The sequence below is a fragment of the Schistocerca piceifrons genome, chromosome 5 (genome assembly GCF_021461385.2).
Source record: "Schistocerca piceifrons isolate TAMUIC-IGC-003096 chromosome 5, iqSchPice1.1, whole genome shotgun sequence".
Lineage (NCBI taxonomy): Eukaryota > Metazoa > Arthropoda > Insecta > Orthoptera > Acrididae > Schistocerca > Schistocerca piceifrons.
This window is the reverse complement of record NC_060142.1, coordinates 390,283,923-390,356,011: the sequence shown is the minus strand read 5'-3', so window position 1 is coordinate 390,356,011 and position 72,089 is coordinate 390,283,923. Positions and strand designations below refer to the sequence as shown.

The following is a 72,089-nucleotide window of genomic DNA, read 5'->3' as shown; positions in this document are numbered from 1 at the left end:
GACGACTGCTGATCTTTACCAATTGAAGGATGTAGAAAAGTTGGCGTTTCCAACTATATCGGACAATTGTACTGAAGTCAGTGAAATTGAACAGATTCAACCAGGGAAATGCAAACAGTTCTGGCAGTGATATTGTTTATTTTTATTTTGTTATATAGTCTTAATGTTTTCTTGTAATTATGGAACATATGCCAATTAATACTATCAGCGTAGAGCGAGATGGTCGCAGGTGGGCAGAGGCTGAAAAATAAAAATATATGATATTTTCAGTGGTAGTATAAGATTCTTGTAGTAGGATGTATGATCCATTTGCAGTGACTCTGTAACAACTCTGGCACAGTCTAATATGACTATCAAACAGAAGCACGCTGCTACATTGGTTCCGCAAGAGGGACATTATTAGAATCAAAGGTAGCTAATATCAAAGAATCAAATTTGTATCATCATCTATATGCTCGCAAATTTTGAAAACATCCGTGTTTAAACAGATTCGAAGTGTTTCTCAAGAGAAGAAGCACATGTGCTGATAGGACGTGGTCCACTTTGGCACAAACAAAGAGATGAATCTGGCTCGAGCATCATCCAGAAGAACCGATCAAAAAGAACTCCACAACTCTAAACGGAAGACTCTCGGGAAAGCTTGACGAAATAAATGAAGCAATTTCCAAATCAAAACGAGTATGTATCCTTGCCAACTGAAACGCAGAGATGTATCAAAACATGGTCTGAAGAACATCATACTTGCCACATCAGAGTCTAGATTTTGAGTGAGTTTCCTGAGGCTCTGCCCAGCGGCCGTTGCCGTGGAGACGTGGTGTTTTCTTTTTTCTTTTGCTAAGGGGGATGAGGTAGATAGATGTTCATAAAGGCCAACTAACGGCAGTCGCCGAAAGGATCACTTTCTTTACTAAAGGGAGTGAAGGTGCTTCTCATTGCAGTGTATCTGAGAGAAACCAACGGGAAAACTTTAATTCGAAAATAAGCACTTTGCTACACCTCTCTGGAGAAGCCTTGCTAGTTTGACACTACACTATCAGACAGCACAAGAGAGTCTCTGTTTACGTCACTGATGATTCGAACACATTCGTACTTGGAGAGATCACTCTATAATATTGAGTGGATGGGAAAATGGTTCTGGCGATTCACACAAAATAAATACTGCCGCATCGCACGAATTCTTTTCCCAAATAACTGCAAAATACAGAAAAATCATCTGTGCGGCACAGACACGAGTCTACCAGACAGATTGCTTATAAAATATCTAGATAGCCACCTTTGTCAGCAACAGATCTATCTATGTCTTCAGTAGAATAGATATGAGACCAGCTCTGGCGTCAAGCAGTGCCATTACCCAGGATATCAAGGAGCAGTATTGGCGAAGCTCTTCAGAGGCTTTCGAGGTTTAATCTGCCCAAAAATTTGAAGAACACGTACACTTAGAGTAAGAACATGAAAATGCTCTGAAAACAGTGTATGTTTGTCTTGTATGTCACTATAGTTTCACTCGATCCATCCGTGAGTTGAGAGTTCACTGCGTTATGCATGCTATCCAGTTTAAAAGTTCAGTGTCAGCTTCTACAAATACTTATAGCCTCTTGTTTGCACGCGGCAGTCAACAGAGCAGCAGGCAGTCACGTGTGTCGTAGGAGCAAAACAGTGAGGCTTCCCTTAGCCGTGAAATTGTGTTATTGCGCGTGCTGTTCGATTTTGGTTTAACGAAAGTTTATTTTAGTAATATAATTCGTGAGTGCAGGTAATTAACTGATACTATTATTGCTTATGGAGAGGGAACACTTGTGTCTTCATGTCGCGAATTAGACGACAAACCATTTTGAAGCTGGAACTACGAAACAAAGGGCAGTTATAAATATAAATTCACGCCACACTTAGACATTAAAATAGTTGATGAGAGCACATCAGAAAATTTCATTTTTCTTGGTGTAAAATGTATCCTTGGCTTAAAGGTTGCTCCGTAACAAATAAACAGTAACGTTGCACACGTGATTTGCTTGGTGGATCTCAGACTGGAAAAGATTGCACGGCAGCTTCTTTCAGAGTGTGCATGACAAAAAGTTTGACAGAATAGCCGAGAAACAGAAGAATTCAAGAAGGCACCTCCAGGATCAAGAAAGTTTTCAGTTTTTGGGTCATGGACGAACTGAACAGTCAGTGTTTGAAGGAACCAGATTTCTAGTCATAAAAAAATAATGCGATCATGAAACAAAATAGATTCGTAATAACGAGACGTATTTGTATTCTTGGGCAGGCGAGAACTTGCATTCAGAGAACATTTTGAAGGTGAAAGTTCCGACAACTTTTGTGTGGATAGAAACAGTTTATTGTGATCACTTGCCGAGCACTTCTGGGTTCAAAGGAACATAAAGCTCCATTCAAAACAAATTAATTAAATCGGTTACCAATGTCATTAATAATCGGATTATGGAAGAGGATACGCTGAATATTAAGGCAAAAATAAGTATTATTCTCAGGTTTTGTTCAAAAGATTGTCCCATAGGAGGATTTTTTGGTTTTGAGGGTTTTGAGAGGGTATGTGATGCTATTTCAGTCATTACAAAATCGAGTCAAATTTACAAACAACTCGGGAGTATGACCCCACTTATCATCATGACGTTGCCCTCTGTGTGGCCTGGATGCATGCACTGATTCGGAAGAGAAGAGTGTCATAAAGCCTCTGTATCGTTTCTTGAGGCAAGTTAGCTCACATTCTTTGTCACTGACAGTGGCGAAGGTAATGGATTAATTGTGGGTAGGCTTTCCTTATATCTTTCTATACAGGAGATCCGCACATCGATCATCTTAGTAGCAAAGTTATCAGTCACGTTATCCTTAAGTTTCTGATCACTTCTGTATTGTTTAATCAGGTTTTTTTCTATGCTAATTATGCAGAGAGATCTTAACCTATCACTTTTCACTGAAATGCTATGGCAATTTTTAATTATTTTAAAGGTTTTTATGCTTCTTTCACAAGAAACTGTAATGGCAGGGAATATAAGAGACAATTTGATAAATTTTTGTTACTCCATCATAAAACAATATCTTGATCATTGTCCACTATGAATTCAACATCTGCAAGTGGTAAATTTTTATCATTGTAAGCGTAAATATTTTTAACTCAGTTTCTAGTCATTCTTTGTTGAAGAATGGGTAAGTTGTGAGAAGGCCACTCAGTTTCATTGTTAGAAAAATTGATTTGTAATTTCCAAGCTGAATCTTGTCAAGCAACTCTATAAACTGAATATTCTGAAAACCTACAAAACGCGTTTTCATTTGCACTGTCACGTTATCTAAGATCTCAAAAGATAAGATATTCAGAGACTGAAAGTCATGGTTACTGGCACTTTCTTCACACTGAAATTTCTTGTTACAGCTTTCAATACAAGAGTCACAGTTTTTTCTGAACTTGTATCTTTTAACAAACTGATGGTCTTCTTGATTTCAGCATTGCATATACTAATATCACATGCAGTTTTCTGTTGGAGATGCGTATAGAGGTGGTCAGCATATACAAATATTTTTAATAAAGGCAATGCAAGAAAATTAGTTGAGTTTTATTAAGAACGATAAGCAAGCCAGAAGCACAGTTGAATGACTCTGCATCCCAATCTTCATCATCTGTGGTGCTATTTTGGAAAATGCACTTCAATTCATAGCATTTGAGGTACAATGTCTGGACAGCTCGTGAACAGAAATTCCAGCGTGTAGTACATATTTAAGGCAATGTGAATCCTTTATTTTCTGAGAATTGTGTTCTCCTTGAGGTCTTGCTAAAAGTGAATGGAACGTTATAAATCTGTAAATGAAAAGCGTAGCTGTTCTGATATTTTTAGAACAATTTAACGTATCTAGATTAAGTCTATGAGCATAACTATGCAAGAATATAGCTTGTGAACATTTCTGTTTAACCAAATTTTGCACACTGCCGCGTTTACCTGCCATTACTAAGGCTCCATCATATGTTTGACTCACTATTTGGTCACTGAGTCCCCAAACATCTATCGCATTTAGGGCCATTTCCGATAAAACCCGAACAGTTTTGTCACTTGAAAGCCCAGTAGTATCGCTTGATTAGCATGGGAGGAGCATGTGGTCAGTAAACCGTTCTCCTGGCTGGTATTAGTTCTTTTAATTGGAACTACTACTTGTCGGTCAAGTAGTTACTCATTTGGCTCCACAAGAACTCAGTGCACTCCACTTGGCAACAGTGCCACGGAGACCCAGACGATCGCTCATCCAAGGGCTATCCAGACTGGACAGCACCGGACATTTGACGAGAACCAGTGTTACCACTGTGGCAAAGCCATTGGCCAATTTTAAGTTTTTACCCTTGAAAAAAGTGCATCTTAATAGCAAGTACTTTAATTTCTCCACATAACATATTGTTCAATGTTTCAGGATATAAGTCATTCACACTGTCTTCCCCTAGAAGGCGAGCTTCAAGTGATATACGGCATCATTTTGCCAAACAGGATTAACAAAAAAAAAAAAAGGGGAAATGCCGCTACTGCCAGCAGATAATTTCCTGTTCATTTGGCTCATCATCAAACATGATGATATGACTAAACTCCAAGTATACAACAGTGCCTTTTAAGCAGGTCACAATTGCGCTGGACCAATGATTCTTCTGCGGGCATTTCACAAATTTTTTCTCGTGAATCATCCTCACACTTTCTTGCCTCTATTTCTATTTGATAAAACTAAAAATGATTAGACTGCTGCAAAGGCAACGATGGGAGGAAAACGTAAGCAATATACATTATATACACATTTTTTTGAATAAGAAGGCTCAAAATGTTTTCCCCTGGATGCTTCCAACTCGAGGAAAGACGCACTGCAGAAAACATTTCAAACAGGGTTAAGGCTGTTGTTACTACATTTAATACCACATTTAAAATCGTTTCCATAATAACGGACAACGCTTCAAACGTGAAATCAATTACTATGATTCTGATCCTTCCCCATGTCCCACACTTGCATTTAAATCTCTTGCAACACACAGTACAGAAGTCCAAACAGAGAACTGTTGACGAGATCAAAAGAGCAGTTATAGTTCTCAAAATGAGTACACCTACCGTAAGAGACCCAAAAAAATTGAAAAAGAGAACAATTACCAACCAATTATCAATCTAACATGTGCAAATTCTTATGTTTGGGAGGAGTTTGATGATACCATTAGTCAGAACCAAGGAAGCCACGACTTGGGATTGTGGCTTTCGAACTAAACAACTATTCATCTAAGGCATATTTGACTACAAGTAGCGATCCATGAATCTGGTGGGAATGCAGGTGACTGTTGTAGCCAGCACGTCGTGAGTTGGTTCTGGAAGGGTCTGTACCTTGTGAGTGTAGCTTTTCAAAAGGAGGACAGATATGGACTCTTTTACACTCATTTCGCATTTCGAGTAAAATTTGTCAACGTTTGATTAAAATTAGTGATGTTAATTACTTCCTTCTTCTTCGGCACATATATTGTTTTGCTGATTGTAAACGACAACAGTAGACAGTTTCATAAAGTAGGGAACTAATTTCAGTTATTTTGTAGTTTTTATTTTGTATTTCGTCTTCAATAAAATATGAGTAAGTAGCAAGAATGCGTTTTAATTTTATAGTTTCGAACTTGATAAAATATTCAGAATTTTGTTGTGATATTTTTACTGAAACCGAAAAGTAAGGCTTTGGAAATTTTAGAACTAGATGGATTGTAACGGAAAATTATTAAACCTCTTTGTGTTCTACCAAGACAGTCTAAAATAAGGTAAAACTACAGATACAGCGACTCTGAATCAAAAAGGCAACACTCCTTCCATTGAGTTCCACTGCCGGAAGAAGAATGTAACATCCACAAGGACAAGGTCATTTTATTGACATGTTACGTGGCAGGCAGTTCATCGTTATATGATAACTAATTCAAACCAAACGAAACATACATGTTACATTAAAGGTAAAGGGTACCCAACGGGCCGCACCATAACAACAATTCACAATGTGTCCTCCTCTGGAGCAACGGAGGCGTGTATTCCCGCATGAAAGCGACCATGGTGTCGAGCGCATTCTGCGATAGATTGCTCCAAACATCTTGCAGCCTTTGTTCCAATTCGGCAACGATTATTGTAGGCTCTGAAGAACGAGTTAAGTTCCCGCTTCATCTTGTTCCATACGCGATCAATTGGCGAGAGATACGCTATTCTTACTGTCTATGGCAGTTCTCGTGTACCACGAAGAGCACGTTGCGTCGCAGCATTGGTATATGGACGTGCACTGTTCTACTGAAAAAAGCACCTTACTGTCAAAAAAATGGCAATAGCACGGGGATAAGAACCTGTGAACTGTAGCGGGTAGCGGTTGCTTTACCCTGTAGAAACACCAAATGTGACCGTCTGCTGTAACTGATGGCCCCTACAGCACGAAAAATAAGGTGAGACCTCATCATGGCGAGCGAATGGGGTCCAGAATAGGTCGCTCACCCAGTCTAAGCCGTTCAAGTGTACGTCCATCACTCGCGTACAGACAGAACTTACTCTCATCAGTGAAGTATGCACTTATCGACAGGTACATTTTTTTCCAGCTGAATATTTATCAAGTCAATGGTGACTCATGAAAAAGAGCCAGTGACTAGGCGGTTCTAATACGATCCCTGGGAAGACCGGCTTTGTTTATCTCTAGTGGCAAGTGCGAGGCTGGCGTGCTTTTATACGTCGTTCGCACTCACGTGCAGACGAGTGAGTTGCAGAAATTCCGAATTCGCGTCACATATTTAAGCGCCGTGCAGAACATAGCAGTAGTCCACACAGCGGTTGATGCATCAGCAGGCAAGTACTGTGCTGTCTAGTCTTCACAGCAAGCATTTTTCATCCTGCAACTGATTTCCTTCTTGGCCCGCCAGTTTTCTGTCGCTTGTAGTGAACACACATGTTCGCAAGACACATGCCACTCTGTATATCAAATTAGAAACAGCGCATTTCTTTTTTTTCCCTTTTTCTGACTGATTAGACGTGGACCTCCAAAACTTCCTGTACGTTGTCAACCTCTTCACCTCAGAGTAGCACTTGCACTCAACTTCCTCGATTATTTATTGGATGTATTCCACTCTCTGTCTTCAACTACATCTGTTGACCCCTACGCCTCTCTCTAACATCATGAAGCTATTTCTAGAACTCTTAGGATAAATGCTGCCATTCTGTCCCCTCTTCAAGTCAGTGTTTTTCACGAATTCCATTCCCCGTCGGTTCTGCGCAGGACCTCCTTAGTTCTTATTTTATCAGTCCAATTATCTTTCAACACCCTTCTGTAACACCACATCTCAAACGCTTCGATTCTTTTCTTTTGCGATTTTCTCGCAGTTAATGTTCCTGCCAAGTTTTCCTTTTCATGATTTGTGTGTATTCATATGCTGATTTGAATATAATTAGATGTTATTTTGGTATTGATTATTTTTCTTTTAGTTTAATTTTGTTAAGTTTTTGGATTTGTTCATTAGTAGTTACTGCTAGAGGTTCAGACTGTCTTTCACACAGTTCTATCCTCCAGTTGAACAATCTCAGAAATATCCTGCCTATATTTAATATATCTAGTAGACTTATTTTGCAAGGGGACCGTGAGGACGCCCCCTCACCGATTTGATTCATATTGACAAGATGTATGGAGCAGACTAGGACTTTAACGCATGTAAACAGGAATACACTACTCTAAACAGGTTCCGAGGAAACCGAGCTTGAAAATTACAGGCGTGTCTGTATACCTTGTACGGCCGCTAGTATTCCAGGAGCCCGCAGTCGAATGGGTAAGCGCGTAGTTTAATAAACACGAGGTACTGGGTGGAATATTTCTGTTGGTAGATTTCATTTGTATTCCCACTTAATTCTGTCAATCTCCATTCTTAAACGTAGGATAGGCATTTTCTAGTTCAGGAGACGGGAAATGTATCTACGTTTATGACAAGCATAGCTTGTAACCTAAGAAACACTGCACGAATCAGGATAATATTCATAGTAGAAACACGTTGACAACATTACTGCGACACACAACACATGCAATGAATGCCGAAGTTCTGCAGGTGCGTGGTTTTTTTCAACGTGTGTATTGTAAAACAAACTTGGTTTACGTTCAAAACGGCTCTCGGACGTCACACAGTTTCTTGATGTATCGCAGAATATAGGTGCACGTAGCTCCCAATAAAAGTAGAGACGGTGGCGAGACTCGAACCAACGCTTACTCGATCGGCTGCCGACTCTGTGCATGTTGCAGACCATATAAATTACATACCTTATTTTACGGACTATAAGCCACACCTTAATTTTTAAGCAATTTTTTAAAGACATAACATTTTAATTATTAGATTGCCAAGCCAGATTAAAAAAAAAATTCTTAGTTTATAAAACCGAACTGACCATTAACATCCCTGAAAATCGTCATATGAACTTTTTCTCCTTCTTCCTCTTCGTCGTAATCGTTGTTTTTTTCACATGTAAGATGGTCTTCAATGCCATCGGGAGCATTACTTATGCCACACTGCTTGAAAGATTTAATACAATGTTTTCTCTCACTGTAGAACACGAATGTTTCTTTCATATACACGTTAAATAGTTCATTTATCGACATATCAAGAGGTTGTAATTGTGAAGCAGGTCATCCCTCTGTCAATTTCTTACACATAGTTTTTCAAATGACTACTAAACTGATCCAGCCCATGAAGAGAGCTCTTCTTTAATCAAGTGGCTTTCCTTCTCACTCACACTCTGTTAATCCATAACTTTATACCTGACTTTTCCATCCAAGCCTTGTCGTGTAATGAATTACAACACCTGGCGGAATTTCAGAAGGACTTGACATTGTTTTCCGCTTGAAAATGATCATTGGATTAAGTTTAGTACCGTCAGCGCAATATGAAAGACAACAATGAAGTGCATTTTTTCATATCCACTTATTTTTGTAGTTACAGTTAGACACCTTTCATGGCAATAGTTAATAGCACATCAAATGTCAGTGGAGTTTCGTCTATATTCACTATTTGGCTTAGTTCCACACTGGTCTTCTTTGGATGTTGAATAATGAAGCGATGGAAAGATAACATCTTCCCTTCATACTCTTGTGGCATTTTCTGAGATTTTGGCGCGAGGGGGGGGGGGGGGGGGGGGAGGTTGATTTGGTGATAGAGACCAAACAGCGAGGTCATCTGTCTCATTGGATTAGGCAAGGAAGTCGGCCGCGCCCTTTCGAAGGAACCACCCCGGCATTCGCCTGAAGCGATTTAGGTAAGCCACGGAAAACCTAAATCAGGATTGTCGGACGCGGGGTTGAACCGTCGTCCTCCCGAACGCGTGTCCAGTGTGCGAACCATTGCGCCACCTCGCTCTGTCAGTCTAAGTGAATGACGCTTCATAAACCTCTAGCACCAACCAACTTCACCCTTAAAGTTTCTTAAGTTCCCCTTTGGCGCTAGCTTACGAGCGTGTATTTGAATAATTTTTGTATTAGCTCCAGTGCCATTTTGACCGTGTCCTTGAAACAATTTCAATACGTTATCTTCTAATGCTGTCCATTTTGCGTTCAGTTCTGTATTTGCACATTTAGTCTTCTTCATTTTTTTTCAGTTCATCACTAACAGCCGATCGTGAAAGGTTTGTTCTTTTGGTGGAGGGACGAAATTCCGCTCAGCTGATCTGTTTACATGTTCTTCTGCATATGCTATTATTTTCAATTTATAGCTCACACCATATGAATACCTTTTAAATTTTTCCATTACGAAATTAGTTATTAACAAAAATATTGTGCTGTGATCGATTACACAATATACACTCCTGGAAATTGAAATAAGAACACCGTGAATTCATTGTCCCAGGAAGGGGAAACTTTATTGACACATTCCTGGGGTCAGATACATCACATGATCACACTGACAGAACCACAGGCACATAGACACAGGCAACAGAGCATGCACAATGTCGGCACTAGTACAGTGTATATCCACCTTTCGCAGCAATGCAGGCTGCTATTCTCCCATGGAGACGATCGTAGAGATGCTGGATGTAGTCCTGTGGAACGGCTTGCCATGCCATTTCCACCTGGCGCCTCAGTTGGACCAGCGTTCGTGCTGGACGTGCAGACCGCGTGAGACGACGCTTCATCCAGTCCCAAACATGCTCAATGGGGGACAGATCCGGAGATCTTGCTGGCCAGGGTAGTTGACTTACACCTTCTAGAGCACGTTGGGTGGCACGGGATACATGCGGACGTGCATTGTCCTGTTGGAACAGCAAGTTCCCTTGTCGGTCTAGGAATGGTAGAACGATGGGTTCGATGACGGTTTGGATGTGCCGTGCACTATTCAGTGTCCCCTCGACGATCACCAGTGGTGTACGGCCAGTGTAGGAGATCGCTCCCCACACCATGATGCCGGGTGTTGGCCCTGTGTGCCTCGGTCGTATGCAGTCCTGATTGTGGCGCTCACTTGCACGGCGCCAAACACGCATACGACCATCATTGGCACCAAGGCAGAAGCGACTCTCATCGCTGAAGACGACACGTCTCCATTCGTCCCTCCATTCACGCCTGTCGCGACACCACTGGAGGCGGGCTGCACGATGTTGGGGCGTGAGCGGAAGACGGCCTAACGGTGTGCGGGACCGTAGCCCAGCTTCATGGAGACGATTGCGAATGGTCCTCGCCGATACCCCAGGAGCAACAGTGTCCCTAATTTGCTGGGAAGTGGCGGTGCGGTCCCCTACGGAACTGCGTAGGATCCTACGGTCTTGGCGTGCATCCGTGCGTCGCTGCGGTCCGGTCCCAGGTCGACGGGCACGTGCACCTTCCGCCGACCACTGGCGACAACATCGATGTACTGTGGAGACCTCACGCCCCACGTGTTGAGCAATTCGGCGGTACGTCCACCCGGCCTCCCGCATGCCCACTATACGCCCTCGCTCAAAGTCCGTCAGCTGCACATACGGTTCACGTCCACGCTGTCGCGGCATGCTACCAGTGTTAAAGACTGCGATGGAGCTCCGTATGCCACGGCAAACTGGCTGACACTGACGGCGGCGGTGCACAAATGCTGCGCAGCTAGCGCCATTCGACGGCCAACAGCGCGGTTCCTGGTGTGTCCGCTGTGCCGTGCGTGTGATCATTGCTTGTACAGCCCTCTCGCAGTGTCCGGAGCAAATATGGTGGGTCTGACACACCGGTGTCAATGTGTTCTTTTTTCCATTTCCAAGAGTGTAGTTTCAATTCAAGTTCACTGGTACCGTAGGTTGCAACGACGCATCGAAGGCTAGACAGTGTTCAGGGTTTGTGATGGCGGGGCGGGTGGAGACAATGTTAGCAACTAGTGAATTCTCGAAAGTCATGTTCATCACATCGGTGCACTGCTGCTGTCAATTGAATCCCTTGTTACCAGATGGAGGTTTCTCGTGGCATCGAATATATGGCATTTTTAAGACTGGCCGGAATTTTATGTCAAATACTGGACATTGTTATATTAACTTCAAGATGCGCCTGAATTTTTTAGGCAATTTTTTGAAGAAAAAAGTGCATCAAGTCCATGAAATAAAGTAAGCGCGCATAAAATTTTCAAACTCGATTTTCTCGATAAAGCTTGAGAGTTACGTCTTCCTGTTTACGTATATTGATCTCCTAGACGTGCCCTACACACCCTGTCAATATGAATCAGATCGGTGCGGGAAAATTAGCACGGTCGCCTTGTTAGCAAGGAATATTCTCGTTTCCCGTGGTAGTCTCCTTTTTGTAGCTACCTTGCTTCGTTCGTCAAGCGTTACTTCGTCTTCAGGGTAGTAGGATTCCTTCACTACGTTTGCTACACTGTTCCCTGTTTTCATGTCAATTGTTAATCTCATATATGCTACTCCTTCGTCTTGGTTTACTCTCAGTCCAAGCTCTACGCTGATTAGACTATTCAGTCCATTCAACACGTCCAGTATTTTTTCCTCACTTGTGATAGCAATGTCAACAACGAATTTCATCACTGCTATAATTCTACCCTGAAATTTCGTTTCCGGCGTTGCTTCCAGGATGTATATGGTGATCAGTAGTGGAGAATGACTGCATATCGGTCTTACGCCCTTCCTAAGACGATCACTTCCCTCTCTGTTTTCCATTTTTATTCATCCCTCTTACATCCTGTAAGTATTGGGCACCATCAGTCATTCCAAAAAGCTTATAGTAGTTTGTCTCAGAATTTCAAATATTTTGGATCATTTTTCGTTGTTGAACACTTTTTGTGAGGCGACAAATCCTGTGAACGTACCTTCATTTTTCTTAGATCTTCCTCGATTATCAACCTCAACGTCAGATCTGCAGCCCTGACGCCTTTTTCCTGAAGTCATATCGATAATCACGTAAAAGATCATCCTATTTATTTACCACCGCTTTGTTTGTTATTGTTGCCAGGGACTTGGATACAATTAGCTGTTAAGGTGACTGAGATAATCCTCTCATTTATCTCCCTTTCACGCCGTTGCGGTATGCTTACGGTCTCACAGATTGCACATTCCAACTTTTATAGTCATTAGGGTGTCATTGCTCCACTGATTATAGAAAATCCTGTGGAATTTTATGCCTACCTTTCGTCTTGTTTGATAGCAAGTCTTCCAAAGGTCTTTCAGCCTCTATGTCCATTATGCAAACAAAATAATTTCTTTTGAAACCTACCAATTAATTTAATTATGTTACCGGTATAAATTTCTTTCTCTTTAGCGTTAATGAGAATTACAGCACTTTTACACAACGTTGAGACGCTGTAAGCAACCGAATACAATTGCGCATTAGGCTGTAGGGTTAGATTGAAGTTTGATTTCTCTTCCTCTTACCAAATGCTGCGACAAACTTCCAGACTTGAAAGAAATTTCGGGACATGCATTTCTTTATTTATAGTACATAAAAAAATGCCTCCCGAACAGGCCATGAAGGTCCAACTGTACCGACCGGCCGCCGTGTCATCCTCAGCCCACAGGCATCACTGGATACGGATGTAGAGGGGCATGTGGTCAGCACACCGCTCTCCTTGCCGTACGTCAGTTTAAGAGTCCGGAGCCGCTACTCCTCAGTTTGCCTCACAAGGGCTGAGTGCACCCCGTTGCCAACAGCGCTCGAACAGACCGGATGGTCAACCACCCAAGTGCTAGCCCAGCCCGACAGCGCTTAACGCCGGTGATCTGACGGGAACCGGTGTTACTACTGTGGCAAGGCCGTTGGCATTTATAGTTCATAGCCTACAAAGTAATATTTTCTACTAAAACCGGCGACAAGAGATAAGGGAAGGCGGGGCAAGATGGGGAAGCTAACTTTAAACCCTTAAAAAAAGGGACAAAAATAAACAAATTCAAGTACGTTTGATTACCATTTGTTTACTTAACCATTGAATTACAATAGCATGCAAAGAAACCTGCAAACCTGTTACATTTAGTTAGAAATATCTCAATTTGAAACATAAACTACCAATTCCCCGTCTTGCCCCATATGCGGGGTAAGATGGGTAACTAGCTTGAATTCATCTCTAAAGCTTAAATAAAGACTGGAATAACGAAATCACGTGACGATAAGGTTTCGAAACATGGTTCTGCAAATTGTAGAATCAGGTATTACGTTTTATTTAGGCCTCTTACATTCACATAGTACACAAGTGTGGAGAGCCTCGTCATAATCACTTTCTGGCCCTGCACAAGTGTCATGGACACCCCGACGCTGAAACACAGATTTCTGTGGCACGTTGAACTGTCGAGCAGCCCTGAAACAACCCATATGACCTTCTATAACAGCATTTACAGCGCCTTCCATTGACTCCAATTACCAATCTTGCCTAGACATTTGTCGCCGATACTTGCGAACCATCTGAAATAAAACCCGTGGAACGTATTATTGAGTCAGATCGTTTCTGGTAATCTATATTATATAGTAAATACCATATTTCCAATAGTCAGCCGTTAAAGCATAGCAAGAATACTGACTTTGCACGGTTTGTGTATTTTTATTCACCATATAGCCTAAGGCTTACTTTGTAATTAATTAGGAAACGTTGGAATAACGAAAACCATTCTATTTACAATTGTATTCAACGTATAATGTACGTGTTCAAAGCCCGCAGCGAGACGATAAGAACGTAATGGTTGCACAAATAGTAGGGGCAACACGGGGAAGCTCCCCATCTTGCCCCACCCCGTCTTGCCCCCTACCACTCTGTCAGGTTATGTTACGCCTACATGAACACTACGTAGTGAACATTGACTACTAACACAGCAGTTTACTGTTAATAAGACGTACTACTCAGTGCTATATATATAGTCTGGACAAATGTTCACGAAACATACACTCCTGGAAATGGAAAAAAGAACACATTGACACCGGTGTGTCAGACCCACCATACTTGCTCCGGACACTGCGAGAGGGCTGTACAAGCAATGATCACACGCACGGCACAGCGGACACACCAGGAACCGCGGTGTTGGCCGTCGAATGGCACTAGCTGCGCAGCATTTGTGCACCGCCGCCGTCAGTGTCAGCCAGTTCGCCGTGGCATACGGAGCTCCATCGCAGTCTTTAACACTGGTAGCATGCCGCGACAGCGTGGACGTGAACCGTATGTGCAGTTGACGGACTTTGAGCGAGGGTGTATAGTGGGCATGCGGGAGGCCGGGTGGACGTACCGCCGAATTGCTCATCACGTGGGGCGTGAGGTCTCCACAGTACATCGATGTTGTCGCCAGTGGTCGGCGGAAGGTGCACGTGCCCGTCGACCTGGGACCGGACCGCAGCGACGCACGGATGCACGCCAAGACCGTAGGATCCTACGCAGTGCCGTAGGGGACCGCACCGCCACTTCCCAGCAAATTAGGGACACTGTTGCTCCTGGGGTATCGGCGAGGACCATTCGCAACCGTCTCCATGAAGCTGGGCTACGGTCCCGCACACCGTTAGGCCGTCTTCCGCTCACGCCCCAACATCGTGCAGCCCGCCTCCAGTGGTGTCGCGACAGGCGTGAATGGAGGGACGAATGGAGACGTGTCGTCTTCAGCGATGAGAGTCGCTTCTGCCTTGGTGCCAATGATGGTCGTATGCGTGTTTGGCGCCGTGCAGGTGAGCGCCACAATCAGGACTGCATACGACCGAGGCACACAGGGCCAACACCCGGCATCATGGTGTGGGGAGCGATCTCCTACACTGGCCGTACACCACTGGTGATCGTCGAGGGGACACTGAATAGTGCACGGTACATCCAAACCGTCATCGAACCCATCGTTCTACCATTCCTAGACCGGCAAGGGAACTTGCTGTTCCAACAGGACAATGCACGTCCGCATGTATCCCGTGCCACCCAACGTGCTCTAGAAGGTGTAAGTCAACTACCCTGGCCAGCAAGATCTCCGGATCTGTCCCCCATTGAGCATGTTTGGGACTGGATGAAGCGTCGTCTCACGCGGTCTGCACGTCCAGCACGAACGCTGGTCCAACTGAGGCGCCAGGTGGAAATGGCATGGCAAGCCGTTCCACAGGACTACATCCAGCATCTCTACGATCGTCTCCATGGGAGAATAGCAGCCTGCATTGCTGCGAAAGGTGGATATACACTGTACTAGTGCCGACATTGTGCATGCTCTGTTGCCTGTGTCTATGTGCCTGTGGTTCTGTCAGTGTGATCATGTGATGTATCTGACCCCAGGAATGTGTCAATAAAGTTTCCCCTTCCTGGGACAATGGATTCACGGTGTTCTTATTTCAATTTCCAGGAGTGTATGTTTTAGGACCTCGAAAGGTGTAAAACATTGCAAATCAGTATAACAATTGTACGTACCTTGCAAAGCTCACAGAAACCGCTGCGAAACTAAGGTTCAGCAATGTCAACACACTGGGACCTGTGTACTGATGATGTTGACGTAGGTATCCACAGATGGCAATACTCTAACTGTAACTTATAGCCCTTCCCCGTCTTACCCCAGCTCCCCGTCTTGCCCCGCCTTCCCCTACTAATAATTGTGGTACAACGGAACTCTCTCCTCCTTCCCCAACTTCGTGGGTTTTCATGTGCAGGTTGTTGGTACCTGGTAATTCCAAGCATAATTCTGGAAATTTTGATATAGTACGAAGTAATTTGTTTACGTTTACGACATCAAGTTTTGTCCAGCCCTCATCTTACTTTTTTGCCTGGTATTCTGAATGCGCACAAGCGTATTTTCCTTCCCTGTTGGAATGCATATCAGAAGTGATTTTTTGCTGGCACAACTGGTAACTTTTCCCCCCGGAGGCCGTTGAGTATTAGGCGAGTGTATTTGTTTATGTATGAACGGCGATACATCTTAATCGGTATTCACTTTCTGCTGCACAACAAAAAAGCATACTTGAGACTCGTCACCCTGTCGTGTATGTTCACTGGTGTGCAAAACGTTAGTAGGAAAGAAACTTTTGTGTGACGCGTCACTACCAACTAACGTAACTAAATGAAACTTGAATGAAATGGCTCTGAGCACTATGGGAGTTAACATCTGAGATCATCAGTCCCCTATAACTTGAAAATAACTAACCTAAGGAAATCACACACATCCAAGTCCGAGGCAGGTTTCGAATCTGCGACCGTAGCAGTCGCGCGCTTCCGGACTGAGGCGCCTAGAACCGCTCGGCCACCGCTTGAATCACACATATGAATGACTTGCAATAGAGTACAGAAGGTAACTGAAACACACGACGAAGCAAACAGATATGACACTTTTATTTAAAGACTATAATTACACTGGAATCACCACGATTCCTAGTGGTATCCTTGACATTATAAAGGGCGTAACATGGTCCGTAACATGGTGTACAATCACAACTGTCGGCAGTACACTCTCACCAACTTGCTCCCATACTATCTGTGAAATTGATAAAGAGTTCTTCTTGTAGTTCGTTCCATACCTCCACCAGCGCGGTTGACTAGTGGTGGACGGTCGTTGTTGTACGTGGACGTGATGCAAAAAGTTTTCCCAAAGCATTCCACATGTGCGCAATGGAATTTAAATGGAGGGAACGGGCAGATCAGTCCATTCACAGAACATCTCGTTCCAACAGCTCCTCTACCTAAGTCGTTCGATGAGGTCGCCTGTCATCCACAAAAATGATGTCGGAGTCGAATGCCCCCTGAAACGACGAGCATGTCGAAGGACTATATAGTGTTGACCGGTGAGTGTACCATGTTCAAAGATCTGGAGGTCAGTACCCACATACAACGCTACGCATTCCCACTCCAAAACATGTGGACCACCGAAACTACCATGTCCGTCAATGTTCCTATGTGCATCGTGTGGTCTCACCGCTCGGCATACGAGGGTACGTAATGCACTCAGGAACACAGAAGAATTGTCGAAGATGATCGTTTTGGCGGTCCAAGTGTTATGGTGTGGGGAGATATAATGTTATGTGGGCGTACTGACCTCCACATGCACGTCTGTGAATGATTTGCGAAACATTCAGCTACATTCTGCACTACACTGTAAGAGTCCATATATGGTCCAAGTTTCATCGAGCCATGCAGCATGGCAGTGACACATCTTGCAAAAGTTACTTTAGTCCTTAATTGTTCCACATCAGTCTCTTGCCCTTCAATACGTCAATAAAAATGCGAAATTGTTATATATTTTGTTGCATATTGTTCTGTTTAGGCTTCTTTTGAATAGTTATATGACTTACACGCTTGCAGAATTCGGATCCTACCGCATCAGTTCACATGCTGCAAATAGACATAATCCTCCCGAAAAAGATGTGAAAAGTGCGATGACCAAGCAGTCACATACACATTATGAGTGTTGTAGCCCGGTCGATGTCCCTCGCCGAGGTAGGTCTGAGAGCGGTTCGTGAAACAGGTATTGAAGCAACAGACGCAGTTCAGATCGAGCCTAGAGCCACGTCTCGCAGCGAGATGGTGTTCAAAAATGGTTCAAATGGCTCTGAGCACTATGGGACTTGACATCTGTGGTCATCAGTCCCCTACAACTTGGAACTACTTAAACCTAACTATTCTAAGGACATCACACACATCCATGCCCGGGGCAGGATTCGAACCTACGACCGTAGCAGTCGCGCGGTTCCGGACTGCGCGCCTAGAACCGCTAGACCACCGCGGCCGGCCGAGATGGTGTGATATTTCCCTAGTCCACGAATTAATTTTAATGAGTTGCTCACGGTATATTCTGTTGTTTATCGTTGTCACGTGTCTTATTTGTATTATTGTACTGCATCATCATCATCATCACCATCTACACCAGTCTTGTTCCTTTCCATCTGCTTCAAATCTCGTCAGGCTATTTCTTCATTCATCTTCCCAAAGGTCTTTTGCCTCTTGGTTTATACTGTTCGGGATATTCTTGCACCTGGCACACGGTTTATCTATTCTTTCCATCTTATGTCATACGGTATTGTTTTATTGTGTGAGCTATTCTTTGCATCTTCAGCTCCAAAGTCGTAATTTTTCTTTCATGCATTAAAGTATGTCCAGCCACATACCTAAAGAAGTTCATTTTACGTGCTCCTGTCTTCTTTTCATCGCCACTCTAGAGGCCCAGTTTCCACATCCATAAAGCATTGCAGGTACAGCCATAACCTTGTAGAACTTCAGTAAATTGTAACTATGGACTTTCTATCCCAACGTTCCGCGCATCGTTGCACAGATGTAGCTACATAGGTCTAACTTATTTTGTATTTCATTATTTGGCCCATATGTAATGCTGCACCCTAAATATTTAAATGTATTAACTTACTCTACAATCTTCTTGTCAATTTGGATCTTAACTTGTACGTGCTGTTGCCCTAAAACTGTCACTGAATTTGTCTTTGTACTGGAGGTGTTCAGATTGTATTCTTTGGCTCTTATACGTACTGACTAACAATTACCTGGTCGTGCGCAAGATGCACTGTGCTAAAATCCACATTATTAATTTTGATATGTTTTCATTGGTGACATCGTATATAATAACAACAGCGGGTGAAAGGTGACACCCTTGTCTAACTGCTCGGTTTATTTAGGCCATATTACATCTACTGTCGGCTATTTTTATTTGTATTCTACTATTCATATGTAAATCATCACAGCTCTTACAAAAGAAGATTAGATCCTTCTGTTTCCTCAAATTTCCTACATTTTGTTTCTATTTACTTCATCAAACGGCTTTTCATAGTCAGTAAAGGCAAGGAAATTTGGTACACGGAATTCACGGGCGTTTTCTGTTAGATGTGTCACAGTGTATATGTAGTCTGAGCATGATCTTTCATTTCGAAACCCGTGTTGGGCATCTGATAATATACTTTCAGCGATTGGCGATAGTCGTTTTGTTGAAATTCTGGCATAAAATTTATAACATGTATTTAGATTTTATTACATCCTGAAGCATCCTGCTCGTCGTAGACGCTATTGTATCCTGCAGTTCCTCCAATGGTATTAAATCTACATTCCGATCTGCTTCAGCCAGAATCATCTGTGTGTCTTGCATGCCCATCCAGATCGTTTTATGGTATTGTAATCAATTAGTTTCAGATATTGTGTTAATTTCTAAATTGTCGTTATTTTTAGTTTAAATGTTTCATGATTTTGTATGTTTTGTCTTATCTTTCTCTTACAGCATGTATAACAACCATAATATATTTTTTCCCTGCTATGGTTTTTAAGTTCTCAGATTTTCCTTTTTCACTAGAGCTGGTTTTCTTACATAATGTGGTCTTAGATATCGATCATATGAAGACTTTAACGTTTTTAAATAGGAATGTTTCTTCTCTTAAATTAGATTGTGTATTTTATCACAGCAGTATCGCAGACCACCTTAAAAAAACTTTTCTTTCTTATGCCAAATGGTTCTGATGCTACTTTAACTGGTGGATTTTTTTTAGTATCATTCCAGTCATGGTTGATGTTATTAACTGTTAAACTTAGGTACTCTTTACAGATTTTCTGATATAGTAACTTGATGCCCCTACTTGAAGTAAATGTGATGTAAATATTGTATCAGCATTATTCAGTTTATGTTTAGTTATCTTCCATTTATAAATGGTGTTATTATTGAGACTAACATGAAATGGTCTGAAGAGACATCTGGATCTCTGAATACTCTTGTGCCTTAATTAGAGAGCAAGGCTTCTTATTTTCTATTACATATTTGAAGCAGAGCCTCTAGCTCACCAGGCACATTGTGGATTTTTTTATGCCTAAAGGAAGTATTTGTTAGCCTTAGCCCATTGTGTAATGAGAATATCTTCAATCTATATTTATAGATATTTATTACAATTTCCCCCTCAAATCCAATAACATTTGCCCTGGAAATCTAAAACTGACTGTAGTATAAGAGATAGCTGCAGCAGTTTAGTATAGATTAGATTAGATTAGATTAATACTTGTTCCATAGATGACGAATACGACACTTCATAATGATGTGGGACGTGTCAGGTTAATAACAGATGTCTTTACAAGATATTACATTACACAAAATATTGCATGACACTAATGTTTAAGTTGGTTTCTTTTTCTCCCTTAATTTATATCTAAAATTTCAGCCAATGAGTAGAAGGAGTTGTCATCTAGAAATTCTTCTAATTTATTTTTAAATGTTGGTTGGCTATCTGTCAGGCTTTTGATGCTGTTTGGTAGGTGACCAAAGACTTTTGTGGCAGCATAATTTACCCCTTTTTGAGCCAAAGTCAGATTTAACCCTGCATAGTGAAGATCATCCTTTCTCTTGGTGTTATAGCTATGCACACTGCTATTACTTTTGAACTGGGTTGGATTATTAACAACAAATTTCATAAGTGAATATATATACTGTGAGGTTACTGTGAGGATCCCTAGATCCTTAAATAGATGTCTGCAGGATGACTGTGGGTGGGCTCCAGCAATTATTCTGATTACACGTTTTTGAACAATGAATACTTTTCTACTCAACGATGAATTACCCCAGAATATGATGCCATACGAAAGCAGTGAATGAAAGTAGGCATAGTAAGCTAATTTACTGAGATTCTTATCACCACAATTTGCAATGACCCTAATAGCATACGTAGCTGAACTCAGACGTTTCAGTAGACCATCAATTTGTTGCTTCCAGTTTAACCTCTCATTAATGGACAAACCTAAAAATTTTGAAAATTCTACCTTAGCTACAGGCTTCTGTTCAAAGTCTATATTTATTAGTGGAGTTTTGCCATTTACTGTACGGAACTGTATATACTGTGTTTTATCAAAATTTAAAGAGAGTCCGTTTGCTGAGAACCACTTAATAATTTTGTGATAAACATCATTTACAATTACATCACTTAGTTCTTGGTTTTTGGATGTTATTACTATACTTGTATCATCAGCAAAAAGAACTAACTTTGCATCTTCATCAATGTGGAATGGTAGGTAAGTCATTAATGTATATCAAGAACAGTAAAGGACCTAAGACCGAAGCCTGTGGGACCCCGTACTTGATAGCCCCCCAGTTTGAGGAATCAGCTGTTGTTTTAACATTACATGAACCACTTATTTCAACTTCCTGCATTCTTCCAGTTAAGTATGAATTAAACCATTTGTGAACTGCCCCCCTCAAACCATAATGATTTAGCTTATCTAAAATAATTCCATGATTTACACAATCAAAGGCCTTTGAGAGATCACAAAAAATACCAATGGGTGATGTCCGGTTATTCAGAGCATTTAATATTTGATCAGTGAAAGCATATATAGCATTTTCTGTTGAAAAGCCTTTCTGAAAACCAAACTGACATTTTGATAGTACTTTATTTTTACAAATATGGGAGGCTACTCCTGAATGCATTACGTTCTCAAAAATTTTTGATAGAGCTGTCAGAAGAGACATTGGGCGATAGTTGTTGACATCCGACGTACTCCTCTTTTTATGCAATGGTTTTACAATGGCACATTTCAGTCTATCGGGGAAAACACCCTGCTCCAAAGAGCTATTACATACGTGGCTGAGAATTCTACTTATCTGTGGGGAACAAGCTTTAAGTACCTTGCTGGAAATGCCATCAATTCCGTAAGAGCTTTTACTTTTCAGTGAGTTTATTATTTTACTAATTTCAGAGGGAGAGGCTGGTGGAAATACAGTTGTTTCAAACTGCACAGGTATAGCCTCTCCTATTAGTAGCCTTGACTCTTCTAGTGAAGATCTAGATCCTATTTTCTCCACAACATTAAAAAATGATTATTGAAAATATTTTCAATTTCTGATTGTTTGTTAGTACACTTGTCATTCAGTTTTATGGCACTAAAGTCTTCCTGTGCTCTTGGTTGCCCTGTTTCCCTTTCAATAATATTCCAAATTGCTTTAATTTTATTATCAGAGTTACTGATCTCAGACATGATACACATGCTTCTGGACTTTTTAATAACTTTTCTTAGTACCACACAATAGTTTTTATAATATTGCAGGATATTCTTATTCCTTTAGTTAGCCAAGGTTTTTTATATGTTTTTTTGGAATTATGTTTAACTATTTTCTTGGGAAAACAATTTTCAAATACCCTTAAAAAGTATCATGAAATAAGTTATATTTCAAGTTCGCATCGGGTTCCTTATACACTTCATCCCAGTCTAGCTGCTGTAGGCTTTCCCTAAAGTTTGCAATATTTATATTGTTAATTGAACGCACTGCTTTGAAATTCTGATTTGATATACTCATGGAGCTCTGTCATGTACTGTAACTAGCTGTGCACCATGATCTGAAAGACCATTCTCAACAGGATAAGCATTTATGTCCTTAAACTTATCTTGGTCTATAAAAAAGCTATCTATCAATGTCCTGCTGTTCTTTGTTGTCCGAGTAGGAAAATCAATGATGGAGCTCAAATAGAAAGAATTGAGTAATACTACAAGGTCATTCTTCCTATTACACTCTTTCAGGGAATCAACATTGAAATCCCCACAAATGATAATTTGCTTCCCCCTTCGTATGTAGTACACTCTAAGAGCCGGCCGAAGTGGCCGCGCGGTTCTGGCGCTGCAGTCTGGAACCGCGAGACCGCTACGGTCGCAGGTTCGAATCCTGCCTCGGGCATGGATGTGTGTGATGTCCTTAGGTTAGTTAGGTTTAACTAGTTCTAAGTTCTAGGGGACTAATGACCTCAGCAGTTGAGTACCATAGTGCTCAGAGCCATTTGAACCATTTGAACACTCTAAGACAAACAAAACTTACACACTATGGAGGAGTTATGCAGATCGACACAAACCGATATTCATACATGGATGGACGGAAAATGCAAAACTGTGAACTTTGGAGGACGATGGATAAACATATGACGTTGCAGCTGAATTTCACGAGCCGCTGACAAGGATAGCATGTCGCTACCACGGCATGTAGTCTTTACTACTTTTATCCCCTGTACTCGGACACTAAATATGAGTCGCAGACAGGAGAGTGACCGATATACACAGATCTCAGCATTTGAGAGAGGACGTGCAGTCGGGCACAAAGCAACCGGTTGGAATCATCGGCGAATCGCTCAGCATTTGAATATCAGGGCCACCACTAGTCGACGATGTTGGCAGGAATGGGTGAACCATGACCGAATACAGTTTCAAGTAGGAAGCCGTCAACCTAGACACCCACAGAATACAAGGACCAAGTAAGCGTCAGAGAGGCAATCAGAGGACCGGATTCATCATTATTATCGATCCCGAGCGCAACTGGTGCTTCAGCTACCAGAAGGACAATAAAACACGGCTCACAGAAATGGGGCTGAGTTCACGGCGCCCCTTGTGCGCCTTCTACCAGCACACCAACAAGCCTGTTCGCAGTGGTTCAAAAATGGTTCAAATGGCTCTGAGCACTATGGGACGTAACAGCTGTGGTCATCAGTCCCCTAGAACTTAGAACTACGTAAACCTAACTAACCTAAGGACATCACACACATCCATGCCCGAGGCAGGATTCTAACCTGCGACCGTAGCAGTCGCACGGTTCCGGACTGCGCGCCTAGAACCGCGAGACCACCGCGGCCGGCTGTTCGCAGTGGTGTCGGCCACATTCGTCCTGGAACCTCACTGCTCAGTGTAGAATTGCTTTCAGTGATGAGCACTGCTTCAAACTGAGCCTCGACATATCCCACAGAACAGGCACCACTCAAACATACACATTTCTGTATGAGCGCGCCGATTCCTTGACGTTTGTTTCAGTACAGATGCACTAATATCGTCTGAACTCCTACGGGAATTAATAATTTAGTAGTTGGGGGTTAATGGACGAGGGACGCTATATTGCAGCGTGCGGTAAGATGGAAATTTGAGTCCCACAGAGACCGTGTGCAGATGGCCGAAGCGGTAAAGGCAACCGCTCATGAGAAACGGTAAATGTGGGTTCGCGTCCCGGTCCCATCCGAATTTTCAACTTCCGCCATTGCATTACCACAATGCCCTATGCGGCTGGAAGTCACGAATTCCTACTCATTCTTCTCTTTCTTTCTCCATTATCTGTTTCATATAAATTTCTCTTGGGTGTCCAGAAGCGATCCAGCGGTTTCATTTCTCCAGTCTTGGTGATCAAGTGTTTCACGTAGTCAACCTGAGAATCGTGCGGTTGAAACTGGGACAGTGTATCCAGTTTCATCACCATGGAGCAAAAAAAACGGTGTGAAGCCTGGATTGTATTGCTTCGCTGTGTGGTATGCGAATGTTACGACAGACAGTACTTTATTACAGTCTCTTTGAGCGACATCAGTGCACAGCAAGAGCACGTCTGTCATCGTCTGCGGATGATAGGCAGTTGGCACCATGTAGGTGATGTCGTAACGTGAAATTACCTCTGATAGGAGTCTTGGATATAAAGCATTTCCACGATCAGAGCATCACACGGAGTGCTCCTTGCTTCAAAATAAACTCTTCTACAGGGAATTTTGCAGTTTCCAGAGCTTTGGCAGTCGGCACAGCTTTTCCGACACCGTAGCAGGTGTGAACTGCAGACTGCAGATTGTTACCCATCGATTACCGCTTTCCGACTTTGGAAACTTCCCCAAGAGGTCGATTCCAAGCTGCTGCAGATGGGATTTGTACCAGATGGCCCGGAGGTAACTGTCACCCATGCTTGCATCTCTGAAGTTCCGTTGAGTGGCTGGCATAGTTTCTAACGGATGGATCTAGACTTGGCCGATGATACCTGCGTCTTATTCCGTCTAGAGTGCTCCCAAATCTCAGATGGCCAGATGTCGGAGCATGAAGGAGCCGTTCATGGATGGCTGTGCCTTCCCTGTATTCAGCAGCAATATCACTTAACGCAGCGAAGACTGAGATTTCATCCGAGTGACTGTGTTCTGCCGAAAGGTTCCTTGAAAGACAATCGGCGTCCTTGTGTTTTCACCCGCCTTTTTATACCACTGTGATATCGTACACATAAAGACTCAGTGCCCATCTCGTCAGTCGACCATGTGGATCCGTCAGGCGGATCACTGAAGGATGGGATACAACCCATTGGCAATGCCCAATGACATAAAAGTACACTCAAATATTAAAGTCTTCGTTTTCAAGCCGTAGATAATAAATCGGTTATCTTCAGTGGTGGGCGTCATCGTTATAAGTTGAAATAAATGAACGTGTTTTTAAAAGACAGGGGTAGACATTGTGTACAATTTCTGTCGCTCGTATTAAATAAGTTGTTCGTTGCAATTCATTAGGTATTTATTTTCATTCTTAATCAGTTTGAGGTATTTTTGAGGAATTGTTTTTCATTCTGGACAACTTTTATTTTTTGATTTTTGTTTATAGGTATGGATTTATCTAATCCTATGAATATGGAAGACTTGAAGCAGCGTTCGTCAACTTCAGTACGGAATACAAATTTTACAGTTGTCGCTTTTTTCGCCTTCGCTAGCACTCCTATTACTGCGATATTTTTCAGCGGATACTAGTTCTATCGAAGGCGAAAAGAACGAAAAGTTTGTATCCCGTACTATAGTCAACTGAGGAATAGGATAGTAGTGATAGCAAAGACCTATATAGCTCAACTGAAGTACTGGATACAGATTTTAAGTAAATCGCTTTCTTTCGCCTTCGCGTAGTTCAGCTGAGGTATAGAATGGCGCTGTTATGTACGTCTAGTTTTCGTCTTCGCTAGCTTGCTAGTTACAGGTCAACTGAAATATGGGGTGCAAATTTTACGTATGTCGGTATTTTCGCTTTCGCTAGTATCAGAATTACCTGAAGAATAGAATGCTAGTGGTAGTAAAGGCGAAGAAAACAACGCTCGTAAAATTTGTATCCCTTACTTCAGTAGACCTACGTAGGTCAACTGAAGAATATGATACTAGTGCTAACGAATGCGAAAAAGTGGACATACGTTAAATTTGTATCCTGCACTGCAGTTAACCTATAAAGATCAGCTGATGTTCGGGATACAACTCATATGTCAACTAAAGTACACCACGCTAACATTACTTCTAACCATTTTTCTTTCTTTTTTGCACTTGTATTCAATTCTTCGGGTGAGCACACAGGGCGGAGGAAAATTGTGTCACCAAATTTTAACCCTGGATAGCTGATGCCAGTAGGAACCAAAATTATTAATGTTGTGTATGTTGACAACGCCACATTTTTAAACTACAGAGCTGCGCGGGATTAGCCGAGCGGTCACAGGCGCTGCAATCATGGACTGCGCGGCTGGTCCCGGCGGAGGTTGGAGTCCTCCCTCGGGCATGGGTGTGTGTGTTTGCCCTTAGGATAATTTAGGTTAAGTCGTGTGTAAGCTTAGGGACTGTTGACCTTAGCAGTTAAGTCCCATAAGATTTCACACACATTTTAACATTTAAACTACAGAAACTTGGCGCCACGTGCTCCGATTGTCATTGTACACACATCAAAAATAGTTTTGCATCACCTCGGTTCGAGTTCCGGAACCTGTACAGAAAATTGGAATATGGATCAACATAAACATCATTTCCGCCCTTTTTATTGCTCATGAAAACCACACATTGCATGTTGTATCACCATACAGCGAGACCTTCAGAGGTAGTGGTACACATTGGTACCTCTAATACCCAGTAGCACGTCCTCTTGCATTGATGCTTGCCTGTATTCGTCGTGGCATACTATCCACAAGTACAACAAGGCACTGTTGGTCCAAATTGTTCCACTCCTCAACAGCGATTCGGCGTAGATCCTTCAGAGTGGTTGGTGGGTCACGTCGTCCATAAACATCCCTTTTCAATCTATCCCAGACATTTTTGATAGGATTCATGTCTGGAGAACATGCTGGCCACTCTAGTCGAGCGATGTCGTTATCCTGAAGGAAGTCATTAACAAGACATGCACGATGAGGGCGCGAATGTCAGACATAAAGACGAATGCCTCACCAATAAGGTGCTGATATGGTTATGTGTCGTACAGGCGTTATGGTGGTTTCCATGACCACCAGCGGCGTACATCGGCCTCACATAATGCCACCCCAAAACATCAGGGAACCTCCACCTTGCTGCGCTCGCTAGACAGTGTGTCTAAGGTATTCAGCCTGACCGGGTTGCCTCCAAACGCGTCTCCGACGATTGTCTGGTTGAAGGCATATGCTATACTCATCGGCGAAGAAAACGTGATGCCAATCCTGAGCGGTCCATTCGGCATGTTGTTGGGCTCATCTTTACCATCTGTACCACGCTGCATGGTATCATGGTCGCAAAGATGGACCTCACCATGCACATCGTGAGTGAAGTTGCGCATCATGCGCAGCCTATTGCGCATAGTTTGAGTCGTAACACGACGTCCTGTGGCTGCATGAAAAGCGTTATTCAACATGGTGGCGTTGTTGTCAAGGTTCCTCCGAGCCATAATCCCTAGGTAGCGGTCATCCACTGCAATAGTAGTCCTTGGGCGTCCTGAGCGAGGCAAGTCATAGACAGTTGCCGTCTCTCTGTAACTCCTCCATGTCCGTCAACATTGCTTTGGTTCACTCCGAGACGCCTGGACACTTCCCTTGTTGAGAGCACTTCCTGGCACAAAGTAACAATGGGGACGCAATCGAACTGCGGTATTGACCGTCTAGTCATGACTCAACTACAAGCAATACGAACCGTGTCATCCTGGTGGAACGACTGGAACTGATTGGCTGTCGGACCCCCTCCGTATAATAGGCTTATGCATGGTTGTTTACATCTTTCGGCAGGTTTAGTGACATCGCTGAACAGTCAAAGGGACTGTGTCTGTGATGCAATATCCATAGTCAACGTCTATCTTCAGGAGTTCTGGGAGATGGAGTGATGCAAAACGTTTTTTGATGTGTGTATGTCTACCACCTGTATTCTCTGTCCTCCACTCATTTGTTTCTCAATATTCGTCTTTGCTGTTAAATCTGTGCAATATATAAACTGTGGTAACTTCTGACATCATTGGTCAAAGGCGTAGGGCAGTATCCCATGCTTCAGTAATCCTCATCAGGCTAATCACCTGGCACAGAGAATGGTGGTCTGTCACACCAGTGAATGATTTGCCACGTACATATGTTGATGGAGCAAAACACTGCAAGGTACCCTTGCTTGGTTGTAGAGTTCTTCATCTGAAAACATAACCTATCACCTTCCCAGCACCTTTCTGAATTTGCGCTAGAATTACTTGTAACCTTTAACTGCTATCGTCAGTGAGAAGTTCTGTCTCAGCATTCTCGTCATGCAATGGGGAAGATGTTAGCACCTCCTTCCTCGTTTCAGGAAAATTTGTCATCTACGTGCAGTGCTTCTTACAAGGTATGTGCCTTGGGACAGAAATAGTACGAGCACATTCCGGGAATACTTCTCAATTCAAGAATGCGGCGAGGAGTTGGAAAGTCTACGAATGGTCTTATTTTCTCGGAATCAGGACGGACTTCATCGCCATTAATTTGATGCCCAAGATTTTTTTCTTATTTTAGGAAGAGGCTTTTTTTATGCTGGCGAAGCCCTGGGCTCTGCACACACTTCTCTGTCAGGTGGCTTAGATATTCTTCAAATCTCTTCTGAAAGGCAATGTATCCGGATAGCAAAGAAACATCATCCATTTAGGGTATCGATGTAAATTGTACATCGTATGTTCGAAGGTGGTTAGAGCGCTACAGAGATCATGTGGCATAACTTTAAACTTATGGAATAATGAAGGCAATCTTTTCCGAGGCAGCCTTGTCAACCTTAATATTTCAGTAGCCTGTCTGCATGTTCATTGTTGAGAAGTACTTTGCTTCTTTCAAGCAATACACTTGCTGCAAGTGATCATCGAAAATCTGCGCACAGTCACTGAATGCTGGCCCCTATTTTGACTGTATCAGAAGTGGGAGTCTTCCTACACATCGGTCACAAGGTCCGAAGATGGCATAATATATCGCCAACACTGATTGCTTAATAAAATAACAATTTGAAATTTAGATGGCCGAAAGGTGTATTGATTCGACATTCTGGATTTATTTCACGTTTGCGACATTCAGCGTAGTCGGTTTCGTATCAGAGACCACAGTCTTCTTTGGCTGATGACAAAAAGAATTTGTTATTACCAAGAAGGAAGCCCCTTAGTCGTCTAGAGCACAGAAAGGCTAGCTGTCGATAAAGGCTTCACTGAGATTTCCTGACTTATTGATGACTGTCGTCCATGGAGGATTTTCATCTGTGACGACCTTACCTCCACGTATGATCACCTCCCTTAATTTTCCTGAATTCAGTTGTTAGATGGGCGGCTGGTATCTCGATACAGATGATATGAGCTGGAGAGCGATCTCGTCCAGGGTACAGTGATTGGATTTCTCCCACAGGTTGACAATAATAGTCTGCATTTGATTTTTGTGATGGTCCATGTCTTGCGACGTTATAGTGGTAGAAAACTCATATTCTGTCTCTGCAGTAGTGTAGAATGTGTCCATATTTTTCACAGTGAAACTGGACTGATGTGCTGTTCTCCAACCTGCAAATGTCAAGTTTTACGTGGGGCGTTGGTGTTGGTAATAAACGTGCTCTCAGTGCTAAGTATGTTGTTATATATGACTTCATACACAAAGGTAAGGACAGGTGGGTTAAAGAGTAGTGCGGCAACTATTGTCGTAGGAAAACTGGATAGGAGCAGAAATGATTAATGAACAAGTTAGCACAGTAAACAGAAGAATAACTTAACTGTATTTCTCCAAGCACACAAAGACTCATTACAAATAATACAGCAAGAAACAGAGTCCAGCTCTCAGCGTCAACGAGGAAAAGGTTCACTACAGTAAGCACTAATGGTGGTGTTGTAGCGAAGAGACTCCGAGTGAACGTGTGGTGTTCGGCTGCCGCCGGCTTCCTATACTGTGGCAGCAGAGAGTCCTTGTAGTCCAGAGCACCACTGAGTCCATTGGATCCCACATGTCTGCTGTCGATATCTGACGGAAACTTGGAATCCCATCGCCAACCTCGTGACACCCTTGGGGTAGTATCAATATGTGATGCCACAGTTGTACTTCATACATGACCCTGCTTTCGCATTTGGACTTGATTGCGGCTTCGATGTCATATTGTGCAGTGGAGGCACCGGGCTTACCACGGCTGCAATTAGGCAACGTAAAGGGAGTGGCCTCCTTCGATACACAGTATATCATTATTAAGGTCCGTATTTCCACTTGAATTGACGGAGAAGTTGGTTGGGCGTGCATTGGTCAGATGCTGTGTTTTATGACAGTTGTGGAAAATCTTAGTTGGCCGTGTCCTTCCTTCTTGGTGCATTTGACTAGCAGCGAACACTGGTGCCAAAGATCGATACAATTCTTCTTCGATATTCTCTATTACCTCCAGACGTATGGGGTCGACATTCATGGCTGTTATCTCTGGTGCCCCCCCCCCCCCCATGAACCATAGACCTTGCCGTTGGTGGGGAGGCTTGCGTGCCACAGCGATACAGATAGCCGTACCGTAGGTGCAACCACAACGGAGGGGTATCTGTTAAGAAGCCAGATAAACGTATGGTTCCTGAAGAGGGGCAGCAGCCTTTTCAGTAGTTGCAGGGGCAACAGTCTAAATGATTGACTGATCTGGCCTTGTAACATTAACCAAAACGGCCTTCCTGTGCTGATACTGTGAACGGCTGAAAGCAAGGGGAAACTACAGCCGTAATTTTTCCCGAGGGCATGTAGCTTTACTGTATGGATAAATGATGATGGCGTCCTCTTGAGTAAAATATTCCGGAGGTAGGAGGAACAAGACATTTGGTCTGGTGAATACAGCGTTATAAATACAAAATCAAATAGGGGTAATGCAGGAGTAGGTTTAAGAATGAATAAAAAAATAGGAATCGGGTAAGCTACTACAATCAACATAGTGAACGCATTATTGTGGCCAAGATAGACACGAAGCGCACGCCTACGACAGTAGTACAAGTCTATATGCCAACTAGCTCTGCAGATGACGAAGAAATTGAAGAAATGTATGATGAGATAAAAGAAATTATTCAGATAGTGAAAGGAGACGAAAATTTAATAGTCATGGGTGACTGGAATACGATAGTAGGAAAAGGAAGAGAAGGAAACGTAGTAGGTGAATATGGATTGGGGGGAAGAAATGAAAGAGGAAGCCGCCTGGTAGAATTTTGCACAGAGCACAACTTAATCATAGCTAACACTTGGTTCAAGAATCATAAAAGAAGGTTGTATACATGGAAGATGCCTGGAGATACTGACAGGTTTCAGATAGATTACATAATGGTAAGACAGAGATTTAGGAACCAGGTTTTAAATTGTAAGATATTTCCAGGGGCAGATGTGGACCCTGACCACAATCTATTGGTTATTAGCTGTAGATTAAAACTGAAGAAACTGCAAAAAGGTGGGAATTTAAGAAGATGGGACCTGGATAAGCTGACTAAACCAGAGGTTGTACAGAGTTTCAGGTAGAGCATACGGGAACAGTTGGCAAGAATGGGGGAAAGAAATACAGTAGAAGAAGAATGGGTAGCTTTGAGGGATGAAGTAGTGAAGGCAGCAGAGGATCAAGTAGGTAAAAAGACGAGGGCTAGTAGAAATCCTTGGATGACAGATAAAATACTGAATTTAACTGATGAAAGGAGAAAATATAAAAATGCAGTAAATGAAGCAGGCAAAAAGGAATAAAAACGTCTCAAAAATGAGATCGACAGGAAGTGCAAACTGGCTAAGCAGGGATGGCTACAGGACAAATGTAAGGATGTAGAGCCTTATCTCACTAGGGGTAAGATAGATACTGCCTACAGGAAAATTAAAGGGACCTTTGGAGAAAAGAGAAACACCTGTATGAATATCAAGATCTCAGATGGAAACCCAGTTCTAAGCAAAGAGGGGAAAGCAGAAAGGTGGAAGGAGTATATAGAGAGACTATACACGGGCGATGTACTTGAGGGCAATGTTATAGAAAGGGGAGAGGATGCAGATGAAGATGAAATGGGAGATATGAGACTGCGTGAAGAATTTGATAGAGCACTGAAAGACCTAAGTCGAAACAAGGCCCCAGGAGTAGACAACATTCCATTAGAACTACAGACAGCCTTGGGAGAGCCAGTCCTGACAAAACTCTACCATCTGGTGAGCAAAATGTATGAGACAGGCGAAATACCCTCAGACTTGTAGAAGAATACAATAATTCCAGTCCCAAAAAAAGCAGGCGTTGACAGATATGAAAATTACCGAACTATCAGTTTAATAAGTCACGGCTGCAAAATACTAACGCGAATTCTTTACAGACGAATGGAAAAACTGGTGGAAGCCGACCTCGGGGAAGATCAGTTTGGATTCCGTAGAAATATGGGAACACGTGAGGCAATACTAACCTTACGACTTATCTTAGGAGAAAGATTAAGAAAAGGCAAACCTACGTTTCTAGCATTAGTAGACTTGGAGAAAGCTTTTGACAATGTTGACTGGAATACTCTCTTTCAAATTCTGGAGGTGGTAGGGGTAAACTACAGGGAGCGAAAAGCTATTTACAATTTGTAAGGAAACCAGATGGCAGTTATAAGAGTCGAGGGACATGAAAGGGAAGCAGTGGTTGGGAAGGGAGTGAGACAGGGTTGTAGCCTCTCACCGATGTTATTCAATCTCTATATTGAGCAAGTAGTAAAGGGAACAAAAGAAAATTTCGGAGTAGGTATTAAAATCCATGGAGAAGAAATAAAAACTTAAAGGTACGCCGTTGACACTGTAATTCTGTCAGAGACAGCAAAGGACTTGGAAGAGCAGTTGAACGGAATGGATAGTGTCTTGAAGGGAGGATATAAGACGAACATCAACAAAAGCAAAACGAGGATAATGGAATGTAGTCGAATTAAGTCGGGTGATGCTGAGGGAATTAGATTAGGAAATGAGACACTTAAAGTAGTAAAGGAGTATTGCTATTTGGAGAGCAAAATAACTGATGATGGTCGAAGTAGAGAGGATATAAAATGTAGACTGGCAATGGCAAGGAAAGCGATTCTGAAGAAGAGAAATTTGTTAACATCGAGTATAGATTTGAGTGTCAGGAAGTCGTTTTTGAAAGTATTTATATGGAGTGTAGCCATGTATGGAAGTGAGACATGTACGATAGATAGTTTGGACAAGAAGAGAGTAGAAGCTTTTGAAACGTGGTGCTACTGAAGATTAAATGGTTAGATCACATAACTAATGAGGAGGTATCGAATAGGATTGGGGAGAAGAGGAGTTTGTGGCACAACTTGACAAGAAGAAGGGATCGGTTGGTAGGACATGTTCTGAGGCATCAAGGGACCACCAATTTAGTATTGGAGGGCAGCGTGGAGGGCAAAAATCGTAGAGGGAGACCAAGAGATGAATACACTAAACAGATTCAGTAGGATGTAGGCTGCAGTACGTATTGGGAGACGAAGAAGCTTGCACACGATAGAGTAGCATGGAGATCTGCATCAAACCAATCTCAGGACTGAAGACCACAACAACAACGACAATCTCTGGTGTGCTCGGCCCGACATTTCTGGTTGCCAAATGCTCATATATCTCTTCTGTTACTGTATGGGGTATGAGTGAAGCTCATGACGGTTTTCCACAACTGCAGTATGGATCATGTTCGGCAGCCAATCATAACTCTTTCATGTAGTCACATTTCTGTTTCATTTCTAACTGATGAATTCCGCTGTCGTTGTGTCATCCTTTACCAGAAGAGCTTATCACATATTTTCTATGACTTTCTTCATGAAGTGTGAGATTTGGTCACCTTCTGTCACGTTCAGATACACGACGTGGCATAGGGTCAAAACGTTCTGGACTATGTCGTCTCCTCATGATACTGGGAACCCATTCTTGTATTGTTTTTCCACTAAGCGAGATTGCTGCTAGTTGTCGTCAGAGTTTGCTTCATTCAACTTAGAATTTGTACCAGCTACTGACCTCCACTTCAGTGTTTTCGAATTACTGCTGGGTTTTGCCATCCAAGTAGAAGTGCACATACGCGTTCGTCAAACAGTCGTGTCATCCCAAATCCGAGAGCAGGGTCGTCAGTGAACTATAATACTTAGCACTGAATGCACATTTATCACTGAGAGCAATGTACAGTCAGAACACAACCAACTTCCTCTACAGAGAGTGTAGCTATTTATACAAACTCCAATATTCGAGAATTACAAACGTAATATATTTCAAGAACCTTCCAGAAATGGTAAACAGTAAATAACACGTAACTGCTGGTGTTTGGGTTTCAATTGGTGACCAGCCGGCCGCTGTGGCCGAGCGGTTCTAGGCGCTTCAGTCGGGAACCGCGCTGCTGCTATTGTCGCAGGTTCGAATCCTGCCTCGGGCATGTGTGTGATATTATTAGGTTAGTTAGGTCTAAAGAGTATTAAGTCTAGGGGACTGATGACCTCAGATGTTAAGTCCCAAAGTGCTCAGAGCCATTTGAATTTTTATTGATGACCTGCAGTGCGGCGCCAGCTACAACTTAACAATCATAAAAAAGTATTGAAGCCTCTCTGATCTTTTCAAGCGCTTGTTATTTTATTTACACTATGGAAAGTGTATCAGTCTCATTTATTGATAGAACAAGTTGTTCCCAATTCAAAGGGTAACAAATATCAGATGTCACCGTGTAGTATTTATGGACGACAGTCGAAATTAACACTGGTGAAACATAAATAGCGATAAATGATATAATTGTCTAAAATTTATGTTGAGAAATATACAAAGAACTAGTTCGAAGCAGTTTTGCTGAAGAATTGGCACTGTTCCTAATGTTGTATTCTGTCTCATGGGGCAAGTACACCTGTTTAAGAATCTCGTACTTCTCTACAAATCTCTTGCCACAATCAAGACTGAAAATGGTACACTGGATCTGCATCGCCTACTGCATCATCATATGAGTGTATCTCCTCAACAAACTGTCTTCGACAGTTATCTCTCGACTAGTGTTAGATCAGTTCATTTTATCCAGGTGACATTGGGTGGAAAATAAGAGAGAACTTCATTGGAATTAGCTTCGTATTTCTGTTACGATGTTTGTAACCCAGAATTTACGGTGGAATCACATATCTTCTACAGTTCTGAAATAGATAGTCCTGTTGTATGGCAGAAGCCAACACTTGTCTTTCGTTCTGTTAGTGTGTTCCAATCAACTCCACTGTTGTTACTGTACTGTGGTTGTCGAGGGCTTCGACAAAGCAGCAAAGCATGTAACAAGTTATAAGTTATCACACTAATCTTCTGTTCTTTCTATTTTTCACCTAGGAAACAAGATGGCCTTCTACTTCGATTCGTGGGTGACGGAACTGTTGGCTCTACTGTCAACGTGCTTCGTGATAATATACGTTACATTTAAAATAAATTACACCTACTGGAAGAAGAAAGGTCTGCCATATCTGGAGCCGTCTTTCCCACTGGGAAATGGTTGGAACGCAGTACTAATGAGGAAATGCCCGGGCGAAGATATGAAAGACGTGTACTTTGAAACAGAAGGCAAAGCTGTCGTCGGTATTTACTCATTAAATAATCCTCTTCTCGTTGTGCGGGATCCAGAACTGATCAAAATGATCGTGGTGAGGGATTTCAATTACTTTCCTGACCGGGGCATCTATGTAGATGAGGAGACAGACCACTTGTCGGCACACCTCTTCTTCCTCGGAGGAACCAAGTGGAAATCTCTGCGCCAGAAGCTGACGCCCACGTTCACGTCGGGAAAAATGCGGGCCATGTTCGGCATAGTGCGCGACTGTGCGCGCATTCTCGCTGACGTCATACCCTCGGGCAGAGATGTGGAAGTCCGAGAGCTGATCGCCCGCTACTCTACTGACGTCATTGCCTCCTGCGCCTTCGGCATTGATGTCGACAGTCAGCACAACCCCGAGGCGGAGTTCCGGCAGTGGGGGCGGCGCTTCTTCAAGACATCCCTGCGTTCTTACCTGACTCTGTCTCTGGGATTCTCTAATCCCAAACTGCGCACCCTGCTGCCTTTGCCCTTCACACCAAAGGATATCGCAGAGTACTTCACGCGCGTTGTAGATGACACAGTCAAACACCGAGAGAAGACAGGCATCATTAGGAAGGACTTCATGCAGTTGATGATTCAGTTGAAGAACAATGGATATGTTGATGACAGCTTCACAATCACTGGGGAGAAGGGTACTGAACGTAAGTCATGTTCCTCAAATTATATGATTTTTTAAAAACTATTTAATTGTAAATTTAGAACGTTGTTTACCCTGTAAATCTTAGATATTTTGTAGTAAGACACCGTTAGTCTGCTCTCATCCAAATCATTTGCAAGTAAGGTCTCATTTACTGGCATGATATTTAATATTGTCGATAACCAAAGACCAATACATGCCACAATTCTTAACGTAAAACTGCGAAAATTTTGCTCTCATCTTAGAAGTTTTCAGTTATATGAATTTAACTGCATATCATTTTCTGAGAAGTGGCAGTAGTTTAAGGTATAAATAGTTTAGATCATCCAGTAACTCAAACATTAAGAGGTATATCAATACCAGTAGAAAGCCTTCATATTGTTGGCTGCTTCGTAACTGATGTACCTCTATGGCTTTTAGTACGAATAAGTAGTTGGTTATAGAGATCCCTTTCGAAACATCAATGAATAACATCTCTTCATTGCTAATAACAGTATACGAGACCTAACATAAGGAGACATTGCTATTTTTTCCCACATTTGTTTCTACCTAGAGTGTTATCTTTGGAAAAAAATTGTTTACTTCAAATATTTACTTGCTTTTTCATAAAGCCGGCCACTGTGGCCTAGCGGTTCTAGGTGCTTCTGTTTTTAACCATGCTGCTGCTACGGTTGCGGGTTCGAATCCTGCCTTGGGCATGGATGTGCGTGATGTCCTTAGGTTAGTTAGGTTTAAGTAGTTCTAAGTCTAGGGTACTGATGACCTCAGATGTTAAGTCCCATAGCGCTCAGAGTCATTTTTTTTCTTAAGTTCAGGTGTTCTTCGTGTTGGCTTAGGTTCTGTCTTTACTTTTATTACCTTTATTATCGTTTCTTATGTTTGAGTTTAAATCAGAATTTTTAATCTGACCTAGTATAATTGCAGTAAAAACGAAAAATTTTTGTTGCCTGAAGTTAATTGTGCAGCTCAGGCTAACACACTGTTCAGATAAACACATACTTCTACTACGAAGTTAACTACAAAATGTAAATGGGCAGCAGATACATACAGACACATAGTTGTCCACCATGACACACCGGTTTTCAATCCACCTACTTGCAACAAGCAAATTCAACATGATGTTTTATTTAAGTAACGATATGTATCTAACTAATCATGGACTGGAAAATACATTTGTGACTTTCAAGAACTGAAAGAACTTAATAGAAAATTTCCATTTCTGAATCACTTTAGCATTGATATTTTCACTATTTACTTGAACAATGCTTCAATTGGACATTCTTCTTCTCAGAAATGTAGTCCCAGTACCTACAACTGAGGCACAAAGTAGTACAAAGCATCTCTACAAGTTCTTCTCGTGAATTTATTACAATTAAAATGTTTTGGCCGTCCCATAAGGACAGTTATTCGTTTTCTTGTTTAACCAATAGGACATCAGTATTGTCTTTCATGTAACTACTTTACGAAACACCAAAATGGTGAAAAAAGCAGCAGCTTTTTCAGCATTGCTCATTAAGATGTCATCGTCAACAGATACGGCTGATAGAGGAAATAGAGAATATCCAAAGAAAAGTAGCACATTTTGTTACAGGTTCATTTAGTAAGCGCAAGAGCATCCCGGAGATGTTCATCCAACTCTAGAGGCAGACGCTGGAAGAGAAGTGTTCTGCATCACGTTGAAGTTCTGAGAATGTTGCTTCCTAGAGGAATCAACCAATATATTGGAACAAGAAAAGGGGGAACTGACGCTGGTGCCCAAGTACCCTCCGCCACACACCGTATGGTGGCTTGCAGAGTATAGACGTAGTTGTACATGTAGATGTTTGTGTCGGTACGAAATATCTTTCGTCACTACCAAACTTAGCTAAGCTTTTACATATTAGTAGAATGACCAATCCTACAAAAAACATATGTGAAGTTGCAACAGAGAGGAGAATTACTTTTGCGAAGGCAATCAAGAGAATATTACTATAATTTATGGCTCTTGCAGTTTTATCTTAATTATACCTGAACTGGCAAAGTGGGCAATTACTTTAGTTGTTAAATTAAAACTGCACTATTTAAAGCATGATTGTGAAACTAACACATTAGACAAGATATCCAGTTATAGGCACTTTTTATATAATTATTGTTGCTATTACAGCTCTTGAAAAGTAACTGCATTTTGTAAGGGCACCTTTCACTTACTAACTGTAAACGATGAAGAATTCTTAGAAACCATTTTCTCATGGTAACTGTGAGAGTTCGTAACATTAAGCTGATTTGTTTTACAACGAAAGTAACAGCGTGTTTACAAACATAATTTGCACCTGGCAGAGACAAGTAAGACCCTGACGACTAAGGAGGTGGCAGCGCAGGCGTGGGTGTTCTTCCTCGCTGGGTTCGAGACCTCTTCCACCACCGTAAGCTTCTGCCTGTATGAGCTTTCTAGACATCTGGATATCCAGAAGAAACTGCAAGAAGAAGTTGATGACATAATGAAAAAGACCAAGGGTGACGTGACATATGAAGATATAATGACCAAAATGCCATACATGGAAAAGGTGGTAAATGGTATGTTGAATGGGTTGACTTTTTTTCATATATCATAATAAGTAAATAAATGGTATGTTGAATGGGTTGACTTTTTTTCATATATCATAATAAGTAAAATGTGGTCCTGCACACATAAGAGTCATTAAGAGAAGAGAACGCAAATTAGTAAACACTAGGTCAGACACATATTCGTTTAATTATGATGCCATTATCCGTAATAAAGCTGGTATTTAATGACAGCCATATACAATAGCGTTACTTCCTATATTTATGAACATATAGTATTTACAATATAAGCTATGTACACTGCCAGCAAAAATCAGAACACTTTATAGGAGCTATCCAAAACTGTGGAACAGATAAAAACATTAACATTCTCAGACATAAGGAAGCCAAAAGTCCACAAATCTTATCTGGAAGGAACGTCCTGAGGCATCCTTAGAAACAGTGCCTCTCTCCTTATAGATCCAAGAAGACTCATGATCCATCCCTAACTATTATTACGAAATTCTGTAATAACATAAATCTCTCTCACACACGTATATTACCTTTCTTGTTTGCTCATTTATTCAAAACTGTACTGCACTCACGATATCAGGCATTCAGCATAACAAGGTCTGCTTTATCAGTGCCTTAAGAATTAACCACAACATTTTGGGGTCCTAGAAGATCTGTTACGGAGTTTTATACTCTGCTGTGTTATTAATTATCCAAAAGCAATGAACAGTTGCTATGTATGAAAGAAACAGCAGAGTTTATTTCAGTACACAGATTAAATATTTATGATTACGAAATCTTGGCTCTAGAAGCTAAAGGAACATAGGGAAAGTCTGTGAAAAGATGTTACGAGTAGCATAAGTTTTATTTTCTCTCACGAGTATAACGGATTTTACTTCGATTATAAACGCACAGAGTGCTGCTGATGGGTTGTATTCTATTCTCCAGTAATCTTACCTTCCATTCTCTTCTATACAATAGCACCCCAATCACCTAGGATATCAAACTTTCATCCTGTTAACGTATTCCATTATTTCAGATATATTCACCCTTATTACTCGTCATAGTCTTGTGATGTGCACATGAAAACCAGTATGGTTGGTGTTGTTTTATTTTCAGGAAGAATAATTCAGACACTGTCGATCACAATATCCTACCCTGTTACCTACCTCACTGTTCATAGCGAAGCAAACACCTGTTACACCAGAATGCTGGCCATAGACCAAATGGTTTAGGAATTAGTTAATGACAAATCCTCTTCTGGGACCATTACGTTCATGCATTATCTTGAATTGTTTTCAGAGTGCAAATTAACTGCTACCGATAATGGGAGATTCAAAATTTCACAAAGAGCGCCACCGTTGAATACTTATTAAAACATTTCCGTTAACATCTGTCCACCGTTTTTTTTTGTTTTTCCAGAAACCCTTCGTATATATCCACCCGTTTCAGTTCTGAATCGCGAGGTGGTGCAGGATTATAAGCTGCCAGGATATGACTGTGTCTTGGACAAAGGAACTAAGGTGATTATTCCAGTCATGGGGCTCCATTATGACAGGAAGTTCTTTCGAAACCCCGAGAAATTCGACCCGGAGCACTTTTCCGAGGAGCAGAAGGCATCCAGGCACCCCTACTGCTATATGCCCTTTGGCGAAGGGCCACGCATCTGCATTGGTGAGTCAGTCCACTTTTCTTCTTGTTATCATTATTTTACAGAAAACTGTATGAAAATGTCTTGCGTTAAAATAAAAAGAAACACTTCATACTGATTAACTGAATGAAACCGAATCATTTAACATGATAAAATCAATGGTGATACACTAAATGAAATGGAATGACGTGAAATAGTCTAAGAGAAATTCATTCAGAAATTCTAAACCAGAAATATAGACTTTTTAGTGACCAAAACTGCACCCTGAAATACATCTGTCATTTGTTCCGGATTTCTATAACAAGAAGTGCAGTTACTGTCATTTCTTCATCTCACAGTGCACTATAGTTTCATTCTTTATTTGTTAAAAAATTTGTTTCCTGATAGAAGCATGTATATTCATAAACAACTAGACTCAACGTCATCAAGCTATTATCCACTGAAAAAATGGAAATGAGCGTACGGCATTGTGGGCCGGGAGTCCTCCATTCGGGGAAGTTTGGCCGCCGAGGGCAAGTACATATTGCATTCGACGCCACACTGAACGACTTGCGCGTCGGAGATAGGGATGAAATGGTGATAATGAGAACACATCACCCAGTCCCTAAGCGCAGAAGTTCTCCTGCCCCAACCGGGAATCGAACCGACCACTGATCTAACGGGGCCAGACTATTATCCACTTGTCGATTTGCAACATTATGGCCTCTCATCATCCATACCAAGGTTTGGACGGAGCGGCTGTAAAGATAATTGTTGTCATTAGCATATATCACACTGATGTGAGCAATATTGTCCACAGATATGTGATAAGGGAGTAAAGGTCCCATCATCTGGCTACTTGCGTTGAACCCTTTAAATACAAGCACAAAATAGTGACGAAGTACAATAAAATAAGTCCTCGTCTTACTTTGCAATCGGCAGCATCTCATTCTCTGTTTTGCTTATCCATAAGACTACCCGTTCACAAAAATGCTCTTCTTCAATAGTGCTAACACCGATCGTACCTTCTAAATGTCAAACCAGCAGTCTTCCCATATACTGGCCTGTTGTGTGGACAAGTAGACGGCTGCAAATGACTGCACACTCTCACCAATCTTTTCATTATATTCCGTAGATATCATAGGGTACATGGGAAAACAAGCTTACAGTAGTTCTCTTTGCGAACTGTTAATGTGTATCTGTTACTGTCAAATTGCACAAAATGTGACCTCGTTGAAGAATCTGTTATTCCTCTCTCCCGTTTGTACATCCATCTCGGTGAACTGATATTTCTAGCTCCTCTAGCTGGTCAAACTTCCTACCTTTCTTCGCTTTGTGCACCACTTCAAGATCTTCAATACCTTTTACCCGGTGGCGTGTCTCGTATACATGTTTAGCTGCTACAGATGCTTAAGTAAGGCGGAGTTTATGTCCAAAGTTATTTCATGACTATTTTGTGCTTTAAATGAGTGTTTGAAAGATTGAACGCAGCTAAACAGATGATGGAAGCTTGATCCCCAAAACGCGTAGCTGTGGATAACATCACTCACATTTGCGTGTTGTATGCTAAATAACAGCAGCGATTGTGGCACGAAACTCTCTCAGAAACATGTATTGTCGCTCAGTGAGTGAAAATGATTATCTGATGCGCTTGAGACGTTAGTATCAGAAAAAAGTATCAGAGATAGTTAGACAGAGATCACTATTGTCTCCAACTGACTAAAAGACATAGTTTAGGAATGTCTTAATTTATTTTATTATTTCCACAATGATGAAGTGGGATCACATAACAATTTTACTTTTATTTCTTTATTTTCACTGCACCTTAATCTTCTCCTCCAAGTTGACATATTATCTCCATGTGGACGTAGTTCTTTGCTTTTCCTTTCTTGGTACCCTTCTAAATTCTAGATCTTAGTTCTAAAAGAATTTCTACTTGTTGAGTCTGATACATTTATGATATTTCTTTTCATTCCGCTTCTTACTTTTGTGACTGATGATATCGTCGGCGTCGTCCATGTTGGCGTTATCTTTTCTATGTACATGTATGCCTTAGTTTTTTTCTCTTGATAGTGTTCTAAAGTGAAAAACTTAGTTGTAAAAAGTGTTTGCATCTGTTGTATCCGATAAACTCATGATATTTCTTTTCACTTTGTTTTTTATTTCTCTCCTTATTAGTGTCATTGGCTTCCTCCATGTTAACAGTTTCTTTTTCATATGTGTGTTGTGCCTATGTTGTTCCTTTTGCTCCCATTTGGTTTTTTATTTGTGTTATTTATACCATCGCTTGCTTCCTTTTCGAGAACTATAGGAATATTTTTTTATTAGTCCGTTCTCATTCATTTCATCGAGGTATCAAAAAATTTCTATATTTACTGTTTTTTTTTTAGTTAACTGTTGCAACCGTGAAATAGTGACAAATCTTTGAATAGGTTTCATCCGTCTGGTATATACCATTTAAGGATTTTTCTTTTGAATATAAATACTTAATTGTGATTGGGTTCTTAGTGAAAAAATAACTACTTGGCAGCCTATAAACTTGGGAGGCTCACCATTTGGAAAAATTCACTGTGACCATAACGACGGCAATAGCAGCACCAAATGTGTTGATAGTTGGAATGGAGCGGTCCATTGCCCAACGAAAGTCTCTCTGTAACAGTTCTGAAGCGAACGTCACGAACTGCCACATTTATTTTAAGAATCAGGTCGAAGTCACAAGGACTTATATCTAAGGGGTATATTGGATAGTCAATAGAACGAATCAGTCACAGCTTGTGCTGTACGTGCCATAGCATTTCCCTGTAAATTGATGGGTGCTTTCTAATGAAATCGTCGCCATTTCATTCCAAAATGATCAGAAATTGTTTTGCGATTATAAATGCTGTATTTACATATTCTGTATCAGCCATAAATTAATAGTTCGCACTGTTAAAAATCCAATCCTTGTAGTTCAGTAGTTAAAATCTGTTGACGTTTCATGGTTTCATGGTAATATATTGCGAGTAACTGATAACTGACAATAAATAATAATTGGTAATGGATAATAGAACATACACAGGGTTTGGCCACAGATCCAAACGAAGAGGGTTTGCATTTTGGAGCAGCTGAGGACCCACTACGACAGTTCTAAAGGAGAGGTTGCAAGCCACGATGCGATGCTCCACACACGAGTTCGCAGCCCGACCCATTGAGAGCGGCCCACTCATCGATCAGGTCACCCCTGGGAAATATTTGTTTACTGTACTTCTACAGTATGTGCAAATCACATTAACCATGCACACTAACTTGCTTGACAGAGGAAGCCTGTTTATGATTTAGGTCGAAAGTGTCCAATTTATCGATATACACTTTCAGGTAAAGGGCTTTGTCTAACTTTTTCTACTGAATAACTTTGACTCTCGAAGTGCGACTTTGGAAGCTTTTCAAAACACTTATCTACAGCTGGTGTGTGCTTTCCATCGAATTATAATAAACGTTTTCTCCTCACAAATTCTTTGGAAGTGGTAAAGAAGAAGGAAGGAAAATTTCACAGTAAAAACTGTCTTCGTTGCGGAATTATTTAATGTTAATGACATGTGTCATTGACATTGAATACTATTGCAACAAAGATCGCTTTTATTCTGAAATAAATCGAAAGTGGTTACTGTACAACCCTGCCACAATGGACTGGAATAATTTTTAAGGAAGGAAGGTTAGGATTTAATGTTCCGTCGATGGTAAGATCAGATCTGGGAAAGGAAGGAAAGGATTGGGAAATCTCCCATATCCATTACAAGGGAACCATTCAAGAATTCGCCTTAAACAATTAAGTGAAATTGTGGAAATCATAAATCTGGAGTATCGGAGGGGGATTTGAACCACTGCCCTCCTGAATGCCAGTCGATGATTTTTTTCACTGTGGTGCCTCTCTCGGTATGGAGACATGTGAAATATGGTACATCAGGCTGCATCTGCTATTTGTAGTCATATACCGCAGTTTTTTCACTGCTATTAGGGAAACCGCTTTCGAGAAGATTTCACCAACTGTGGAACCCTGCTACCAGGGCTGGACTGTTACTGAGATTCCATGGTGCAGAACACTCGTCTGTCGCAGTGGTGAGCTGGATTACCTCATGCCGTCGCCTGATGTTACGCTGCCTCGGTGTCGTAGCTGATGGAATGCGGAGCACTGGTCACAAAATTGCTGGGCAAATCTGCCATAAATAAACGTCGCACAGACCTAGCAGCGTCTTGTCTTCGACTACTGCCGACGCCGAGACATACTTACGTCAGTCGACGGTCTCGTATGGGCCAAAAAGCTTTGTTTACATGAAGTCTCATCATTTACTATGAGCCGGTCTATGTACCGCTGCTAGATTCGATGATTCTGAGGCTCGAGCTGGAGTCACCATGAGCAGACGACCACTAGGCTGACTTCGTCCAGTCCCTTGGAGTCTCCAGTGGGTCTTATAGGTCTTAGGTTCGAAACCTGCGCTCCAACGCGCCTCGCACCTGACCCACTGCCAGGACAGCTGACCATGGCAGACACCCCTGACGGCATCCTCTCGCCAGCGAGGCCTCTGACGCCGCTACATGGGTGCCTATTCTGTATCTTTCCGCCCGTGTGCCGATCGTTTCGATACTCAATAGCACCGAATCGTCTAGTAAATGGCTCTGAGCACTATGCGACTTAACTTCTGAGGTCATCAGTCGCCTAGAACTTAGAACTAATTAAACCTAACTAACCTAAGGACATCACACACATCCATGCCCGAGGCAGGATTCGAACCTGCAACCATAGCGGTCGCTCGGTTCCAGACTGTAGAACCGCACGACCACTCCAGCCGGCAATGGTCTATTACTCGAGTTAGGGTCCCTGCGTTATTCAGTATGCATTTCGGTAGCGATACCGTTCGGGTCTAGAGAACCAAAACGCTGTTATCGGTTCGTGTCGCACAAGCCAATCAAAAGCAAGCGGCCGCAGATCCGAGGATGCTCACTGCAGCGCACACAGCGCTGCAAACACAAAGCGGCTAGCAGACGACACAGGCGCGCTATTCCTCCAAGTACCGAAAATTGCGTTACGTTGCCATAACGCATGCTGCCGCATTCCATCGAGCTGACGTGCCCACCTTCATCGCCCTTGCCTCCTCCTTAACAGTATCAGGCACAGAATATCCATTTCCATGATTCTCAGCTGAAATGCATAAAATTTTTTACAGTTTCTCTGACAGCATGTTTCCATGCATGCATAATCTCGGTAGGGTATTTGACTGTATTCTGCAGATTGTCGTAAATTCCGCATTACGTCATCTTATTCACACTGACATCGTAATTTGAATTTTACGTTTCGGAAAATGAGTTAGGAATGTACCAGTACATCTATAAAAACACCCGAAAAATTGAGAGTTTCAAAGAATAAGAAGATAAACAGAATGTGGTTATAACACGCTCCTAGAGATACAAATGATTAAGTAGCCCACTTCCCTATATGATGAGTCAACGATTTGGTTCTTAAAAACAAAACTGAAAAAAAACGCAGTTCGTCGATGTTTGTAACATGCATCTCATGAATGAAAATGTTTGGTATATGGCGCTTCAGTCTAACAATATTACGGCAGAGATCTTCCATCTCTGTCTACTGTGGTTGAGGATTCAATCGCATATGGCCGGTGTGGCCGAGTGGCTCTAGGTACTACAGTCTGGAGCCGCGCGACCGCTGCGGTCGTAGGTTTGAATCCTGCCTCGCGCATGGATGTGTGTGATGTCCTTAGGTTAGTTAGGTTTAAGTAGTTCTAAGTTCTGGGGGAATGATGACCTCAGAAGTTTAAGTCCCATAGTGCTCAGGGCCATTTGAACCATTCGATCGCAGATAAATACTTGTGACAAGCAAGATTATGAAGATGGCTGCTGCTAGTTACATTCCCAGTAATTTAAGTTGTGCTCTTAGATTCCTGTCTAACCGCATACTCGGAAATCGCTACATATTGGGAAATAATAGTGAATTATTTCTGACAAGAAAAAATGTAAAGGTCACTGTCGGTTGTTTCACTCACAGCAATTTCATATTTCGTATTTTAAACACACAGAAATCACTAAATCATTAATGAGGAAGTGCTCTCTTACACGTAAGTAATAACGAATATTGCAGAAAAATCTTAACTTACACGAATAACAATGTCTCAGAACGCGTTGCATATATGAAGAAGAAAAAAAAAATGGTATCCACCCATGCGTGAACCCGTAATCTTTCAAATCGCGTTCCCGCGCGTTAACCACGTGGCCACGCCAAACAACAGACACACAGTGCCTAAATTTTGTATATTGTATAGAGAAACGTAGGCTGACTTCATTGCCAAACGGTGCTGCTTAAGTTATAAATGCGTGATAGTTTGAAAGGTTTACAATATCAGGCTTCACATAATTGCTTTCCATTGTTACTTGAAGGTTGTAAACACGTTTCGATAGTTACTAACTAACCCATTTGTAGCAAAAAGTACACAAAGGCACTAGCAACGTGAGTTCACACTCACGTAATATACATAATCAGACCCGATGTCTTGATATTTAATGATGTTTAACCTCTTATTTGAATAAAAATAACATTTATTTTGAGAGAATATTGACCGAAAACGTTTTCTGGATGTAATCATTCACAGTAACAACCTAACCTAACCATATTTCTAACAAAGGAAAATAGTCTATTACGAACTCACTTTCGAACCGGATGCGTCCTCTGGCGATTCTTTAGTAACACAATCACTAAATCCAAAGCTAAAATCGCTAAATATGTTTAAAATTATAGGTGTACATAAACCACAGCTCACCGATCGACTGGGCCAGACCGAAATCCAAAACCTCTCGGTACAATTGTCGTAAATTCTGTGGGAGGACTGTTCGGTAACAAGTCTCAGAAGCTTACTGAATAGGATATTTTGATAAAGAACCGAAAATGACGTCACTACCGAGACTAACGTACTACACTGATCGGTATGAACAATACAGAATAGGGCCCCTGATCGCGGACGCTCGCCCGACCGGCGACCACACAATGGCGCAGCCAAACGTGCTCTCTTTTGTTTCGATGAGACTCTACTGCCCAGGGTCAGTGCACACATTCGATTCGCCGCTTTCAGCAACTGTGCGAGCATCTTGCTGAACAAAAATGTATTTCCACTCGAGCTCTACCGATTCCTCGACAGCCGAGTTAGGCAACCAATCGTTCTGCATCCTGAGTTAAAATACGACCGTCCTAGCAGTTAATATGGATATCACCGCCATCCTGTTACAGCTCTGTGAAGAGACGTATTGAAGAGAGACGATATCCTTCTTTAACAATCCTGGCTTCTACTCATTTTTTCAAACACTTGATTCCGAGACTTGCATGATATTTGTTAATTACTTTTTTAACCTTTGTAAACTAATCAACAAGAAGCCACCATTTTCCATCGCGAAAAATCGGTTTATCTACGAGCTGTGTTCAGTAAGTAATGCAACACATTTTTTTCTGGAAGTAGGTTTGTTTTATTCAGGATTCCAGTATACCATATTATTCCCAATTCTTTGGGCGCCAAACCCTATTTTTCAACATAATCTCCGTTCAATGCGACGGTCCTACGCCACCTTACCAAGCCAACATCGATACCAACGTCTTCCTGCATCAATAAGCTCCCAATCATCCACGAACTGCTTCCTGCGCAGTGCATCCTTCATTGGGAGAAACAGGTGGAAATCGAAAGGTGCGAGATCCGAACTGTAGGGTGCACGGGGAAAAACAGTTCAGTGAAGCTCCTCTCCGGCGAGCAGACTTGTCATGGAGAAGGAGAAGTTTGTTCTCATTTTTGTAGCGACGAACACGCTGAAGTCGTTTCTTCTATTTCCTGAGGGTAGCGCAGTTGTGTGCGGTTGGCCAGTAGGCTGGAGGTCTGACAGGTTTTCGTGACTTTGTTCCTACGATGACAGACGCCTCTCCCAACGACTCAGCATGTGTTCGTTCACTCCCAGTCTTCGTAGACATTCCACGAGCTCGTACGAATATCTGTGATGCTTTGGTTTCCCGCCAAAAGAAGCTCAGTGAAAGCTCTCTGCCTGAAACGCACCTCCGTTGCAGACGCCATTCTGAAGGCAACATATAGCGCCGCCATCTTTTGGAACGTCATGAAACTACAGGGGCTGGAGCGGGAATATTCCGTTTTCCCACAACAAATTCCGCAATTTTTTCAAACGAAATTGACCCAGAAAAATTATGCGTTGCATTAATTATGGAACGCCCCTCGTGATTTTTGGTACTGGCGTCTAGTCACTGCTTTGATTGCTGTTTCGTTTCTGCCATGACGGTATCGACCATTTCGTCCACTGTAACGAAGCAACTCACTGAATTAATACAGATCTGCTTAAAATGTTCCAAGGATTTCTGAGCAGTTCGTATTCTCGTTTTCCGGTGGCCAGTATTAAAAAGATGCGACATTCGAATTGAGCGAAGCGTCTTTATAATTTAATCGTGATGTAAAATGAATGGCATTTCTTCTATCCTACCGTCATGAGCGTTTTGTGCATTTTCCTTATATTTTCATGTAAGTTTCCGGTTCCTGGACGTCCTTCACATGGACTCATCATCAGGTGATGTAAATTGTTTTTTTAAATTCACGCATTCATCCCGTAATTGTTCAGACTGATGAAGGAGTCTCCTTAAAAATCTTCACCAATTTTATATATTCCTTCGTTGGAGCTACGTAGTTCGAAAAAAATGTAAACACGATACAATGTGCCATTATTTTTTATTTGAATGAAACACAACGGAAATACTCTCAAATTGCTGTAAAAAATATCAGTGCAGAGGTCAATTTGCCACTTGACTTACGTTAATGAGCTAAACGTGCCAACATGAATCAAAATTTCTCTGACATCAGTGCCATCTCTATGCCGGAGCAAGAAGTTTTCTCCTGGCTCTTGTAAATACAGGAAACATTGCTTCATGTGATGGAAGACACAGCAATAGTGAATGCAGATGGTGAAGCTGAAAATGGACTTAATAAATAAGACGAATTTTTTTTCACAATTTGCATTTCCTTACGGTCATTCGGTCGCGGTGAGGCAGAATGCATTACTGTGAACTACATATCCTGTAACTGCAATCAAAGGTCGCGGCTACAGTCATTACTTGTACAGGGTGTTTCAAAAATGACCGGTATATTTGAAACGGCAATAAAACCCAAACGAGCAGCGATAGAAATACACCGTTTGTTGCAATATGCTTGGGACAACAGTACATTTTCAGGCGGACAAACTTTCGAAATTACAGTAATTTTCAACAACAGATGGCGCTGCAAGTGATGTGAAAGAGATAGAAGACAACGCAGTCTGTGGGTGCGCCATTCTGTACGTCGTCTTTCTGCTGTAAGCGTGTGCTATTCACAACGTGCAAGTGTGCTGTAGACAACATGGTTTATTCCTTAGAACAGAGGATTTTTCTGGTGTTGGAATTCCACCGCCTAGAACACAGTGTTGTTGCAACACGATGAAGTTTTCAACGGAGGTTTAATGTAACCAAAGGACCAAAAAGCGATACAATAAAGGATCTGTTTGAAAAATTTCAACGGACTGGGAACGTGATGGATGAATGTGCTGGAAAGGTAGGGCGACCGCGTACGGCAACCACAGAGGGCAACGCGCAGCTAGTGCAGCAGGTGATCCAACAGCGGCCTCGGGTTTCCGTTCGCTGTGTTGCAGCTGCGGTCCAAATGACGCCAACGTCCACGTATCGTCTCATGCGCCAGAGTTTACACCTCTATCCATACAAAATTCAAACGCGGCAACCCCTCAGCGCCGCTACCATTGCTGCACGAGAGACATTCGCTAACAATATAGTGCACAGGATTGATGACGGCGATATGCATGTGCACAGCATTTGGTTACTGACGAAGCTTATTTTTACCTGGACGGCTTCGTCAATAAACAGAACTGGCGCATATGGGGAACCAAAAAGCCCCATGTTGCAGTCCCATCGTCCCTGCATCCTCAAAAAGTACTGGTCGGGCCGCCATTTCTTCCAAAGGAATCATTGGCCCATTTTTCAGATCCGAAACGATTACTGCATCACGCTATCTGGACATTCTTCGTGAATTTGTGGCGGTACAAACTGCCATAGACGACACTGCGAACACCTCGTGGTTTATGCAAGATGGTGCCCGGCCACATCGCATGGCCAACGTCTTTAATTTCCTGAATGAATATTTCGCTGATCGTGTGATTGCTTTGGGCTATCCGAAACATACAGGAGGCGGCGTGGATTGGCCTCCCTATTCGCCAGACATGAACCCCTGTGACTTCTTTCTGTGGGGACACTTGAAAGACCAGGTGTACCGCCAGAATCCAGAAACAATTGAACAGCTGAAGCAGTACATCTCATGTGTGTGTGAAGCCATTCCGCCAGACACGTTGTCAAAGGTTTCGGGTAATTTCATTCAGAGACTACTCCATATTATTGCTACGCATGGTGGATATGTGGAAAATATCGTACTATAGAGTTTCCCAGACCGCAGCGCCATCTGTTGTTGAAAATTGTAACTACTGTAATTTCGAAAGTTTGTCTGCCTGAAAATGTACTGTTGTCCCAAGCATATTGCAACAAACGGTGTATTTCTATCGCTGCTCGTTTAGTTTTTATTGCCGTTTCAAATATACCGGTCATTTTTGAAACACCCTGTATCTTTTCTTTGCTTTAATAGATTATTTTACACGAGTGTGCTTTGAATATCTTTTTGCTGTGTATTGATGAGTTCAGTTTTCCGTATCACGTTGATGAGAACTGTTGATTTATTAACGTACAGAAGGTTCTTCAAATTCTTTAAGTTTTTTATGCCGTTGGAAATGCTCGACAAGAGAGCAGTAGTGTATCGCGACCTATGTCTTATATGGTAATAATATAAGTCTACGCTCTGTCATACATGCAACTCAGCGAAACCCCTTAGGCTTTTGCCGTTACTGCATCGCAAATATATTTTTCGGATTCTGCCAAAATATAATGACATGCATATTATGTGCTTCCTTTCTGCTTTTTAGCATCATAAATATATCCGGAATTTCACACCCAATCGACGTGTGGTGTAGTACTGAACTGTCCAGGGCTAAAAATCGCATATTACTGAAACTGTTTTACACTGTTTCTACGTTAATGAAAATACTTGAACTGACTTTCATGTAATGAGGTGTGCTTCATTTTACGCCTGTAATGCATCGAACTAATATTGTATATAATCTTTATGTATCAAAGATGAGGAGTGATGGATAGAATTAAATGCAGAAATCAGCTTCTGTACAACACCAAGTCAAGTGACGAAGCAAGACATTAAAAATACGTAATGTAGAGCTGACGAGCTTTAAAAATGAAACCTTTGTTAGTAGGATCCACATCGATACCATTCAGGTATGATAAATGTTATCGAAGGTAGTTTTGAGTTGTTATAAAAGCTTAAAACATGATCCAGATCCTGCTGCAATGTTTATGCGATGTTTTCATTCAAAAGGTGGATCAGAGAGAGAATTCTGTTTCAGAATTCTATACCTCATCGTGTGTTGCAGAAGAAGTGTATGATGCTACGGACACCTTTTACCTGTATCGAAGTGTTCACCTCATCGTGTGGGGTTTGCTTGTTTCCAAGAGATGGCAAAGTTTACCTTGTTTAACTCTGTGGCCGGAGGCCCATCCATGGGAAAGTCGTCAGTTAGCCTTCCGAAAAACAATTTTTTTCGCAAAAGTTGACCATTATCGTCATAGTAAGCAGCAATTACAAGACGAAAGTGCCAAAAATTAACGACTCATTTATTTGAAGGTGGTGGTTTCATTTTGGAATACAATTTTTAAATGTTTCACAAAATTAACTTTTATTATCACAGAAAGCAACGAGTACAGGAAAAAATTGACAAAAGTAGAGAATCCATTTTTTTGAGCTGTGTTTTCTCTTTGGAACCAGTGGAACACCCATTTCACGAGATGTGTTTGAAAGCCATTCTGCATTTTTCCTAGAGACAGTCCCGTATCTCGAAAGTTCCATGAACTCAAAATGCCTAAAACGCATTATAGCCCTAAATAATAAGCAAATATTCCCCTAACATTTAATACATTTATATAAAAAATACATGCGGCTCCATTGGATAAATTCGAAACCACTCACAACAACGCTAGGAGAAACTCAAATTTACGTTACAGTAACTTGAGGTATACCTACTTTCAATGTCAACGATCTGATCGCAAGAAGAAACCACACCATCCCCTACAATCACGTGGCACAATCTCGGCGCCGACTGTTGCTTTGGCTGCTACAATGCACTACATTCGTAGAAATATTCAAGTTTACCGCTAAATGTCTGTCTTGCACTAGCATGAGTGAGTTATACGGAAGTCACTGGTGCTTTAAAAAAAAAAAATTTTAAAAATCGGTAAATGCGATGATGCAACAGCCAGCTTGGGTTTCATGGCCGCTGTATGACAGCAGCAAGTCAGCGAACGGTTTCTATAGAGGGTACCGTACAGAGCTAGTTATGTATGTAGATAGTTCCCCCATCCCGGGAATCGAGAAACACGACGATTTTTGCCTGTCGTCGATGTCGGCAAAATATACGTCTACCCATTCCTGACAAAGAGGGGTCTTAATAGAAGGACAGACAAACAGTGCGATAATAAATGAAAAAAATTCGAGTGATATAGTTACATATTTACAGCATTTGGATTATTCCACTTGCTGTTCTGTGAAACCTTGCTTCTTGTCAAAATTCATGATTCTAGTCCAACGGGAAGCACCCTGTAGATTTTATGAGCGGGTTTGCGAGTATCAAAATATGTGTCATAAAAGGTCGTATCTCTTGACTGCACTGACTTCGAAGCTTCAATTTGTTATGCCGCTAAGCAACGATAGACCTTAGTATGTGATGTAAATCTCAAAGTGATACGCAACCCCTTCCTGATAGTCGGGGATCTTAACAAACTGACATACTGTCACCGTCAGATAAGAGATGACAAACTTTTCTTTGTTGAGTGATAATATTACAAATTTACAGGTTTCGGGTTTTTTACTTTGGTTGTATTGTGAAACCTTGCTTCTTACCGAATTCTGTGATTCTAGTTCAACGGGAGGTAACCTATAGGTTTTGATGAGTAACCTATAGGTTTTGATGAGTGAGTTTGCGAGTATCAAAATATATTATGTAAATGGCCATATCTTTTGATTGCATAAACACAGAAGCTTCAATTTTTGCAGCACCAAGGGACCATAGACCTTAATATGTGAGATAAGTTTCAATTTGACACGTCTACCACTTCCTAACGAAAAGGTTTTCTAGCAGTCCTAGAGACAGACGAACGACAGAGTAATTCAATAAGGATTGAGTTTTATCGATTGTCATACGGAACCCTAAAAATTAATGAAATGCCATTGGTACTCATAAGGTTAAACTAAGGGAAGGTATTCGTATGTACCTTCTGTCTTTGAATGATGTAAATTTTGAGGTATGGGTCATACAGTGCGATCTAAAAGTCGAGCACAAGATAAGAAAAGTGTCTGCAAATAGGAGTTGTACTGCAGTCGTTCGATGAGTCACCGCAAGATAGCACCACAGATATTACCAACAAAACACGACTATACTAACGTAAAGGGGTAGAAGACCCATTATGTCTATAGTATTTTTAAGCAATTAGCCTGTTAAAATGTCGTTTTCCCAGGAGCAGCTACACGTAGTTGCATTGATGAATAGTCATTCGTATGCGCTTGCTGTAGAGGTATTTCGTAGGTAATGTCCAGATGCCACAGTGCCCAAAAAATCAACAATAGCGGGATTAATCGCAGGTGTCCGGGAAAGCGTATCAGAAATACGGGAACATGGAGAAAGCCTACTCTGACGGATACTAGAGAAGCTGAGGTGATGGATGTGAGGCTGCGTTTGCCTTCAGAAAGTTTCAGGTTATCTGTCCAATCTTAGGTTTCGTATAGTAAGTCCTCAGAATCCTATAAAGATGTTAAAGTTTCGTGCATATCATGTTCACAGTGGGCAGGAACTGAAGGCGCCGGATGAAGAAAAGCATCTTTTGTCATTTGTTGACAGCCATGAAATCGCAGTAGTGGCCTCGTCTTCTTCACTGATGAGGCCTGGTTCCACCTTAGTAGATACGTGAATAGTCACCGAAAATCTACATGTGTTTCACGCCCTCGCCCAGGGTAATTAATCAAAGATTGCGGTGAGGGAAACAGAATTATCCAGTTGATATGTAAGAATGAGAAATTTTCAGAGGAATGGAAATATACCCGATAAACAAGAAGAGAAGCAAAATGCTGGGTGGTAACTACAGAGGTATCGGTTTGTTGGATGTAATGACAAAGATATATACACAGTCTGTCCGTCGATTTTCAGCGTGCATACGACAGTAATCACAGGAGTAGCCTATACAAGGCACTGCGTAACTTCAGAACTCCTGAGAAAGTAGTGAGGATGCTACAAACTTGTATGGATGGGTCAAGGGCAGCAGTGCGTTTCAGAAGGGTCACGTCAGGAACGTTCGAGACTGATACAGATCTCACACAAGAGGACGCTCTCTCGTGTGTTCTGTTCAGTGTAATGTTATAGAAAGTAATGAGACAGTATAAGCAACAGGAATGACCTGGAGTACAGATGAATGGTAATTAAGATCGTCTCGCATAAGCAGATGATGTAGTACTGCTAAGTGAATCAGAACATGAGTTTAAAGAAACGTACCAGTAAATGGACAATTACGCACAGGAGATTGGGCTAGAGATGTATCAAGATAAAACGGTTCTCGCATAAGCACATGATGTAGTACTACTAAGTGAATCAGAACATGAGTTTAAAGAAACGTACCAGTAAATGGACAACTACGCACGGGAGATTGGGCTAGAGATGTATCGAGACAAAACGGAGTTCATGTAACTAGGAAGAAGACAAAACTAGGAAGAATTTTTTGAGATAGATGGCGACGTTTAAAAGAGTTCACGAATTGGGATCTTGGTTTACCAGCAACAACAGGATAGAAAGGGACATCAAACAAACAACAGCAATGGAAATGAAATTCTTGTATTCCGTCCGGGAGACGCTCAGCTCAAAATCAATATCAGCAAACATTAAGATGGAAATATATAACATAGTGATATGACCAGCAGTCATTTACGATTCAGAAACCTTGGGCATGACGAAACAAAAGACGTAAAAATTATTGCTGTTTGAAATAAGAGTAATGAGGAAGATATAGAGACCATTATTCGAAAAAACAGGACGGAAAAGAAAGAAGAATGAGGAAATATTCCTTTTGATGCAACAACCAACGTACTACAGAAGCTGAAGGGCAAAAGAATCCAGTGGGCAGGCCGTGTAGCCCGTATGCCAGCCGAAAGATGGGTGACGAAAGCACTTGTGGGAAAACTAAACCCTAGACGCCCCATACGACGACCAAGGCGGCGTATCCTGAGACTGAAGACCCCAAGAACAATCGAACACAACACAGAAACGAGCGGAGGCAGCTAGTGAAAGCAGTACATGGTCTGAAGGGCCTGTGACTACTGGATATGTATGCATGTATGCTTCATGAAAACATCGTGACCTGTCGGGGGTATTGGAGTTTGGTGTTTCGCATCGCGTCGTTGAATAACGCCCCCCCCCCCCCCCCCTGCCCGCCCCCTACCACCACACACACACACACACACACACACACACACACACACACACACACACACTGAAAGAACTAAAGAGTAACATAACAACGGAGCTTAACAATCAGTGTCAGTGTGCTCCTGAAAGTTGTAAAAAACATAGTAAAATAATGTTTGTGAATACGTTACTTCACAGAGATATGATTCTGAGCATATTTTATAAACAATGTGTGTGAAGTTATGAAATGAAATACATATTTTAAGCATACATATACAATTAATTAACTGTTGATGTGCGCTGCATTTCGATCATCCTGCAGTATTTTAACTGTTTTGTGTCGTATTTTCTAAGGCAGAGACTGGGGACCAGCCCACCATTTACCTAAGCTAGCGTGGAAAACATTCTGAGAACCACACTCAGGCTGACGTGTGAACCAGGCCAGTGATCGTAATTCTGCCGGACTTCTTGAAGCGGTATTGTTCGTACACTGCATTTAAGCGCTTCCGACTGGTAATACAAGAGATCGTTATACGTGAAATAATTCGCTCACACAATGTCCAATTGTATTAAAGCATGCATTCGAACAGTGTTTTATGTCACTAGTCACACTTCCTTATTCCTCTCTATACCTTCTCACGAAAATTGACGAATGAAAGCGTGGTTGCTTGGACTGTAGAAAAGATAGAACCAACCAAGGATGAGTAGAGGTTGATGGAAGGTAAATCTATGGACAAGGTTGAGCAAAGAGGTTTGCAGAGTTTTCACAACGTATCGATAATTTAGAGGGCCTCAGGTAGTTCCGCCTGTGGAAGACGCTGTTCCCGGGGTGCAACATTTTACGCAGTGTGCAGTTGGAGCGCACAGCGTGGTATGGTAAGAGAACTACGTTAAAAATGAGCTATATTATCTTGGATCACACTCGAAACATATTAGTTAAAGTTAACATATAGAAGGAAATGTTCTAACGCCTGGTGATTTACGTGTTTTTGACAATTTAAATGATTGTAATTGTGTAGTTACGACAGAGTGTGGTGCTGTTTCTCAGCGTGGCACTTTTGTGTTTGGAAATCAGTAGTTAATACTTCTTTAGTTAACAGAGCAGATAAAATGATTCGTTTTGTATGTATGGTTTCACAAATTTTATTTGGCTTCGATGATCTTTTGTTTGCATGATAGTGTTGAGTGCATTTCGAGCTGAACGCATAAAGGAACCTTAAGTTATAAAATTTCAAAGTATTATGGAGTATTACCAACTGATAATAATTGTTACAAATGTTAGAAGATTAATCAGAGTAGCCTGCGGGGAGCTATTTTAACATTTGTGGCTTTTCTTTGTGACTCCGAGATGTATAACGGTTAGCATCCCTATTGGTAATGGAGACTGACTATGAGAAATCCCTGTATTTCGGTAAGAGTATTTGCTGGAACACTTATAGGCTCGGATATAGACAGACTTTTGATAATTTTACGGTATCATTTTGTTAATTTTGGATCTTTCTCTTTGCATTTGCTTTGCAACTACAGCTTTCGCGCAAACTTACAGAGCCACTTCTCAGCAGTCTGTAGTCATTAGTGTGTGTTCTTTATTGATGTTCAGTCACTGACAAGGAAAATATGATGATTATTTTCATGTTTTCTTTGTAATGGGTGGTGGTACCACACGCTCTGCAACGTGTGGCTACGTATGCTTTGTGCACTGTACAGAGGTTCAGGATGCAATACTACTTCAGTGGCAATCGCAATCATTAGAGATTGGCTATTCAGTCATTATTGTATGGTGAATTGTGTCAATTACATTCGGTAGGTCGCTACAGTAAATTCTGTAAGAGCATCACGCAAATTTAACCGTAATTTTGACCATTTCAGTTAGCTATATTTAGCATAAATTGCGAGTGTGATCTTATAGCCACTTCGTGTTTGAATAACTTCTCTGAAGTGATTACTAAAGTTATAATTCGTTCAGTTCCTTGCTGAAGTAATCAAGAGTACTTTTCCACTGACTAACGCCTTCCTTAATCCTTCAACTAGAAAGATAGCTTTCAAGTGAAGTTACGTTGTTATGAGACCTGATAGTCAGAACAGTAGTCTGCTGGTCTCCGATGCTTAGTCTTCCCACTGCCAGTGATATTCAGGTCGTAGTAGTTAACAGAGAGAGTATCTAGCACGCCAGTGATATCTGTATGTCGTGAGACGAGAAAGTTTCCATTATATGAAGTCTTCCGCTACCTAACAGTGTTACGACCTTCTAATGGCCCTAGAGACAAAGATTAATCCCAACTGAGAATTAATGCATGCAGCTTTGCTGATGTAAAAGTCCCAATCTGAATAGGAGATGAAACTATTATATGGCGGTCAATTTGAGAAATAAATTCTGTACAGCAACATCCCTATGTTGCTCTTGATATGAAGGAAACCTTCGTACATTCCCAGTCAAAGTAAATTCCCAATAACAGATTGTACCTGATTCAAGAGGGTAATTAAGCACCTGAAGGAAATGAAGTTGAGAATGCTAAAGAATCGTAAGTCTAGGGAAAACAGTTTATGGACAAAACGAATCTCTATCCCCCTATATTGATTGTGATGGCTTATGACAGTGTCAAGGGATGTTATCCACTGTACATTATTTCAATTAATCTGGGTGATGAAAGTTAATTAATATTATTTATTTAATTAATTCGGACATAGCTGGAGAAACACCCTGTTGTCACTGTTCATAGCAAGCAGAGGCAGGTAGCTTGAAGCTATAACCTTCAAAACTAATAAGAAATGGGACAGCCAAGCTGTCATAGTAGGTACGAATAAAGCTGACTCGATAACAGCAAATGATAAAATCAAACAACTAATGGTGAGTTTGCACCCATATAGCGATTAAAACACTTTTGCTACAGGACTTCTTCGTGTTTACAGTCCTGATACCTCTCTTGGGACGGGGCGAAAAAACGCTGGTTCTGCGGACAGAATTATTTCGAAATTTATTACAGTTTATGTGAAAAGTTGAATGAAATGAATTTTTTGACACAGTGCGAGATTTCAAGCATGTAGCATTATCATTCCCAGTACAACAAAGTGATAACCTCCTTGTTTTGTTGCAGGCATGCGTTTCGGGTTGATGCAGGTGAAGACGGCAATAGTACATCTGCTGTCAAAATTTGACATTCTGCCCGTCGGAGACAAGCAGTCTAAGCTACGCATGGCTCCCAACACTGTGGTGCTGACACCGATCGGAGGGATCCACCTGAGGTTGGAGCCGCGAAAAGTGCCTGCCTGCTGAAGATCTCCAGCTGCTGCGAACAGCTCTGCAGAAACCTCACACACACTCTGTTCACATGAAAAGCTTCATGGAACATGGACACCACTACATTAATTACACTATGATGCTTCAGATTGTTGATAGTGACAAAATTCCTACTGATACAGTTGGTCTGACAACAGATGTCACCGTTTCTGTACTGTGCATAGTGTTCATCAACACTGATATCACTGTCAAGTTGGATAAGTATCTATTTATAGAAACTCTTGTATAGCAATGCCTATCGCTTCCTTACCTTGTTGTTTCTGTATGTCAGGAAGAAGAATTCAAGTCGAAACGTAGTATATTTACATACCTGCTGTCTCTTCATTCTGCTGTTTGGAACTAAACACGTTTGGTACGTTTCCTGTTGTGTACTGCTGTAGGCATTAATATTGCCTGTGTTATAGCTCTGACCATGTTGTGCTTCTACAACTAATTAAAATGAACCTCAAGAGGAAATCGACAACTTTTTATTTTAGACGGTTGTAATAAACCAAGGCCCATTTCAGTGTATGGGAACATACCTACGGAATCTGCCGTTCAACAAAACAAGGATTTGGTTAAAATCTACTAAAAATAAAACACACACACACACACACACACACACACACACACACACATATATATATATATATATATATATATATATATATATATATATATATAGTTTCACAGTTACATCTATAATGCATTACATGTAACTGTGAAACTGTCACAGCAAAATATTTACCTGCCTATCATTTCGTTAATCGCCATAGGTATTGTGATATTTGCATTCAGCTAAGACACTGAGCGAAATTCGAAAAAGTTTATAATAAAAAATAGGGGTCCTATGATTTTGAATTTGGTGCATAGTATTACATAATGTGTTGCTGCATACTAAATTTAGCTAACATATCGAACTTTTCTCTTCACTTGGGTGGGAGTCTCTACCACCAACGCCAAGAAAACCGATTTGATGTAGCACACTTATTTGCGATCGCACGCGCTAACAAAAAAGTCAAATGAAATGTCCACAACATTCCTTCTATTTCATATGTGGTTAGAGATACTGAAAGGGGATCTGGGAAAATGCTAACATGCAAACAGGAGAGTATATTGCCATATGGTTAGTATGCAAACTTCATTATGTACCTGTTATTCCATTAACTAGAGACTTTTTCGATGAAAGAATGTAATTTTGAAGGGTCATGGATAGCTGGTGAAATGAGGAATGCTGTGGGTTTTTGTGCTGCCATTTTGTGAAGCCATTACCCGTTTATTTTTGTACCAATGACGTGTTTTTCATAATCTGTCGACCTTGCTTTCCTTCTGTTCATCACTTGACAAACTTGATAAACTACGGTTTCAGAATTCATTCTGAATTGCGTCCGCACAGCGTGTTAGTGCGGTGACATTGTGTAACCTCTGCCGTGTTATGGCAAAAAAAAGAAGCGAACTTCAACACAGTAGCAAGAGAAAGGTAGGTTTCCTTCAAAATTCACCATTCATGACAGTTGTCTGAAACTTGCAGATGTTTAATAAGCTATGAGAAAATAAATCAATACTTTTTTTGCGTTTTCAGTGGAATTACTTGTAGGTAATTAACCAAGTCAGAGGTGACAGTAGACCTTTTTGAATGGTCACGAGGGAAATGTGGGCCTGAAGGGGCTACACTTAATATTTACGAAAATATGAGAGCATAGGCTTCGGTTTAGAACGGCTCCTCCCTTACAGTGCTCAGCATTTCCCCTACAGCGCCTGCCTGCAACGGCCACCACTGTCGCTCTCCCCACGAGTGATCTGCCGATTGCGCATCCTCCAGCCACATTATTCTGAGCGCACTCTACGTGCTGGGTGCGGTGTAGAACACTACGCAGCGCTATAGTAGGCTGGCCGGAAAGGGACTTCCAACGATAAATGTTATTGCAGCGGTACCAACACGACAGAGATACCCGATTCTTTTCAAACCAATTAACCTTTGCAACCAAATGAAAAGAACTGCAAGTAGTACCGTGTGTATTCCCTCCTCTGTATCTCTGCAGATAACTCGCATCTGTCAACATATTTTGTACTGAGAGTGTAGACCATGCGAGGGGCCCTGGTTTTGCTCTTCTGCATCACGGCAGAACACACAGATTCTAAGGCTGTCCACCCCCTGGTGTCTTCTGCAGTTGTCCCTGCATAAATGCAGCATACGTAGGACGTTGACCTGTCTTTCTTAATGTGAGGCTGAAAGAAACTTACTATCGAGTGGATTAATGCTCTCAATGTTACAAAATGGGAAGTCAGATATAAATAAGTATGGTAGTACCTTTCCACGAACGCACCAATCGCCGGCCGAAGTGGCCGTGCGGTTCTAGGCGCTGCAGTCTGGAACCGCGAGACCGCTACGGTCGCAGGTTCGAATCCTGCCTCGGGCATGGATGTGTGTGATGTCCTTAGGTTAGTTGGGTTTAACTAGTTCTAAGTTCTTGGGGATAATGACCTCAGAAGTTGAGTCCCATAGTGCTCAGAGCCATTTGAGCCATTTTTGAATGCACCAATCACGTAACAGACAAAGCCACAAACTGCTAAATGTTCGCCTACAGTGAGACACATTACACAGCTCAGATACTTAACAGTGATGACCTTTGTTCACAGGAAACTTTATACAACTAACCATAATATACGAAAGTAAACTTCTTATGTACACTCTCTGCTCGCCATTGGTAACAGAGATGAGATGACTGAATTGCACAACGGATCGCAAAGAACACGTTAAATATGTGGCCTACCGCCGACGCACCGTGTTGTGCAGCCATACAAACAGGACACGCTCACTTAATTCTGCCCAAAACTCGTCTACTACAGTCCACCCGAAAGATTCGCTCAGCGCGCATTGTTGGCATGTCGAAGGTGCAAGTACTGCTTGCTTCGTCTGCATTACACACATTGAAGTTAATGTAGTGATAATGAAAAGAAGAGATGAGGTGAAATGCAGACAAACTTTCATTTATTAACATTTCTTTGAAAAACAAATCACGCACCACGAAGGAATTATACACTACTGGCCATTAAAATTGCTACACCACGAAGATGACGTGCTACAGACGCGAAATTTAACCGACAGGAAGAAGATGCTGTGATATGCAAATGATTAGCTTTTCAGAGCACTCGCACAAGGTTGGCGCCGGTGGTGACACCTACAACGTGCTGAGATGAGGAAAGTTTCCAACCGATTTCTCATACACAAACAGCAGTTGACCGGCGTTGCCTGGTGAAACGTTGTTGTGATGCCTCTTGTAAGGAGGAGAAATGCGTACCATCAAGTTTCCGACTTTCATAAAGGTCGAATTGTAGCCTATCGCGATTGCGGTTTATCGTATCCCCGACACTGCTGCTCGCGTTGGTCGAGAACCAATGACTGTTAGCAGAATATGGACTCGGTGGGTTCAGCAGGGTAATACGAAACGCCGTGCTGGATCCCAACGGCCTCGTATCACTAGCAGTCGAGATGACTGTTATATCCTAGCCAGTAATGCCACCCGAGCCCGCTGCCAAAAGGTTGGCAGCATCAAAGTCCGGACGCCCTCCGCATAAGCAGCGCCAGCGAGACAGGAAATCGCCGCAAGTCTGCGCGCGCCACCGCTGGCTTCTGGCTTCTTAAGCGCTGGAGTCGCGAGCGCTAGGACAGTTCTGTATTCGCCGCTCAGTTGTATACTCGCCACCGAATTGTGTACTTGCTAGTCAGTTGTGTGTTCATCGCGGCAGAGTTGTTGTTTGTCGTCAGCCGACGCTGACCTAGCCGCTCCGACTCGAACTAGACAGATTTCTGTAGACACGGAGTTCACTACCGTGTTTCTGTATCTTCGTAATAAACTTAAGTACCGACTTTTATCTTTCTGTTCACTGTTCCAGCGGACCGGTCGGCCCGCTATTAAAAGTGTGGCGGTGACTTCGTAAGCCATTTCTACAGCCAAGTGTTTGTCGCTACGAACGCCGCCACAAAAATGACAGGCATCTTATCCGCGTGGCTGTAACGGATCGTGCAGCCACGTCTCGATTACTGAGTCAACAGATGGGGACGTTCGCAAGACAACCATCTGCACGAACAGTTCAACGACGTTTGTAGCAGCATAGACTATCAGCTCGGAGACCATGGCTGCGGCTACCCTTGACGCTCCATCACAGATAGGAGCGCCTGCGATGGTGTACTCAACGACGAACCTGGGTGCACGAATGGCAAAACGTCATTTTTTCGGATGAATCCAGGTTCTGTTTACAGCATCATGATGGTCGTATCCGTGTTCGGCAACATTGCAGTGAACGCACATTGAAAGCGTGTATTCGTCATCGCCATACTGGCGTATCATCCGGCGTGATGGTATGGGGTGCTATTGGTTACACGTCTCGGTCTCCTCTTGTTCGCACTGATGGCACTTTGAACAGTGGACGTTACATTTCAGATGTGTTACGACCCGTGGCCCCACCCTTCATTCGATCCCTGCGAAACCCTACTTTTCAGCAGGATAATGCACGACCGCATGTTGCAGGACCTGTACGGGTCTTTCTGGATACAGAAAATGTTCGACTTCTGTCCTGTCACATTCTCCAGATCTCTCAGCAATTGAAAACGTCTGGTACAATGGTGGCCGAGCAACTGGCTCGTCACAATACGCCAGTCACTACTCTTGATGAACTGTGGTATCGTGTTGAAGCTGCACGGGCAGCTGTACCTGTACACGCCATCCAAGCTCTGTTTGACACAATGCCCAGGCGTATGAAGGCCGTTATTACAGCCAGGGGTGGTTGGTCTGGGTACTGATTTTTCAGGATCTATGCACCCAAATTGCGTGAAAATGTAATCACATGTCAGTTCTAGTATAACATATTGGTCCAATGAATACCCGTTTATCATCTGCATTTCTTCTTGGTGTAGCAATTTTAATGACCAGTAGTGTATGAATGGGACAGAAGCTCGTAGATGTGATGTACAGACAAACAAACCATTACGATTTCAGAAAAATTGGATGATTTGTTCAAGAGAAAGAGCTTCACTAACTGAGCAAGTCAATAACGCTTTGGTCCACCTCTTGCCCTTGTGCACGCAGTTATTTGGCTTGGCATTAATTGAAGGAGATTTTGGAAGTCCTGAGAGATATGGTGCCTAATTCTGTCCAAATTCCGCTTTATATCGTCAAAATTCCGAGCTGGTTGGAGGATCCAGCCCGTAATGGTCGAAACGTTCTCAATTGGAAAGAGATCCGACGACCTTTCTGACCATCAGAATGGTTCAAATGGCTCTGAGCACTAAGGGACTTAACATCTGAGGTTATCAGTCACCTAGAACTTAGAACTACTTACACCTAAATAAGCTAAGGACATAACACACGTCCATGCCCGAGGCAGGATTCGAACCTGCGACCGTAGCAGTCGCGCGGTTACGGACTGAAGTGCCCAGAACCGCTCGGCCACAGCGGCCGGCTTCTGACCATCCTATGATCTGACAAGCATGAAGACAAGCAGTAGAAGCTCCCACCGTGTGCGGGCGGCCATTATCTTACTGAAATGTAAATCCAGGATAGCTTCCCATGAAGGGCAACAAAATATCGTCATCGTACCGCTGGGCTTTGAGAGTGTAGTGGATGGCAACTAAAAGGGTTATACTTTGGAAAGAAATGGCAAGTTAGACCTTCACTGCCGGTTGTCAGGCAGTATGACGGCGACATACATATTGGCATTCAACTGCTGACTGGGGCGTCTCCAGACCCGTCTTAGCTGGTAATTGGGGCTGTTCGAATAAGAACGCATCGAATGAGATTCCAGACCGAGAACATGTCTGGAGACGCCTCGGACAGCGGTGGGATACCAACCTGTCATCCTCCATACGAGCCGACAACCATGAGCGCTGATCTGAGGTGTCATTTGTTTTCATAGCAGGACTCCTTTGGGTATCATCTGCGGCATTCTTGCAACACTGCGTCATATCGATGATACTCTATGGCCTCTTTCCTAGCATTATAGGCAGGGTTCTCAAACTAGGTCGTGATTCTGGTGACCTAATGGGGCAGTTGGGCAGAATTTATCACAATATTCATCAAGAGTACAGCCAACAACTCTTTAAATCAACGCCAAGGCGAATAACTGCTTGCATAATCGGCAGATGTGGACCAACGCATTATTGACTTGTTCAATTGGTGGAAATCTTTCTCTTGAGTAAATAATCCAATTTTTTCCAAATCGCAATCATCTGCTTGTGATATCTGTTACATTCGGATAATTGCTTCGTGGTGAGTGGTTTTTTCTTTTGTCTTAGAGTGTATATATCAAAGAACTGTTAATAAATGAAAGTTTGTCTGCAACTCACTCCATCTCTTACGTCACATCTGAATTAACACATGTACTTTCTCAATTACTAAATATGGCTTGAGGGTGAGTAGAATGGCTCAATGACCCACAATTGTCGCATTATGTAAACATCCTGCTTCTCATCATCAACTTGTACATGTCTATTACAAAGGCACTCATACCATAGTGCGTAGGAGGGGAGGGGGAGCTTAGACCTGGGAGTGTGAAGTAGTTTTAGTTTTTAGGAAGACGAATGCCGAATTATAAGTAACATAGAAAAGTTCTAGCACCGACCCCATTACAAATTTTGACTTTTAAGTCATTTTGTTGAAAGGAAAACACCTCACGGCTCTATTAGCCATTGATCGATCGTAAGAGGTCACAATCGTTGCAAGGAAAGGCAATGAAGTTAGAGAGTGTAATCTAATAAATATACACATCTATAAGTTTAGATTAAAAGTAAAATTAAATATTAATTTATTTTTTGTTTTTGGCCTGAAAGTCATACATTCACCCCCTCAGTGTTTTAATAAGCTCTAGGAATTTACATGTTAAGATTATATTTGTTTAAAATTTTCATAATTAATTTTAAAATTAATATATTAATTTAATGAAGGAGAGATGCTATATTATTTGGTAATGGCTGATGACACCTGATTAACTGTTTATGAAATCAGTTACCTGCTTTGCACGCCGTTTGCATTCGAAAAAAAATGTTATCGATATCTTCTAATATTACTCAGTAATATTTACAATAGGGGTTATCTCGAATGTATACTCTGTGAAGATGACTGGGAAATGATCCATGATTAAATGTCATGTGAACTTACAAGTATTTAATTCGTCATAATTGTGTGGAACTGGGGCTTCAAGAGAAAGTTTGGCTGTATTTCCCCATAATATTCCCTTTATTGTGGTTGGCATCTTGTTCTTCTGTACAAGGTGTTCGGAAATTCCATTTACAAACTTCTAGGACTAGCAGAGTGGGGGGTCAATACATAATATTTTGAATAAGAACCTATGATACGAAATGTACTGTTACTGTTCTACAACAGTTTAAATTCGAATGTTTACCTAATACACTTCTGCTTGAGTAATTGATTTAGGCGTGACGCAACACAGTTATCAGCTAACAATTCGAAAGGAGACGTAACGAAACATATATTTATCACTTAAGCGCATTTATTTGTATTAACTTTTATACTCGTGTACATTATTCCAAAACAACGAAGTACCCAGCATACCATGCATACAGACCAATACTGACACTGCCCGCCCCCGGTTGCTGAGTGGTTCGCCGGCACGCTAGCTCAGCGTGCTCGGTCAGAAGGTTAGCTACCCTCTGTAATAAAAAACTGAGTGAACGGATCAACCAAGAACTTGAACGGGTGTCATTGGACGTCCGCCACGAACAAAGCCAACGGACGATATGTGCCGGCACGGTAGCTCACCGTGTTCGGTCAGAAGGCTGCGTGCTCTCTGTAATAATAAAAACTGTGTCAAGGGATCAGGGATCAACTCGAACGGACGTCTTGTGACGTCCGCCCAGACCAAACGCAACGAACTGTATCGAAAAAAAAGGGAAAAAAAAGTGGTTAGCGCGAAAGAATGTCAATCCCAACGGCCCGGTTTCCATTCCCAGCTAGGTCGGGGATTTTCTCCGCTCAGGGACTGGGTGTTGTGTTGTCCTAATCATCATCATTTCATCCCCATCGACGCGGAAGTCGCCGAAGTGGCGTCAAATCGAAGACTTGCACCTGGCGAACGGTCTACCCGACAGGAGGCCCTAGTCACACGACATTTTTATTATCACAATAGTGGCTCGATGTGGCGATCACTAACGTTGTTACAGACATTGAACCAACGAAGCTTGTTCTGGAGCGCACACACCATTCCAACTGGAATTTCTTCAGTTTCTAGAGCAGCGGCCAGAATCCGTGACAGCAGATCTTCCTCTGTCTCTACAGGAGTCTCATAAATTAACAGAAATGTTTAAAAGATAAATGGATGTTTCGTTACTCATCCTTTCATATTGTTACCTAATAATGGCCTTGCGTCACGCCTAGTCCTCAAGCAGAACTGAACGAGATAGCGTCTGAATTCGAACCGTTGTAGAACGTAAACGGTGCATTTCCAGTCATCGGTTCCTATTCAAAATATTATGTACTCACTACCCTCTACAATTCATAGAATTTTGCAATGAGAATTTCCGAACAACCTGTATAACGTCTTCAGATCTGATTGTGAAATAAGATGTTTTTAAATTTGCTGTTGGGTGCGGCGGTGAGCGCTAAGTCATGGAACATTTCATTGTCTTTAATGTTAGTGCATTTCTTGATCCAAACAAAGTTTATCATCTTAACTATACTTTTATTTTCAGTGGTGGCTTTCAGAATATCCATTACCATCTGATAAGTGTTCTTGAGAATGGCTGGCGTGCACATTTGTTGGAGTAAGATTATACAGTCCACTAAAATCAAAATGTTTTGTACTATGAGGTAGCTGTGGCGCCTCCAGAAAAAGTAGAAGCTCTATATAGTCTCTCTCGGGCCATTGTACAGTCAGAAACTCCATCCTAGTTTCTACATATTATAGACCACACAGAATGGCATGTAGTAATCATTCCAAGGCGCCACGGTCCCGCTAACTGCTCACAAAATCTAGGCAGTGATGCATTGACCATTGCGCGAAGGGAGTTCTCGAACGGCTGAAACCAAACATTTGGGTGTAACGATATGCTGCTGCCCGTCAAAACTCGGATGCACTGCACAGGCAAGAAAAACTCGTTATTGAATCCCTCTCATTCTGCAGGGTCCAGTTTAGTATCTGTCAACCTTACTTTAGCCCTGTTGACAGAAGGGCGATCTCTTGCGCCATTAAGTGTGGATTTTATGTTGTCAACAGCACCAAATTTCCTCTTTTTGGGGATGTTTTAAATTTTGTCATGTTCTCACAGAAGTGTTCATTCCTCCCGCTTTCAGATCTGTTGCAGTACCCCTGTTGCGCCTAAAATGTGAGAAGCGACTGCAATTCCGCTAATGAGGTCACCGATGTGGAGCGAGCGTCGTTCAGTTTTGCATCTAGCTCCCAATTCTACGCTGTATGATCTTGCAATTCTTTCTGCCTGGCTGCTTCGCTGCAGCCTCCAATCGCTTCTTTATCTCTTTACCCACCTTCTCAATGTCTCTGCTTCCCAGGTGTAGTATTTGTGCGAGTACTGTCGACATTCTGCTGTCGCAATCTGACATGATAGGATTCGCACCTGCTCAAGCTGTGTCACGATGATATGTACATGTGCCTCTGGCTTCTCCAGGTCCTCTTTCGTCACTTCTCCAACGGTTCAATCGTTCCATTTCCATAACAATTTCTTTGGGCAAGAACTATTCCTATATCACTGCCCTGTTGTTAGTGAAAAAAAATATACCGTGTGTATCGAACTTTGTCCATGAGACGAGCAAAGTATTTTCCGTAGAGAATATTGGTTCCCCTGGATCATAGGCCTAGACATGCAGCCCGAAGTAAATAAGTCGAGTTTGATGTTGGTAAAGTGATCCACTGCATTACTTTGCTTTTGAAATTTTAGTGGCGCTTTCATAGCGCAACCATCTTAGGGCTGCAGAGTGTAGATATACGTCACATATTTAAACTTTTAAAAGATTTTTTCGCATCTATCGCGTTACAGGCTATAAGACCAGCATTGCAAATGAGAAATTGCCACTGCCACAATTCAACTCAAACCTACGACCATCTGTCGTGAAATGTATTTTTATTTTACTTACCTAGTGAACAGACGTCATGCTACGCTGCTTGTTTAAAACAGACCTGTAACCAATTCCCACGAACGTGGGAATGTGGTCTGATTTACAGTAACTTACTGACACCAACACAACACTCTAGAAATATTACTCTCTGAAAGCTGCAATTAAAACCTCTAAAGAAAAATAGCTGGCTGCAATTTTAATTATCAAAACGAATAAAAATACTTGAAATCACTTACACTGCACTAACGTCTGAAATGAAACAATCTTAAGTTATAAAAATCCGTCTCTCTTTATAAATTCTAACAGTCTGCCTTGGATTTAATTTCCATTTTAACATTTAATTTTCTACGAACTTTTACTTTCTCTTAAAGTCTTGATGAGCAAAGCAACTGAAAAGTGATTTAGACAAGATATATGAATGGTGTGATGCGAAAAGTAGCAACTGACCGTAAATAATAAAAAGTCTGCAGTTATCCACATCAGCACTAAAGGGAATCCGGTAAATTTCCCTTACATGAAAAAGACACAAATGTGCATGATCACGAACTTCCTTGTGCGAGTACGAAAATATTTTGTTGGCATCCACCCACATCGTGAGAAATGATCACTGTAGCGAAATAAGAGAAATCAGGGCTTGCACAGGAAGATTTCTGTTATTCGAGAGGGGTACAGAACAACTCTTTCTCCATCATGAAAAATGGAAAATGAATAATAATCATATTGTTTGTATAAAACGGCAAAGAATCATTGTTATTCATAATTAGAAGTATTACATTATATTATAGAGCGACTCTCTCTCTCTCTCTCTCTCAGTGTGTCTGTCCCCTCTCTCTCTCAGTCTCTCTCTCTCCAGCGTATACTTTAAAATTTGGTTGTGGCATGAGAAACGAAAAAAAAAACAAATAAATTCCTACACCTCCTTCTACAATGTAGTTTTAAAAACATTTTAATTACGTTACATTTGGTGTGGGAAATTATTTGCATTTCTCTGGAGACAAACACGCAGCACGTGAACTAATTCTTAAGAAATGTGTATACCAGAAAGTGTTCCTTTACACTTGTCTCCCCAAATGCAGATAGTTTCTTCAGCACACATGGAAAAAGTAGTGCATACAGCATTTATTACGTTTAACATTCGTGTTGAACACCTGCTATTTTTATCAATCCGCTAGGTAAGTGTAAATACCATTTCCGCCTTAAATACGTTATTACTCCAGTAAACCAAGAAAAGGTATGTATGATTTTATAACAGTTTCAAGACATTAGTTTGCACTTTCATATATTACCATTTTCGTGTTGGTCACATGTCAAAGGAAAGGCTGTGAATTCTTACGTTCGTTAGTGTCTGTTTCTCCACTTAATCAAATTCACATCAGCAGGCAACAATTGTCAGATGAGAGTCGCATTTAATTGAGAGGCTGTGATACATGACTTTCACATTCATGCTACCATTCGTCTTTTGTATAGCACCAAACACGTTTTCCTAGTAGAACAGTGTTCAACATTATCCTTCAATCTTTCAATTCTCTACATCCAAAACCGAACACTAAATGGCCTTTTATTATTTCTCTACAACTTAACCACATAAATCGCCTCCTCCAGGCTCACCAAATAACTAATAAATCATTTTTGTTCCTTTCCTCTCCATAGGATAACAATCCATTCTGCCTCACATACCTAATATATAAATGATTAACACTATTTATCTTCTGAATAGCATTTACTCATTTCTATATTTAACAACTCTTACAAACAACAATCACAGTTCATGGTGATCCAGGCCCTTATGTAAGCCTTACTTTCGTATCAAAACACTTATGCCACTCACTTACTTACTAATGTTTTCACACGTCAATAAAAAATCTTTTCTGCCTCCACTCTTCCTTTCATGAAACTTCTTAGCTTTCAATAACCTGAATGTCACTTAAAAATCCTTCTCTGGTATACTCATTTAAATACAGTTCTTCAGTATTACAATTATTCTTTATTTATTTACATTTCTTCATTTGCAATATGCGTGGCAGATAGAATTTACTCTATGTAAACGTTCAGAATACTATTTTTACTGATGTTCAGTACACAAAAATAGGAAGCAATTCAATATGAAAACTAAACAGTAAACTGTAAGATAATAAATTTGACACATTCTTTGTACCCACACTATACCTAATTTCTTTCTTTTACTTTATAGTTATATGTCTCTTCATATATTTCAGAAGGACTACTCTCTCATCTCTTCTTGGTATTAAGTTCTTGTTTCTCCTTCAGCAATATAAAAATCTATTCAATTTTTTAGTAGTCAGTCCATTCCTAATGTAATCTGCAGTCCTATGTTAGCAAGAGCTAACACAAATTTCATCAACCACGTGTTTTTAATACAAAATTCCACTAGTACTT

General features: G+C 41.7%; 1 protein-coding gene and 1 pseudogene across 1 annotated transcript; one reads left to right on the top strand and one right to left on the bottom strand.

Moving 5' to 3' along the window:
• Positions 1-13,106: 13,106 nt before the first annotated feature.
• On the bottom strand, positions 13,107-13,225 carry LOC124799911 (annotated as a pseudogene).
• Positions 13,226-35,643: 22,418 nt separating this feature from the next.
• Positions 35,644-60,035, top strand: LOC124798699 (cytochrome P450 6k1-like). The gene is made up of 4 exons (XM_047262210.1): positions 35,644-36,539; positions 38,852-39,088; positions 40,490-40,741; positions 59,423-60,035. Exons 1-4 carry the CDS (start codon positions 35,648-35,650, stop codon positions 59,599-59,601), a joined length of 1,560 nt encoding a protein of 519 aa, XP_047118166.1. The 5' UTR covers positions 35,644-35,647; the 3' UTR covers positions 59,602-60,035.
• The last annotated feature ends 12,054 nt before the right edge of the window (positions 60,036-72,089 follow it).

What these genes read in the sequence shown, in the direction of transcription:
- LOC124798699 (XM_047262210.1), top strand. Translation starts at nt 35,648, where the DNA reads ATGGCCTTCTACTTCGATTCGTGGGTGACGGAACTGTTGGCTCTACTG. An exon ending in CATGGAAAAGGTGGTAAATG is followed by an intron (nt 39,089 to 40,489) that starts GTATGTTGAATG and finishes TTGTTTTTCCAG; the next exon opens with AAACCCTTCGTATATATCCA. An exon ending in AGGGCCACGCATCTGCATTG is followed by an intron (nt 40,742 to 59,422) that starts GTGAGTCAGTCC and finishes GTTTTGTTGCAG; the next exon opens with GCATGCGTTTCGGGTTGATG.